Source organism: Pygocentrus nattereri, chromosome 11 (assembly GCF_015220715.1).
Source record: "Pygocentrus nattereri isolate fPygNat1 chromosome 11, fPygNat1.pri, whole genome shotgun sequence".
Classification (NCBI taxonomy): domain Eukaryota; kingdom Metazoa; phylum Chordata; class Actinopteri; order Characiformes; family Serrasalmidae; genus Pygocentrus; species Pygocentrus nattereri.
The window spans coordinates 12457201-12518148 of NC_051221.1; the positions used below are offsets into that span (position 1 = coordinate 12457201).

General features: G+C 38.8%; 2 protein-coding genes, 2 long non-coding RNA genes and 1 gene segment (V, D, J or C); 2 read left to right on the forward strand and 3 right to left on the reverse strand.

Moving 5' to 3' along the window:
• The first annotated feature begins 1991 nt into the window (after positions 1-1991).
• On the forward strand, positions 1992-3507 carry LOC119264241. Its single transcript, XR_005130901.1, has 3 exons — positions 1992-2126; positions 2343-2388; positions 3232-3507. It is a non-coding gene; the product is annotated as an uncharacterized LOC119264241 (long non-coding RNA).
• Positions 3508-31993: 28486 nt separating this feature from the next.
• LOC108411765 lies at positions 31994-34681 on the reverse strand. The gene is made up of 3 exons (XR_001856592.2): positions 34645-34681; positions 34305-34413; positions 31994-34165 (listed from the first exon to the last, which is right to left on the reverse strand). It is a non-coding gene; the product is annotated as an uncharacterized LOC108411765 (long non-coding RNA).
• A 43-nt stretch (positions 34682-34724) lies between these two features.
• LOC119264420 lies at positions 34725-35253 on the reverse strand. The segment is given in 2 exon segments: positions 34725-35032; positions 35205-35253. Coding segments are annotated over 2 exon segments (357 nt in total).
• A 4610-nt stretch (positions 35254-39863) lies between these two features.
• Positions 39864-47799, forward strand: LOC119264245 (putative uncharacterized protein DDB_G0290521). Its single transcript, XM_037542386.1, has 8 exons — positions 39864-41751; positions 41842-42013; positions 42196-42426; positions 43205-43459; positions 44472-44537; positions 45800-45870; positions 47384-47427; positions 47612-47799. The coding sequence occupies exons 1-8, from the start codon at positions 41551-41553 to the stop codon at positions 47661-47663; spliced, it is 1092 nt and encodes a 363-aa protein (XP_037398283.1). The 5' UTR covers positions 39864-41550; the 3' UTR covers positions 47664-47799.
• Positions 47800-50877: 3078 nt separating this feature from the next.
• On the reverse strand, positions 50878-59918 carry LOC119264234. 3 transcript variants are annotated; one of them, XM_037542320.1, is made up of 18 exons: positions 58750-59918; positions 57665-57990; positions 57416-57530; positions 57246-57308; positions 56771-57154; positions 56573-56671; positions 56265-56497; positions 55577-55755; positions 55369-55468; positions 54884-55231; positions 54699-54761; positions 54535-54589; positions 54342-54433; positions 54132-54246; positions 53944-54054; positions 53496-53663; positions 52402-52554; positions 50878-52261 (listed from the first exon to the last, which is right to left on the reverse strand). In XM_037542320.1, the coding sequence occupies exons 2-18, from the start codon at positions 57749-57751 to the stop codon at positions 52056-52058; spliced, it is 2571 nt and encodes an 856-aa protein (XP_037398217.1). In that variant the 5' UTR covers positions 57752-57990; positions 58750-59918; the 3' UTR covers positions 50878-52055. The 3 variants fall into 3 exon arrangements, with proteins under 3 accessions (XP_037398217.1, XP_037398218.1, XP_037398216.1); XM_037542321.1 differs by lacking the exon at positions 58750-59918 and having other exon boundaries at positions 55375-55468; positions 57665-58124; XM_037542319.1 differs by lacking the exon at positions 58750-59918 and having other exon boundaries at positions 57665-58124.
• Positions 59919-60948: the final 1030 nt, after the last annotated feature.

Here is a 60948-nt window from a genome sequence, read left to right on the forward strand (position 1 = left end):
AACAGAACCAAGTAAAGGCATAAATTCTAGATTGTACAAGGGTTTTATAATGGAAAAATCTCATTCTACACAATACATTAAAAACAAATGGGAAAAAGAAGGTAATCTTGCTATCTCAGACGAGGAGTGGTCCAAAGTTTGTGATCTTCAGTGGAAATATATAAATTCATATGCATGGCAGGAGTTTGGATGGAAGTGCCTGATTCGTTTCTTTATTACTCCACAACAAAAGGTAAACTTTACAGGGAATGTAGCAGAATGTTGGAGGCTATGCAGTAATCAAACAGCCAATCATTGGCATATATTCTAGGAGTGTCCAGTGATACAAAGTTAGTGGTTGAAGGTTTATAAAGCATTGACGGAAATATTCTGTGCAGAAATACCTTTTCAATTTAAAGTTTTGTACCTGGGAAATTGGAAGTGGGAAGGGTCAGATAAATATTTATTTGGGGTTTTGATATCTGCTTGTAAAAAAAAAAACAAGGTGCTGGGCTAGTCCGGAGCCTCCTATAATAGACAGTTGGTTAGATCTACACTGTAAAAAATAGGCGCAATTTAACAGTAATAATTCCTGTGCTTTTTTACGTAAGAATTAAATTATCTTATAATTACGGAGCTTTTTCAGTAAATTCAAACTGTGCGCGTGCGTAGTGTGTGAACCCGACCAATGGTCGCTCTCTCCTCAACATAAAATTTCATCTTCTCACCCTCTTTATTGCAGTGGCACCTCTGTGGTAAATATCATCCATTTTTGTTTGCGTAGGTAAACTTGTAACTAAAAGACTACCAGCTAGTATCACAAAGATAAATAATCCCATTTAGCGAATTTAATATAGACAACGAATTAACGTTAACCTACGATGGCTGTGGGTTAGCCGTAGTCTAAAGCTTGCCACAGATTTTCTGGACAGGCTAACGTTAGTGTTAGCGTTAGTGCTACTGTCGCTTCTTTGGTAGCTAAATATCGACGTAGTTTTGACACCGATAATCTTTGCTGCAATGAAAGACTGAAAACATGTGCATTTTTACATTCGAGGAGAAAAAACGTTCCCCAGAATGGGCAGACTAAAGCTAACAAGCTAGCTAACCCTAGATACAGCTCATCCAGCAGTATCAGCTAGCGTTAGCTAAGTTACCTCAGGTCAGAGAACACCAACGGGACAAATAGGAACAAAGACTGGCAGTCTGATGTTTTCATTTGTCCTTAAATATTCAAAAAAGACCTGACAAGCAAAATAAACTGTGGTGAACGGGGAGAGAACACTCTAGAATCTTTAAACTACCAAGCATGGACATGGCACACAAACTGAACGTTTGTGTTTGTTCGTGTTTGTCCTGTCTGTGTACTCTGCACTGTATTCAAATGGCCTGCTTGTTGTGTTGCGTTATAATGTGGGAGAGTTAAGGTTAGGGCATATACTCTCCATTGTCATTACAGAGGACAAGACAGTGTTTTTTATGCTGAGAGAAAAAGTAGCTGAACTTATTCCTAGCCTTGGAATCTATGAAATTAAGGACAGTATGAATAATATTACAGGTCCAAAGCTAGATGGTCTTGCAGAGTATGTCCCTCACAAATGTTTCCATAGAGGTGCCAAAATCTTTTTTCCACTTAAGCATCGTTATGTCGCTATGGATGCCATCCAAGGTTTAATCAGTGGAGCTCTGCCATTGCTTGTGGGGAACCTCCTTGATAAAGTGATTGAAAGACTACAAGAAATTGGTGTTTCCCAAATCGATGACCTAAATTTGGTACAATCGAAGATCTTGAAGGTGTCCTGAAGCCAATACAGTGTCGCAGGCTGATTAAAGCATTATCTGCCGGTAAGTGTTTCTTTCTTTTTTCATCCTTCTAATATTTTGAAGTTGAAATTGTTTAACATAGCTGATGGCTTTACACTTACAGCTTAGAATTATAAGGTTCTGTCTGTGTTCAGTGCAGTTTTGAGATTGTGAAACCAAGTAAACCTTGCAGAAGAGCTCTCTAAAAAGGCCAAGTGGTGAAAGACTTCATTCGAACAAGAGAAGCAAGTGCTGGTGAAAAGATGAACCAAGGACCTTTGGAAATGCTAAGATGCCTCACAAGTTACTTCAAGGAAGCAACTGTCCTGTTGGTTGCAGACAAGGTAAATCTACATTTGAATGCTTACACACCATGTGAATCAGGATTTCAGCAATCTTTTGGGATGTTCATATACTGTGCACCAAATTTAATTTGGTACTTTGATTTGGTACAAATTCACTTTGGTTTCTTTACAACAGTATAACATAATTTATTCATTTGAATATCGGATAAAACTAAAACAATGACACAAAACTCAAGACATCTGTTGTCTTTATAGGATGGCCAGAAAGAACTACCCAGCACTCCTTGCATCATTGTCATTGGTAAGTACAGACTAAGTATTGTATCTTGTTTCAGAGAACTATTATGTCAAATGTGTAAAAGTGAAAATATCATTAAATATCATTAATCATTTTACCATTTACCATTTTCAGTCATGTTAATCATTTCCTCAGTGACAGAGTTCATTTGTGTTTTACTTTGAATATTGAATATACATTTGACTTCTGACTTCTGATGACTTTAAAAGTTTTAGTGGCCCTGATAAGGGCAACATTGAAACTGGAGACTGCTTCAAATCAGTTTATTGTGGTGGAGAAGAACTGGTGCTGCTGGCACCTGTCTGGGTGGTACTCCACTCACAGGTAGCAACTACCATTCTTATTCAGTGGTCATATTGTCTTGCAGCCATTGCAGGTCATTCTGAACCAGTTAAGAGGGCCTGCTGCTGAGCCTCTTCTTAATCAGCCAGTAGTTCCAAAAGCTCATCAATCATTGGCTTCACTTTGTGTAGTTTGACTATGAGCTCAACTTTGCCTGCATGTCACCCTCACTGCTTCTTACTGTGATACATGCAGAGGCATGGCTTATCAAAGCTGTATTTGAATTAAAGGGCTATAATTTCAGATTCTGTCATAGCAATACATGTGCACGTGTAGCTGGGCTTCAAGCCGATGTTTAATACATTATTGCCACCTATTAGAGATGTATGGAGTTGTAGCATTTTTAAAATGTAAAATAATTTTGTTCTTCAGGGCGATTTTGAGAATCAAAACAAACAATTTTGCTTGTGCCCTTTTTGTGTTTGTTTCTGTCATGAACATTTTTTTTTTCTCATGATGTGTTTAAAAATAATTAAAATAAATCAGTTTTCCTTGTCACTGTAGGGTCTCCTGGGGATCAACACTGAACGTGGCTCAAAAGCTGAATCGAAGTGCAAGAAGCACTTCAAAATCAATCCTAAGCTTCTGAAATTCCTGAAGGACCTCAGTGACTTTCAGAATCCATTCAAAATTTAAATGGACAAGGTAAGCACCATGCAGATTTTTCTGTTATAATGCTATGTTTAAGCTGATGCTTAACTGCTTATAGGATGGCAGAACTAAGCTGAAACAGTATTAATGTAATACAAATAAAACGTTAAGCAACAATATTTAACTTTAAGTTGTTTTTTTGTTAATAAATACCCGCAACAGATTTGTTGGAGGATGTACTGTTTTATGTTGATAATAAATGTGCAATATTTTAGATTTGAAATATAATCTCGCAAAATTTAGGCTATAAGTAGTTTTGTTATATTCATTTTTGCACGCAATATTTTAAGACAGCAAATCTTATTTGGACCTAATAAATCATCTCAGCCCTAAAGTACCAAATGAAATACAGAACATCTTAAAAACAATGTAAAATTATTCAAAACAATTGTTATATAAAAATATTGAAATAAGATCTAAACACTGCATTGTGTCAGTAAAAGCCTTCCAACACTGATTTCAGTTCAATACAGATAAAGTTAACATCATCTTCCTTGCCAATTTATTCAACAACAGTCATTGAGCATCTAATTGGAAATACTTCCCATTTAGGTGCACTTTGCATGCTTACAGTTACTGACTGCAGTTCATTTGACAGTCCAGTTACCTGTCATAAATTGTCAATGTAACAATATGCTCTTCAGCATGTGGTGGATATCATCAGTACACAAAAGAACACCATATCACCCAACCCATACACCACTGGAAAGAAACTGCAGGAATGACATAACTTGGAGAGTGTATTTTTCTCCCTGTGGTAGGTAACTGTAAATCTACAAAGTGTAACTATATACAGCACATTTGCCTGATAGATGGGTCAATGGGCACAGGGACATAGTAGGCATGTCTAATGATCTGGTAACGTAGTTAAATTTTAAAAATGTGTAGGAGCAAGAATAGTATTAACACTTTTTTTATATACTGCTAATATAGCTTACTGGGTGCTTATATCTCATGCAATAAATTTACTGAAACAAATTTGGCATGAGAACAATGCTGGTCAACAACTGTTATTCAAAACAGCAACCCATGTATTATAAGCTCTACATATAAAAACTCTACCTCCTGCATATTTAAAGTGTTGTGTCCAAAACAAACATGTATTTTTTTCCATTAACAATTCAACATTACAAAAATGTTGTAAACACCACAGAACTTAGGACTTCTCATCCTAACACTTCATTTCAAATTGTTAAATGAGTCCATTGTGCAGCATCTGAGGGCTCCAAATGCCTTAAAAATAAGATGGGGGAAAAAGGTAAATCAGCTTTCATCTTACACTAATTTATGGAATAACATGTAGGCATGTGTTTTTACATTTTTATGTATTTCCATTTTTAAATATACACAATTAATTAATGCAAAACAGCAGAAAATATTACAGCTGTGCTCCAACTTTTTAGCTACAAATGTTTAGTTTGCCTCATCAGGAACACTTACACAACAGCAGATCTAAGCAGAAATATTAATGGGTACAAATATAACACTAAGAATAATTATCACTTTAAATCAACTGTTAACGTTAATACATTGCCACTTTACTGAAAATACTTCAACCAATATTTATAATGACTAAATTACTCACTTGCAGGCCTTTTTCACTCTAATCATATTTAAATGATATTTACTACAGTTCCACACATACTTAGTGTGTCTAACCAGATTAACCCTCTGGGCTAACGCAGATTTTAAGCACTGTACCAACACAGTACTGATGCTGATTTGCTGGCTGAGAGATAAAAAGGTGACGTGAGACATTTGAACTATATATAAAGTTTATATAGTTTAGACATATTATAAAGTCTATAAAGAAGTGTGCAAAAATTGAGAATGCAATCACCATTGCAATTATAAAAAAATTAAGCATGTAATAGCGAGTTTTCATGCAGTTCCGAGCTAGGGATCGCTTAACTCAAACTAAAACAATATTGAGATTTGGCCTATGGGAGCAAATCAGGAAAATAAGATTTGCTGTCTTAAAATGCAAAAATGAATACAACAAAACTACTTATAGCCTAAATTTTGCGAGATTATATTTCAAATCTAAAATATTGCACATTTATTATCAACATAAAACAGTACATCCTCCAACAAATCTGTTGTGGGTATTTATTAACAAAAAAACAGCTTAAAGTTAAATATTGTTGCTTAATGTTTTATTTGTATTACATTAGTACTGTTATCAGCTTAGTTCTGCCATCCTATAAGCAGTTAAGCATCAACTTAAACATAGCATTATAACAGAAAAATCTGCACGGTGCTTACCTTGTCCATTTAAATTTTGAATGGATTCTGAAAGTCATTGAGGTCCTTCAGGAATTTCAGAAGCTTAGGATTGATTTTGTAGTGCTTCTTGCACTTCGATTCAGCTTTTGAGTCACGTTCAAGTGTTGATCCCCAGGAGACCCCTACAGTGACAAGGAAAACTGATTAATTTTAATTATTTTTGGACACATCATGAGAAAAAAAAAGTTCATGACAGAAACAAACACAAAAAGTGCACAAGCAAAAAATAAATAAATAAATACATTTTCAGGAAAACACTAAAATGTATATTCTGGTCTAACACACCTGCTTAGCTAATTGCCATCCTCTTCATGAGTTATGTCAAGAATGAAAGCACAGAAAATACAGTAAACTGTACAAGACTAAAGTCTTTAAGTCTAACTTCACTTACCTTTGACTCCAAAGTAAGGGCTGCTTCCTTGGGACATTTGATGTTCATCAAGTAAAATATGGTAAACATGTGGGCTAGAGCCACCAAAGGACAGTGTAGTTCTGCAATGGTCATAACCCGGTCTACAGCAACTTTAAAACGGTGTTCATCTGAAAGAACAATGAGAAGTAAACTGGAGAAAGATGTAAGAATCATGTTTTAAATCAATCGCCCTGAAGAACAAAATTATTTTACATTTTAAAAATGCTACAACTCCATATATCTCTAATAGGTGACAATGTATTAAACATCGGCTTGAAGCCCAGCTACGCGTGCACATGTATTGCTATGACAGAATCTGAAGTTATAGCCCTTTAATTCAAATACAGTTTTGATAAGCCATGTCTCTGCACGTATCACAGTAAGAAGCAGTGAGGGTGACATGCAGGCAAAGTTGAGCTCATAGCCAAACTACACAAAGTGAAGCACGTGACTGATGAGCTTTTGGAACTACTGGCTGATTAAGAAGAGGCTCAGCAGCAGGCCCTCTTAACTGGTTCAGAATGACCCCCTGGACACATTACTGAGATCAGAAGACACAGGCTGCAAGACAATATGACCACTGAATAAGAATAGTAGTTGCTACCTATGAGTGGAGTACCACCCAGACAGGTGCCAGCAGCACCAGTGTTCTTCTCCACCACAATAAACTGATTTGAAGCGGTCTCCAGTTTCAATGTTGCCCTTATCAGGGCCACTAAAACTTTTAAAGTCATCAGAAGTCAGAAGTCAAATGTATATTCAATATTCAAAGTAAAACACAAATGAACTCTGTCACTGAGGAAATGATTAACATGACTGAAAATGGTAAATGGTAAAATGATTAATGATATTTAATGATATTTTCACTTTTACACATTTGACTTAATAGTTCTCTGAAACAAGATACAATACTTAGTCTGTACTTACCAATGACAATGATGCAAGGAGTGCTGTGTAGTTCTTTCTGGCCATCCTATAAAGACAACAGATGTCTTGAGTTTTGTGTCATTGTTTTAGTTTTATCCGATATTCAAATGAATAAATTATGTTATACTGTTGTAAAGAAACCAAAGTGAATTTGTACCAAATCAAAGTACCAAATTAAATTTGGTGCACAGTATATGAACATCCCAAAAGATTGCTGAAATCCTGATTCACATGGTGTGTAAGCATTCAAATGTAGACTTACCTTGTCTGCAACCAACAGGACCTCTGTTTTTTCCTTGAAGTAACATGTGAGGCATCTTAGCATTTCCAAAGGTCCTTGGTTCATCTTTTCACCAGCACTTGCTTCTCTTGTGTGAATGAAGTCTTTCACCACTTGGCCTTTTTTCTGCAAGGTTTACTTGGTTTCACAATCTCAAAACTGCACTGAACACAGACAGAACCTTATAATTCTAAGCTGTAAGTGTAAAGCCATCAACTATGTTAAACAATTTCAACTTCAAAACATTTGAAGGATGAAAAAAGAAAGAAACACTTACTGGCAGAGAATGCTTTAATCAGCCTGCGACACTGTATTGGCTTCAGGTCACCTTCAAGATCTTCGATTGTCACCAAATTTAGGTCATCGATTTGGGAAGCACCAATTTCTTGTAGTCTTTCAATTGTCAAGGAGGTTCCCCACAAGCAATGGCAGAGCTCCACTGATTAAACCTCAGATGGCATCCATAGCGACACATGCTAAAGTGGAAAAAATATTTTGGCACCTCTATGGAAACATTTGTGAGGGACATACTCTGCAATACCATCTAGCTTTGAACCTGTAATATTATTCATACTGTCCTTAATTTCATAGATTCCAAGGCTAGGAATAAGTTCAGCTACTTTTTCTCTCAGCATAAAAAACATTGTCTTGTCCTCTGTAATGACAATGGAGAGTATATGCCCTAACCTTAACTCTCCCATGTTATAACACAACACAACAAGCAGGCCATTTGAGTACAGTGCAGAGTACACAGACAGGACAAACACGTGCAAACACAAACCACAGTTTATTTTGCTCATCAGGTCTTTTCTGAATATTTAAGGACAAATGAAAACATCAGAGTGCCAGTCTTTGTTCCTATTTGTCCCGTTGGTGTTCTCTGGCCTGAGGTAACTTAGCTAACGCTAGCTGATACTGCTGGATGAGCTGTATCTAGGGTTAGCTAGCTTGTTAGCTTTTAGTCTGCCCATTCTGGGGAATGTTTTTCCCTTTCGAATGTAAAAATGCACATGTTTTCAGTCTTTCATTGCAGCAAAGATTATCGGTGTCAAAACTACGTCGATATTTAGCTACCAAAGAAGCGACAGTAGCACTAACGCTAACACTAACGTTAGCCTGTCCAGAAAATCTGTGTCAAGCTTTAGACTACGGCTAACGCTAACCCACAGCCAACGTAGGTTAACGTTAATTCGTTGTCTATATTAAATTCGCTATGAGATTATTTATCTTTGTGATGCTAGCTGGTAGTTTACCTACACGAACAAAAATGGATGATATTTACCACAGAAGTGCCACTGCAATAAAGAAGGCGAGAAGATGAAATTTTGTGTTGAGGAGAGAGCGACCGTTGGTCACGTTCACACACTGCGCACACGCACAGTTTGAGTTTACTGAAAAAGCTCCGTAATGATAATTTAATTGTTCCGTAAAAAAGCACAGGAATTATTACTGTTAAATTACGCCTATTTTTTACAGTGTATCCAATGAGTAAGAATTACTGTTTATGATATTATGTTGGCCTTCCGCCCGAAGACTGCTGGGATAGGCTCCGGCATCCCCCCGCGACCCTGACGGAGAAGCGGCTTAGATAATGGATGGATGGATGGATGGATGGATGGATGGATGGATGGATGGATGGATGGATGGATGGATATTATGTAGTTGTACCAAATTGATAAATATATTTTGAAAGTCACCACATAATTTCATGTTTAAGTATCTTCTTCTGACATTTGTTTTTGTATCTACACTGTAAAAAAAAATTACACTGTAATTTATGTAAAAAAATAGTAATTTTCTGGCAGCAGGGGTGCCAGAAAATGACTGTTAAAAAACAGAGAATTTCTGTAAACTTAAAAACATACATAAACTGTAAAAAAACGGTAATTGTATTTACAACAATTAACATCTATTACTGAAATTTTACAGGAAATATTCCTACAATTTCATGAAATTTCTTATTTTCAACATATTTTTATTGTTGGAATAGTGTCACAGCCCTGAAAAAAATTTAATTATTATGTTTATAAATGATAAAGAAAAGTTTAAGTACAGATCCCACTTCTGATAAGCTTTTGGGGGCAGTCGTGGGCTGGAGGTTAGGGAGCTGGCCCTGTGACCGGAAGGTCACCGGTTCGATCCCCACGTCCATGACTGAGGTGTCCTTGAGCAAGACACCTTGAGCAAGACACCACCTGCTCCCCAGGCGCCGTGGATAGGGCTGCCCACTGCTCCAGGCAAGTGTGCTCACTGCCCCCTAGTGTGTGTGTATTCACTAGTGTGTATGTGGTGTTTCACTTCACGGATGGGTTAAATGCGGAGGTGGAATTTCCCCATTTGTGGGATTAAAAAAGTATCACTTAACATAACTTATTAATAGTTATCACAAAAACAATAGCATAAAATATTATTTTATAGCAAAAATAGCAAAAAATGTTATTTTAATTATTATTATAATTCAAATACATTATATACTGTACAAATAAAAGTATTTTCTTTCTGTAAATGTAGGATAACTGTACGTTTAAATCATTCTTCATTAAAACAGTAATTATATTTACGACAATTAAAATCCATCCATCCATCCATCCATCCATCCATCCATCCATCCATCATCTTCCGCTTCTCCATCCATAAAAATTATGAATAGAATCGGTGACAAAGGGCAGCCCTGACGGAGTCCAACTCTCACTGGGAACGAGTCTGACTTACTGCTGGCCATGCGAACCAAACTCCTGCTTTGTTTGTACAGGGCCTGGATGGCTCGTAGCAAAGAGCCATGTACCCCGTACTCCCGAAGCACCTCCCACAGAATACCCCGGGGAACACAGTCGAATGCCTTCTCCAAATCCACAAAGCACATGTGGACTGGTTGGGCAAACTCCTATGAACCCTCCAGAATCCTGGAGAGGGTAAACAGTTGGTCCAGTGTTGCATGACCTGGGCAGAACCCGCACTGCTCCACCTGAATCCGAGGTTCGACTATAAGCAGGACTCTCTTCTCCAGTACCCCTGCATAGACCTTACCAGGGAGGCTGAGGAGTGTGATTCCCCTGTAGTTGGAACACACCCTCCGGTCCCCCTTTTTAAAAAGAGGCACCACCACCCTAATCTGCCAATCCAGTGGCACCGCCCCCGATGTCCACGCAATGTTGAAAAGGCGTGTCAGCCAAGACAGCAAGGAGCTTTTTAACTACCTTAGCGACTTCGGCCTCAGTAATGTAATAGACAAGCCTATTCCTGTGTCCCCAGACTCTGCCTCCTCACTGGAGAACGTGTTGGTGGGATTGAGAAGGTCCTATTCCTTCCACCGCCCAGTGACGTCTTCAGTCGAAGTCAGCAGCACACCATCTCCACTATATATAGTGCTAGTGGCACACTGCTTTCCCCTTCTGAGTCGCCTGACGGTTTGCCAGAATCTTTTCGGAGCCGACTTAGTCACTTTCCAAGGCCTCACTGAACTCTTCCCACACCCGGGTTTGGCAACGACTGAAGCCGCAGATCGCTTGGCCTGTCGATACCTGCCAGCTGCCTCTGGTGTCCTACAGGCCAACCATGTCCGGTAGGACTCCTTCTTCAGCTTGATGGCATCTCTCACCTGGGGTGTCCACCACCAGGTTCAAGGTTTACCGCCCCGACAGGCACCAACTACCTTGTGACCACAGCTACAGTCAATGGAGGAGCGGAACATGGCCCATTCTGAGTCAATGTCCCCCCCCCCCGATATCTGGTCAAAGTTCTGACGGAGGTGTGAGTTGAAGATCAATCTGACAGGTTCTTCTGCCAGACGATCCCAGCAAACCCTCACTATACGTTTGGGTTTGCCTGGTCTGACCAGCATCTTCCCCCACCACCTGATCCAACTCACCAAAAGGTGGTGATCAGTTGACAGCTCAGCTCCTCTCTTTACCCGAGTGTCCAAAACACATGGCCGCAAGTCTGTTGACACGACTACAAAGTCAATCATTGAACATTGCAGCCTAGGGTGTCCTGGTGCCATGTGCACTTATGGACATCCTTGTGTTCAAACATGGTGTTCGTTATAGACAAACTGTGGTTTGCACAGAAGTCCAAAAACTGAACACCACTTGGGTTCAGATCAGAGAGGCCATTCCTCCCAATCACACCCCTCCAGGTCTTACTGTCGTTGCCCACGTGAGCATTGAAGTCCCCCAGTAGGACAATAGAGTCTCCAGGAGGAGCACTTTCAAGCACCCCTCCCAAGGACTCTAGGAAGGTTGGGTACTCTGAACTGCTGTTCGGTGCATAAGCACAGAAAACAGTCAGGACCCATTCCCCAACCCGAAGGCGTAGGGAAGCTACCCTCTCGTCCACCGGGGAAAACCCCAACATACAGGCGACGAGTTGAGGGGCTATGAGAGAGCCCACACCTGCCCGCCGCCTCTCACCATGGGCAAATCCAGAAAAGAATAAAGTCCAGCCCCTCTCAAGGAGATTGGACCCAGAGCCCAAGCTGTGTGTTGAGGAGAGCCCGACTATATCTAGGCGGTGATCCATGGAGAGGAATTAAAACCCATCACTGTAATTTTACAGGAAATAGTCCTATAATTTCAATAAATCTCTTACTTTCAACAGATATTACTTGTTAGAATAGTGTCATACACCTCTAAAAACCAGAATAACTATCTTTATAAATGATAAAGAAAAGTTTAAATGCAGATTATTAGTACATATAATTTAAGCGGAAGATAATGGATGGTTGGATGGATGGATGGATGGATGGATGGATGGATAATTTATGTCACGCATTCAGCTCGACGAGTGGACTCCAACTCCCAGAACACCCTGGGAGATCATGTGACTCTGGACTCTGGCACGCGCACCTATCAGCGCTCACTCTCCCCAGACTTTTAAGTAATGTCACCTGTACCTCATTAGAGCTGAGCATTTAAGCTCGGCTCTGACAAACAGTCAGTGCGAGGTATTGTTTTCCCTAGAAGCTTACTGAGTGGATTCCTTCTGGTTATTTGATTGTCTTACTGTGATTTTGACCATTTAGTATCGTGTTTTTCGACTACGTCTGTTGCCTATCCCTTTTGGTACCTCTGCTGGTTTTTTGGATTTGTTATTGGAACTCTTAGACTGCTCTTTGACTACCCCCTTGTGTTTTGCCCCTTTTGTATCTTTGGCTGTTAGTCCACCAAATAAATAGTGGAACCTTACATCCGCAAGCGCCTGGACTTCTGTCACTTCGTAACAATTTAAGCCCAAATGTAAATAAACTGTCAAAGTATTGCAAAAAAACTTATTCTAAATCTGGCAACATTGTCTGCAGAGGAAGAGGCAGGGTCTCATAGGCAGCAATTAGAACAAATGTCACTGAATACAACACAGCCTATCCCAGTTCTCTAGCAGCAGTAACAGAATATTGATTAATACAGTACCTTTATTAATTACTTATTATTCAAAGTATGGAATAATGGAAACATTTCGCAATATGAATTAAGAATTACACCAACTCTGATGGATTCCTTTTTAAATCTTTATTGAAATCAAAATATGCTAATTATTTTGTTGTGCACAATACAAAATGTCTCAGTTTTAAAACGCCTCAGCATACTTTTCACATAGAACATAAACATCATCTTTTAAAGTTGACAAACCAGTCTCTAAAATGTTTTTGAACACATTTTTTTCTGTCCCTGAGAAAAAAAAAAACTATGGCCTTTTTTCCCCCATAATATAAATCAATGAAAATATATGATCAAAGGACACAATATACAAATAATACTATAACATGATATACTCGCCAAAAATAAATAGGAAAAAAAATTAAATGAATTAAATATATTGCCAATAATCCTTCCGCCCGAAGACTGCTGGGATAGGCTCCAGCATCCCCCCGCGACCCTGACGGAGAAGCGGCTTAGAAAATGGATGGATGGATGGATATTGCCAATAATAAACTTGGTTATGCTTGTGTTCTATGTAGGACTGATTGTGGTGTGTGTGTGTGTGTGTGTGTGTGTGTGTGTGTGAGAGAGAGAGAGCGAGAGAAAGGTACGTGTTGCTTTCTACTCTCTCCATTCAAAATCTGCAATGTTTGTGATCAGTGAAAGAACCTTGGGACTGATGGACTGCTACTTTTTAGATTCTTTCTTCTCCACTTTGGTCCCCTTGTCTGGATTTATTCTGAAAAGACACCTGTCTAGATAGAAGCACATTTGACTGTAGCTACAAGCAATTATTTTGATCATCACAAATTCTGTGTAAGATCTAGCCACAACCAGCTGACAATGCTACATCTTAAAATTGAAGGGTGATACTGATCACAAAATTGACTATAAACTGTTATGATCATGCATATAAGGATTAAAATGCATCACACTGCGTACTAACCTTTTAATAGTAACCTTATGGGCACACTACATAGTCACTAAGATGTTCCACAATTAATAATTTGAATGTTGGTTGTCTACACATTTATCTAGTATGCATAATTTCTTTTGTGTGCGCATGCGTGCATCATGTATTGGCAGATAGATGCTAACAGACGGATGGATGTTGAGCGACATACATGGATGGATGGACGGGAGGATGATGAGTGACATGGATGGATGCATGTTGAGAGAGAAGGATGGATGGACAGACAGATCGTTCATGTTGGGGGATACATAGGGATATATAGAGAAATGCTGACAGATGTTTAGAGATATATGTAGACCTGTTGATAGACGGATGAATGAATGGATGTTGGCAGATATATAGAAATTTGTTGATAAACTGACAGATGTAGGGACAAGCACTCTAATTACACTTCAATTTTTACCTCTGCAGTAATTCCAGTGTTGCTGCCAGTTCTGCTGGATAACTGATGTTGAGGCAGTAGTATGTTGCAAACATCAGTACAAGGGCTTTGTTACGCTGCCATTCACGATAGTCTGGTCCACTGCAATCATAAAATCATATCAGATCCCTGATAGCTAAACTGCCCAATTCTCAGATTTAGCTGACTATAGGTGAAGAATTTCTTCACCTTTATAAAGTACTTGATGTAAATGGCCAAGTCATAAGCCACAACATCTTCAAACACATCATGACCAATACAAGGTGGGAGGCCAGGCTGACAGACATGAAAATAGTTGAGATAATTGAAAAGTGAATCAAATTTCAAACCTCTGCTTTGTAACAGGGCACCACTTTGTAGCTCTTCTATTGCCTCATTGTAGTTTTGCACTGTTCTGGGTGGAGCACGTCAAAATCATGAAGCTCAATTCTGGTCACAAGGCAATATTTACAGAAGTAAGTGGAGACACTGAAATTCTCTGTGAATTCTCTTGTGTGACCCCAAATTACCTCCAGCAATGCAAAAAATGGTTGCCCTAACAACATGCCCAGATATCACAACCCCATTTGTCTCCAGATCCTTGATATCTGTCAGCACTGTGGAAAACACTTTCTCTTGGCCAAAAAATTTCAAATCTACCTCTCTGCACAAATGCAAGAGTTGTAAATTTTCAACACTGGAACGATAAAATGGGTCAGTTAGCCAGTGTAAAGTAAACCCCAAGCATCTTTTTTTTTTTTTTTTTTTTGCTGACCCAAGAGGATTAACAATCTCAAAGGCATCTTGATACAGTATAAGCTTTAGACTTATACCTGGCTCCATAAAGAATGCATTGCACTTGTACACAGAGCCATCTCTCACATCATTTAGAACATGTGTAGAAACGCTATCCACAGACTTGGTACATTCTTGCCACACAGTAGGGTCTTTAAGTAGAGCTTTCAAAGTCTCTTTTATGGCGATATACTGAGCAAATTGTTCCTTCCGGTTTTCATCAGTCCCTAAAGTAATGGCTTGAGGATGCACATAAGAAAAGTTTGCCTGAAAATATTGCCTTCTCAAATACTCAGTAGAGATTGCAGGGCTACAGGATGCATGCAAACTAGTGTCTTTTAAACTTGTCAAGACATCTTTGATTTCTGACTCTGTCAAGTTCGTATTAGCTTGCAGGGCACCTTTAATTTGATTTATTGTGTACTGGTGACATACATCATTGAGACTGTTTACCTCTTCCACAATCATCTGTATAGTGGAGGAAGGTACAAGGTACTTGGCCTGCAACTTCATATAAAACGTACACAAATTTCTCATATATAACCCTTTCAAATCAGCTGGGTCCGGGGTATCCTCAGGCTCATGTACAATACCTTCATCTGACTGACACTGAGAACCATGAGATGACTGGCTATCCACAGAATGAACAAAACGCACAGCTGACACTAGCATTTTTATGTTTTCTAGAAATGTTTGCACTAAAAGAGGACCTTGATGAAAATGCTTTGCCACAACCTTTGAATGGGCACTGCACCACTTCTTTCTTTGAAACAATGAGACTTCAAATAGCCTAAAAGATCTTTCAGATCAACGCACTGTTTCTGGCAATTACTTTTTTCACATTTTAGTGGGCCCTGTAATGGTTCATACTGTGACTGTTTATGGTGGCAATAAATGTGACTTTTAAAGGAGTTATATTTGGTAAACCTTAAATTGCAACCAACTATACAGCAGGCATATGTACTATGTGCTTCATTTTTGTGTAATTCTTGATGATTTACATACCTTTTCACTGTTTTCATAGCAATGCCACATGTAGGACAAGCTTTAACAACACTTGTCATATTGCACTCTATGCTTACTTGGGTGTAATGCTGGATCTTGTAGACTTCTGGCAGTTGTTAATTCCAGTAGATGCAGGTTGCTATCAAATGTCCCAATTTCAGGTACTGCAGACACACGGGTTTACACGAGTTTGAAAATGCTTGAGTCTCTAGTAAAAAAAAATCATTATAACGGTTAACAGTGACTAACACGACATCGTTTCATCTATGATTGGTTAAGCTTACCTGGCCAAGGACAACAGATGCAGCCACAAACAAATACACTACCACAAAGATAACCTTAGCAATGCGGCTTCCCAAAAGGTATATCTAACGTTTCAAATAGGTAAAACCTAGCTAGCTAGCTAGATGCTAAGTCCTCTATCTAGATGCTAGGTCCTCTAGCTTCTCTACTTAGCTAATGTAGCAAAAACAATATTACTTGCTTTGTTTTTGTCAATCAAAATATACACTTCTAGGTAGGATTCTGACGTTTTCAATGTTTTAATCGAGTGCTGAAGGTTTTTACTTTAACTCTCAAACACGTTGCTTCTTATCTCCTGGAACGCGTCTGAACAGTGCAGCTGCTCTACCCCTTCTGGTTTGCTTCCCGCGCGATACAACATGCTTTTGACTCTGATTGGCTGAAAATCAGTTGCTCAGAAAATAATTATTTAAAAGCAGAAGTGTTCAACATTTTGTTGGCAGAATCCGTTCGTTATTTATTTCCAGTCAAATTATAGTTAGTTTAAGACTCGTTAACACCAAACCATAAACATTCATAAAAAAGTAAAAATAGTAGACAGAGGAGTGTAAAACTTTTTTTAAATGTAACTGATAGGCCTGCTAAAAACACAAATAAAATATAATATAAGAAATGTTTTATTTATATAAAAATATTTAATATATTAAGTTTAATAGAAAGTTCTGATTAAAAAAAAAAACTTGGTGTACATTAACATGAATTTGAAATTTTGATCAGGAATATCCCATCTGTCATTTTGTGCCCTATCCAATTGTACAGGAAAGTAGGTAAGCTCCTACTTGGGTTATGATATGCCTGGTGGTAATGCACATAAGCCAAGAGACTGAAGCATGCAAAACCATGGGTTTTGGAACCATGTGGGTGTCATATAGACCAAATGTTGCGATTAAAAAAGACAATTTAGCCTCTGAAAGCATTGTATCAGGGAGATGTCAATACTGCATGCAAGCAGGTATTCACAAACAAAAGGTTTGTTTTAAGCTGGAAGATCTGGCTAAATAAATGACATCATGGCCATGGCCAGGTTCCAGGCCTGTTGCTGTGCAGGTTTTCACAGCGAACAATGTTTTGTTTTAATTAGTTATATTTTATATGTTTATTGTCTAAAGTAACATCAGCTAGCTTTCATAAAATTCAGCTTCAAAATGGATCAAAACCTATCACAGTTCAGTTTTTGACCCAGTTTATTTTCACATTGGGTGGAAAAAGTGATGGATTTGGAATTCCTTATTTTGGCATACAATTTATTATATTTTAGAGGTTGATGACTGATTAGCAGTCAAATTGTGCACCCAACATGTTGCACAGAAATAACTTTTTCTGTGTATTGGGGGTTAGGTTATTTATGCTTAATTAAAATTTTATAAATGTAAAAACAAACCACAGTCATTAACATTTAAAATTTTACTCAATGTTTTTACAGTTTTTATAACATGAAATTCATATATTTAACATTCGAGTATTTAAATTAAAACATGCATTAATATTGTCTTGTAGGGTAGGCAATATTTTTATTTTTGTTGCATTCAAATTTTCTTGCAATTATTCATTTTTCAGTGCATTATTAACAGTACTTTTATGTATTTGACAGTGATCTATCACTGTAACCAAAGTTTTTTTTAGTAAAATTGCAGAAGAATAATTATTACTTTATTTTTACAGTTCGTTTATTTAAAATTGTCATCAAAAAGCTGTTAAAAAACAGATTATTAATGTATTTAATTTATACAGTTTTTTTTTGTTAAATCAAATGACACTTTTCAATAAACAGTTTATTTTGGTAATTGTAATAAACTTTCCTTGTCATTTTAAAATACAGGAAAAAAATTGTAAAATTTATTGGGAAAAACCTATAAAAAGAGTGTTTTTTTTACACTGTATGCACTTCCCCACTTCCGACACCGATTGTATATTGCTCTCAGATTGAATGTATATAGTTGAAAGTTTTTTTTCCCCTTCCTTGTAGTTGACCATGTTAAAAATGTAAAAAAACAAAACAAAAGCTATTAAGAGACAAAATTGAACTGGAATGTGGCTGAAAGTGGAGAAGTGATTGTCTCTCAAAATAAAGAATTAAAAAAAAAAAAAAAACACGTTAGCCTCAAGACTGGGGAAGGTGATGGAGCAGGTGGTGCATTTTGACCAGACGTACTGTGTAGCTGGTAGGTCTGTCTTTGATAATTTTACTTAATTCGGGATGTTTTGGACATCTCCAGGCTATTGCGTTTGAGGACTGGTCTTATTTTCTTAGACCAGGAAATGGCATTTGATCGGGTTGAACATGGCTATCTGTGGAAAATTCTGGAGGACTTTGGGTTCAACCCAGGTTTTATAGCCATGATCAAGGATTTGTACAGTGACATTGAGAGTGTACTCAAAGTTAACGGTGGTTTGTGTGCTCCTTTTAAAGTCCACAGAGGCATCACACAGGGCTGTGCTCTCTCTGGCATGTTGTACACATTATCAATTGAGCCTCTCCTGTGCAGCTAAGAGAGAAGATCTCTGGCCTTGGTGTACCAAACTGTAGCACACCTGTCTGTGTTTCAGCCTATGCGGACGACCGAGTGGTTTTAACCTACACTGCATGTGTAGGATGGTCATGGAGAACGGGTAGGTTTAAATATCTGGGAGTGTATTTGGGGGACAGTGAGTATGTAAAGCAAAACTGGCAGGGTGCAGTTGAGAAAGTGAAGGGACGACTTAGCAGATGGAATTGGCTAGTGCCTCAGCTGTCTTATCGGGGACGGGTTCTCATTATTAATAACCTTGTTGCTTCCATTTTATGTCACAAATTGGCTTGTGTAGATCCCCCACCAAATCTTCTTGCTGACCTGCAGGCTCTGCTAGTGGACTTTTTTTGGGACCAAAGAGAGAAAGAAAGAGAGAGAGAGAGAGAGAGAGAGAGAGAGGCAGAGAGAGAGAGAGAGAGAGAGAGAGAGAGAGACAGAAGGAGAGAGAGAGAAGGAGAGAGATAGAGAGACAAACAGAGAGAGATAGAGGCAAAGAGAGAGAGAGAGATAGAGAGACAGACAGAGAGGGAGACAGACAGAGACTGTGAGAGAGAGATTCTCTGTCTCTCTATCTCTCTCTCTCTCTGTCTGTCTCTTTATCTCTCTCTCTGTCTCTCTATCTCTCTCTCTGTCTCTCTCTCTTGCTCTCTTTCTCTATCCATCTCTGTCTCTGTCTCTCACTCTCTCTCGCTGTCTGTCTCTCTATCTCTCTCTTTCTCTCTCGCTCTCTCTCACTCTCTCACTATCTCTCTCCTTCTTTCTCTCTCTGTCTGTCTCTCTCTGCCTCTCTCTCTCTCCCTCTCACTCTCTGTCTCTATCTCTCTCTTGCTCTCTCTCTTTTACATTACATTACATTTAGCAGACGCTTTTATCCAAAGCGACTTACAAATAATGTGGTACATAGAACAAACATAGTCAGGCCTTAAAGGAGGCCAAAGGGTAATAGCGGGGTAGAGAAGGGAAGGAGGGCCCTCTCTCTCTGTGTCTATCTCTCTGTCTTCTTCTCACCCTCTCTCTCCATCTCTCTCTCTCTCTGTCTCTCTATCTCTCTCTGCCTCTCTCTCTGTCTCTCTCTCTCGCTCTCTCTGCCTCTCTCTTTCGCTCTCTCTCTCTCTCTCTCTCACTCTGTCTGTCTCTATCTCTGTCTCTTTCTCTCTCTTGCTCTCTCTGTCTTTCTATTTCTCTCTCTCCTTCTCACTCTCTCTGTCCATCTCTCTATCCATCTCTCTCTCTTTCTGTCTCTCTATCTCTCTCTCCTTCTGACTCGCTCCCTGTCTGTCTCTCTATCTCTCTCTCTGCCTTCTCTCTTTCACACACTATCTCTCTCTCTCTCTCTCTCTCTCTCTCTCTCTCTCTCTCTCTCTCTCTCTCTCTGGAGGGTATGGAGGGTGAGGGTAAGTGGAGTGGGGGTATGGAGGTTGAAGGTAAGTGGAATGAGGGTATGGAGGCTGAGGGTAAGTGGAGTGGGGGTATGGGTGGTGAGGGTAAGTAAAGCAGGGGTATGGAGGGTGAGGTTATGGAGGGTGAGCGTAAGTGGAGTGGGGGCATGGGGGGTGAGGGTAAGTAGAGTAGGGGTATGTGGGGTCAGGAGGGTTGGGGCTATGGGGGGTTTACCCACTGTCTCTCAGGCGGTGGCATATTGTTACGTATCTGGCAGCGAGGGGGGCCGAGTGTGACTCTCTTGTAATTTCTCCAATTCTGTACATTTCTTAAAATTTTTAATAACTTTGTTGAATTTGTTTGTGTAAATTTCCCTCGTTTGTTTATATTTTTCACAATGAAGAAGGAAGTGCATCTCTGTCTCAACCTCACCTGTCAGACAGTGACGACACCGCCTCTCCCCTCTGGGCCGCCAGAACTGTTTTTACCTGTCCCATTCTATGGTCTGTACTTGGTCAGGATCTGTCTCTGCTTTGTATCTCTGACAGTCAGGAGATACTCTTTCAGTTCATATTCAGTTTTTAGGGCCTGATAGCAGTTTAATTTACTGTGAGTTTTAGTTTCTTTCCTCCAATGTTCCAATTTCTGCATGGAGGGCTTCTGTTGGATGCTTGTCCCATCTAGTGTAGCTGTGCTCACTGAGTGGACCCTACACCTCACTCCCATACAGCGCAATGGGCTGGATCACACTGTGAAAGACTTTACACCAGATTGAGATGGGAATGTTGATACTGTAGAATCTCCTCCTGATTGCGTACTTTTTCCTTTAGTGTATTTACTGCCGCACTAAAACTCCCGGCTGCAGTGCCAGTGAGGCCAAGGTAAGTGTACTGCATCATGTGCTCCAGGGCGGTGCTGCCCAGAGTGAACTGGTACCTATGTTCCTGACACCTGGGCCTTTTCTGGAAGATCATAACTTTTGTCTTCTTCAGGTTTACTGCCAGGGCCCAGTGCTGGCAGTACTGCTCCAGCAGGTCCAGGTGCTGCTGTAGCCCCGCTGCACTTGGAGACAGCAGCACCAGGTTGTCTGCGTAGAGCAGGAACTTCACCTCCTCATCCTGTAGAGCAAGTCCAGGAGCTGCAGACTGTTCCAGCTGCGCTGCTAACTCATCAATGTAGATGTTGAACAGTGTTGGACTAAGGCTGCAGCCCTGCCTCACTCCTCTTTTCTGAGTGAAGAATTCTGTACAATTGTCTCCAATTCTTATCACACATTTGTTTCCCGAATACATTGATTTAATGATATCATAAGCTTTACCCCCTACACCGCTTTGTATGAATGAAGCCTTTATTGTCACATAGTCACCAAAGGGTGGGGGGGGATAAGGGCCTGAAGAAGGCGCCCTGCTCGGCATCCCAGTCCAGGTATCTCAGTTCGCAGGGTGATATGGCGATAACACAGCAAAATTGCCATGGAGACAACCTTGATCGGGCCCAGGCAGAGTCAACAATCAGCAGTCCAGGAAAGTGGAGGAGGATAAGAGAGCATCTCGCAGCAGTGTTCCTCTGGGGGAGATGTGATGTACCAGACAAGGCCAAGGCCCGCACTGATACGGGGAGCCGAAAACAGATAAGATTTGCAGGCTTCGAGCGAGTAGCCGTATTTTTTCGGTAGCTCACCAAGTCCATTGTGGTCACTCCAACGATCCATTTTCCTTTGCAAAGCCGTCAACTTCTCCACGATGTTATCCAGTCAAAGTCTGAGTGTTGACAGCTCTGCCCACCACTTCAATCATGTCGGGCAGCTTCAAGGGGCCGTGGACAGCTGCCCCTATTCCGCGAATATTTCGATACACCAGGGCAATGACTAATCCAATCAGCAAAACACCTGTGATCATGGTTCCGAATAGGTAGACATCCTCAATATCCTCCACGGAGAGAGCAGCCAGGCACACGACACGCCACCTCTCCCACGCGTCCATCGTGTAGCCAGCTGCAAACGTTCCGGCAGGACAGGCTGGTTCCCCCGAACCAGAACTCCTCGTCGAAAAGATGGTGTCAATTGCGTTGAGAGACCATTTGATCAAATCCATTTTTAGGTTTGGAGAACAGCGCAGAGAGAGTCTCTCAGTAAAGAGCTCAGACTAGACAAGACAAAGAAGCAAAGCAGAAGAGATAAGGGAGAGGAGAGGGAGAAAGTGCGACCGCCTTAGTTGAGAGCCAAAGAGAGAAGAAGAAGTAGAAGTTTAGTTTAGAAGTTGTAGAAGTTTACAATAAAGCCCTTCATGCCAAATCGAATCAAATGCCTTCTTGAAATCTACAAAACAGGCAAAAATCTTTCCATTTTCTGTTTGGTGAACGTATTAAATAAATTAGGGTGTGTAGGGTGTAAATATAGTCGGTAGTTCTGTGATTTGGAAGGAAACCAATCTGATTCTTGCTCAGGACACTGTGTTCATTAAGGAAAGTCAGAATTCTGTTGTTTAAAATGCTGTTAAACAATGCTGTTTTCTCTCTCTCTTCTTCTCTCTCTCTGTCTGTCTCCCTATCTCTCTCTGTCTCTCTCTCTGTCTGTCTCTATGTCTCTACCTCTGCCCCCTCTCTCGCTCTATCTGTCTCTCACTCTCTCTCTGTCTATCTCTTTGTCTCTCTCTCTCTCTGCCTCTCTCTCACTCTCTCTCTCTGTCTGTCTCTCTCTCTCTCTCTCTCTCTCTCTCTCTCTCTCTCTCTCTCTCTCTCTCTCTCTCTCACTCTCTGTCTGTCTCTATATCTCTATCTCTGCCTGTCTGTACAGCAGGGTTATTAAATGTCTGCAACAGAACAGACCATGATAGATCTAAGCTGAACTGATTGAAGAGTAACTGTCTCCAGTTCTGAGAGTGAAGTGTTTGTTTGAGTAAAGCAGCAGGACTTTAACCAGGATGGAGTAGATGGCCACTGGCTGGAATAGACAGACATCAGTATATGATCATACATGTTTCCCACCAGACTGATAGAAAACTCCAGCATGTTTAGAGGGGATGTTAATATAAAGTGTTGATGGAAATCAGAGATGTGAGAAAATCTAAAGCCCTGTTGTTGCTGCAGTAGTGAGTGTTTCCCCACATCCCACACACACGTCATGTGTTCAGTTCTAGATTAAACCTCACTCAGGTTCCACCACCAGGGATGTAGTGGGGATAAAGGAGTATACTCCAACTCTCTGCAAAACAAAAGTGTTTTAATATTTAAATGAGAATAATTTAGTGAAAGAAAAGCCATTGATAGACACAAGAATGTTTACATGAATCACTACATTAAACTTTTCTACCTCTATACATGGACCATTCTACTGAGTGAGTTCAAGCTGCAGCTTCACAATTAAACTACTTAAAAAACAGTGAAATGTTCAGATTTTATATATTTACAAACATTGTATCCAGATTTATATCCAAGACACAAACAGAAATTGTAATAAGCTAAATATCTCATTTATAGGGTACTTTCTATTCTGAGGCTTCTGTCCCAAACCCAAACCCCTAAATTTACACCTGTGAAAATAATGATTTTTTTTAACATTGTTATTTTTTTAATTTAATTTTATTTCTTTGCATGAATTATTTTTTTAAATAAAACAGGGTTTTAGTCAGTGGAAGTTTCGCTTTGTTTCCTTGTTTCACCCCACCCCTACATTTTAGATCAGGTAGTGAGGCTGCATCCCTGTCCCTCATGGCCACATGGTGAGCAGTTAGATCCCATTGTTATGCAGTAAATGTGTCCCATCCATCCATTTTCTAAGCCGCTTCTCCGTCAGGGTCGTGGGGGGTTGCTGGAGCCTATCCCAGCAGTCTTCGGGCGGAAGGCAGGATACACCCTGGACAGGTCGCCAGTCCATCGCAGGGCAGACAGACAGACACACATTCGCACCTAGGGGTAATTTAGCATGTCCAATTGGCCTGACTGCATGTCTTCAGACTGTGGGAGGAAACCGGAGAACCCAGAGAGACAGGGAGAACATGCAAACTCCACACAGAGAGGACCCTGGTCACCCGGCCGGGGAATCAAACCCAGGCCCTCCTTGCTGTGAGGCGACAGCGCTACCCGCCACACTACCGTGCCACCAATGTGTCCCAAACTCTGAAAATCAGTATCATTAAAATTGTCCCTACCAAAACACATCTTTACTGCACTTCAGTATTCTTTTGTGTTTTAATGAAATATCATGATTTTATGTGTGTAACTGTTCAAAGCTGTGTTTGTTGGTCATGTACTGGCTGGTGGTTTTGAGTTCTGCTCAGAATTATTTTAAATTGTCACCACAGAAACATTTGTTACAGTTTCTTTAGTGTGATGATTGTTTTGCCAGAGTAAAATGGAAAACTCAGTCATTTATTGTAATAAAATTAACATATTTAAGCTACAGGGTCACTCAAAGTTAGACAATTTTAGGTGAAAGTCCAAGTCAGTTAAAAGACCAGAATGTGTTTTCAGCTCTGACTGTAAACTAGTTCGGTTGACGGCGCAGTGATCAGTGCAGTGATGTCACTTAGAGATGATAGAGTGATGGAGGGCTTCGACTTCAGCCTCCTCAGAAACTTGAATGTCCTCTGCAATGCCCCTCTATTAAATAAAGCTGGGAGTTGACAGTTTGTTAGATGGTCAGTCCTGGATGTTGTTGGGTATCGTGTGCAGGTTCTTTTTAAGGACTGTGGGAAAGTTTTCTGTTCTAGGAGAACAGAGCTATATCATCATTATATTATATCATATTATCTGTATATGTAAAGTTTCAAATTGCATAGTTTTTTACAGATATTGGAAGAGAACGTAGACACAATGCAAAACAAAAAAGAAAATAGACACATGCAGTCGGTATAAAAGGTTACATTCATTAATGAGTTTGATGTGTGTCACTGAAGAGGGTAAACATGAACCCACAGCATAATCAGGGTGTCTCTATAACACTTTTCATATTTTGTGAATGGAACTGGGAGGTGGGGAGGAGACGAGGAGAGGGCAGAATGGGAGGACATTTAAACAGTACAGAGCTCCACCTCCACTAAACTCCTCCTCTCATAGAAGTGGAGCTGAAACACTGTGTGCATTACTGCTCTGTGCTTCTTTCTAGATGTGTGTGTTGAGTTGTGTGTTAGTGTGTGTGTTTCCTCTTCTCCGCAGAGTGTGTGATTGTGCTGTATCACATCCTCCCCCTCAGCACCTGCAGTAGGTCTCAGCTGCCGCAGTGCAGTCTCTGTGTCTCTGACTCTCACAGCTTTTTGTATGGCTCTGTATCACTGTGTGTTCGACCAGATACTACTGATATGATGTAAGCTCTGACAGTAATAATCTCCTGCATCTTCAGTCTGGACTCCACTGATGGTCAGAGTGAAGTCAGATCCAGATCCACTGCCATTGAAACGAGCTGGAGTTCCTGACTCTCTGCTATTAATAAGTTTAATCAGGAGTTTAGGAGCTTCTCCAGGTTTCTGCCAGGCTAGACGCTGCCAGGCTAGACGCTGACCCCAACTGTTGCTGTTTACTGCAGGGCTGGTTCTACAGCTGATGGTGACTGTTTCTCCTGGAAGAGCAGATTTCACTGCAGGAGTCTGAGTCGCAGTCGCCTGGCCTTTAAAATGTTTTCAGAAATCATCCTCATAAGTTTTAATGTATAACAGTGTGTTACCTTGAGTCCAGAAGATCAGAGTCCAGATGAAGATGGTGGTCAATGTCATGTCTGCTGTGGGTGAAGTTTGTGGGGCAGCAGCTCTCAGTCATGAAGTGTTAAATTCACAGGACTATAAACTCTCCCAGAGCACTGAAGCAGTGCTGATAATGCAAAGTCAGCTCTCTCTATGGAAATGACTCTATTGGTTGCAGTGATCATGTGACATTGAGTATAGCAGCATGGAAACAGAAGGAGTTCTTCATGGTTCAGTTTATAGCTGCTGAGTATCAGACAGAAGCATGAAAATGTTCCAGTGTGTTCTTTATCAGCTTCTGTTATTGCTGAAATGTGTTAAACAGAACACACTGTAAACTGTTTAAGACACAGTTGATCTTCTCACAGCTCAGCATTCTGCCTTTCCAGATCAGTGTGATGTTCTCAAGTGTGTCAGTCTTTCTCTTGAGGGATTTTGAAGCTTCTGCTCTCAGTCTGTCTCTCACTGCAAGAGTTTTTGGTGGAGGAGCTAAACTGCTTGCAGGAAATAAAAAAATGTATACATTTTATTGAAAGTCTTTTCTCTCTTTTTGCAGAAAATCAATTTATATTAATTTATTCAAGTTTTTCTTCATTGTTCAAAAGAACCAGTAGGGATAACATACATTTATGTACACAGCAGCTCTTTAACTATTTTCGTTCTTATAATAATTTACTTTTATTAAAATTTTTAAGGTTAAAGTAAAAAAAAAAAATATATATATATATATATATATATATATATATATATATATATATATATATATATTATAACGATATCACAGAATGAAATAATGTATAAATTAGTAATTTGAGAATAAATATAACAACATGTCACAACAGTTCAGACAAACAAGATCAAAAAAGTATAAAAGTTCAGTTTCAGAGTTTCAGAATTTCTACATTTATCTGCTGATTATTAAACTCATCAGTATCTAATGACTGAAATGAAGAAGCTGTTAGTAAAGCACCGAGAGAGCAGAGTCTTTAGAGCAAGAGGTTTTTGTACAGACACTGAATGAGTTTGTATCACTGTGGTACAATTTTGGTGGAGGAATGAAACTGTCAGTTGGCCGTAAGTAGCTTTTTATGTCTTGTTCATAATTAATCTGGTAATAAATTGAGGAAATAACTATTAATGCATATGATGTTTTTAAATGATATAAATCATGTAGTTTTATTTATTCAGAACTTAATAAAGCTTAGAATAAAGTTTGTCGACTGTTTGATTCTGAAAAGTTGTTAGTAAAATCTTTTAAAAATCAGCAAATTTCTCTTTAATATGTGTAAAATTACTGAGTTCATTTTTAAAAGTAATACATTTGTCTTATTGCAGATCTCATTCTCTTGTTGTGCAATCATGATGTTAGTTATTGTAAATTCTTATGGATGTTTTAAAATCTACATATAGATGGTGTTTCTCTGATTCATATATTTGATATTTCTATTAAGTTTTTTTTTCATTATCACTCTTCGTGAGCTAAATATATATTGAATTTAATAGTATATATTATTGAATGCATTACATTTCCTAATTTTATCAATGTGTACATTTTTTCTGAAAATTAAATGCTTCATAAGTTCACTCTTTTTGAGAGAAGTAACTGCAGATAACTCTGAGAGTTTAAACTGTAAAGCAGGTTATAATTAGAGGGTGAAACGTTTTAATGCTCCACTGAATTCAGTTCAGCTCTGTACCAAAAAAGAGAAGTGAAACCCACTCTGGTGTGTTTGTGCTGGTTGATTGTGCTCTACAGCTGGAGCAGCACCCTGACCCTCCAGGAGGACCAGTGGCTAAAGAACACAGTGACCTGTGAGGCCACTAAGGACTCCCAGCCTCCTGTCAGCCAGACACTGAGGAGAGATCAGTGCTGAGTAGTGAGGACCACGCGGGGTTTCAGCTGATAGAGCTTCTCTCACTCTCAGATGAGCTCAAACACATCTGAGATTAAAGCTGAAATGATGATCTGATTATTTTACTAAAGAAAATAAAGAGTTTCAATCAACAACACTGTATGTTTTCTTGTCTGATTGTAATTTATTCATCATTAGACTCAGAAATGCTTTAGAGAGTCGTAAAGGCTGTGAAGTTAAGAAAAAGTTCTTGCTGTTAATGTAGGAGAACATTCCCAGGCACATCTAATGATCTATATATATATATATATATATATATATATATATATATATATATATATATATATATATATATATATATATATATATATACATAGATGATCATGATGGAGATCATTGAGGGGGTTCTGTGAATGAATGTTTTTAACACAGGTTTATTTAGCTTAATTATGAAGTAAATACATTATATTTATACTTTAATGCTGTTATGTTGTTTTCCTTGTTAATGTATAGAATCACAGTATTGAGGCCTCAGTCTCCTCATCTGCAGTCAGCCAAAGCTAGAATGAAGCAGGTTGGATCTTCATGCTGGTGCTGAAACTAAAGTGATGTTGCTTTGAACTGGCGATGATGAACATCTGGACACAGAGCTGCTTCTTTCTGGGAAGGGAAGACCATCCTGCTCATGCAGATCTGAGTTTCACAATCAATGAACCGATCAAGACTGAGGCAGATATGAAAGTGTGTGTGTGTGTGTGTGTGCGTGTGCAGCACATTAGAGAACTTCACTTTTACACTCATTTACATTTCAGCTTATTTAGGCTGTGTGATGATGCCACTGTCCTACATCTGATTGGACAGAAAGGCTGTTATTTTAAATTTGTGGACTGTGTTATTCATAAGAAAGAAACTGAAGAAAGTGATTTTATGTTTTACAGTGTCTTCACACTCATTTCTAAGAACAGCTGATGGTGGCAGTTTGGCCTGAGCAGGTCGTGTGAGACAGATCTCAGTGAGATTCAGGCTGTTTCTTTAAGGTGCAGTTGACTCCACTTCTTCACCAGATAGTTCTTTACAGATGGTACAGCTGGTGAGTTACTGTCTTGCTGAATATTGACAGGCTGTGTATCGAGCCTTAATCGTGATGTAATGACATCTCAAGTGAGGCTGTGATGATTGTGATGTCATCAGTCACTCAGAGAAACAGGGTGGAACAGAAACAACAGCAGGAAAGATTAAACCTATGGCTGAGAAACTCATCATGAGAGCGAGAGAGCTTGTAGACTCTTGTGGAAGCTGCCAGGTATAAATACACAAGTCCTAATACGTCTCTGATGGGAAACAGTACAGCAGCAGCTCCAGGACAGAGACAGTGTTCAGCAGCCTGACAGACCCAACACACTTTATGAACAGTGTCTGTTCTTTTAAAGCAGTTAAGCTCATTATGTGCTGTGCTGGAGGGAGATTTGCTGAGAAACACTGAACATCTGGTGAAAGTTCTGCTCTATTCTGAGAGAAACAGAAATATACAGCCCTGTTAATGCAAAACTCTCTCTCTCTCTCTCTCTCTCTCTCTGTGTATCTCTCTCTTTATCTCTTTTTATCTCTCTCTCCCTCATCTCGCTCTCTATCTCTCTCTCTCTCTCTCTCTTTCTCTCTCTCTCTGTATCTCTCTCTCTTTATCTCTTTTTATCTCTCTCTCCCTCATCTCTCTCTCTCTCTCTATCTCACTCTCTCATCTAAGAAACAACTGAATGGCTGAATTATTCAATGTAGTTGCATCTTTATAATCTAGGCATAGTTTATGTCATTCTTTCCATTCTTTTTTCTATTGGCCAATTATAAAGTATTAATATGAGACAGTCACATACTGTATGCTGTTTTTTGAAGATACCTTAGACTAGTCAGACATGTCATCATTTAAGATGTAAATCCTAACAGACTAAAATTATATGATGAAATTATATGAATTATATGGCCAAAAAAAATTTTTCACCCCAAAATATTTAGTATTTTGTACACAGAGCATCTAAAAAAAGAGCAGAACTAAGTAAATGTGTAATATAAGAGCCACTTGTCCTCTGCTGTAATACTGAGTGTTTCCCCATATCACACACGTCATGTGTTCAGCTCTAGATTAAACCTCACTCAGGTTCCACCTGAACAGTGGGACTAGAATGAGCTCCAGCTCCACTAATCTCCTCCTCTCATAGACGTGGAGCTGAAACGCTGTGTGCATAATTGCTCTGTGCTTATTTATATGTAACCCTGGGAAAAAGGGGACACAGGAGTGATTGTTCTGGGTGATTGTTCAAAGAAGTGTTTGAATGTTTAAGTGTGAGAGCGTAATCCTAAGAGGCAAAGTTCAGCATTTTAAAAAGAAAGGGAGAATAACAGGGTGAAAAGAAATATGTAGTTTTGAAAGAGAAAAAAAAGAATGCTGAAAGTTTGGTTCAGATGTAGAAAGCAAACATCAGCTCAGTGCAACCTATACTTAAGTAGGTCTATGAACTTTCTTTTCATTTCTTCTTGATTGGATAGATTTACAAGTTCGTTAGTGAGGGTCTTTTATGATTGATCCCCAAGTAAAGGGGGCAGGAGAGTATGCGCGTGCATGAAAAAAAAGAGAAAAAGAGAGATCACGAGCGGGATGAGTGCGGCAGAAAATAAACAGTTTACTTCAAGGTTTTTTTAGCAAAACAGGCTCACTACCCACACTGAGAGTCGGCCTGACAGCTGTTTATGCTGTAGTGGCGTTCCTGCAATGTCCTGTTTAGTTAGTATCCCAGCTTTCGGGGGGAAAGTTAGCTAAGCTAATGTACTTTGGGAACCGAGCTCAGAGCACTAATTCCGCCAGACACTACTGGAGAGGGACTGTTTCGACCCACAGGAGAGAAGTTTGAGTCAGCAAGACTAAAACTGAGACTGGAACGAGGGGAGACGTGATGCCGCCCGTGCAGAGTCAGCCAAAGCTTTAGTGAGCGAGTGAGAAAGCTAGGCCACACGCTGTCGAGGAGGACCCATTGCCAAGTGAGGGAGAGACATCTAACGGGCGTTTGTGGAACCGCAGTGCTGCGCTTCGATTTCTTTTATTTGGCTCCTTTTTCATCAATAGACTCAGAAATGCTTTAGAGAGTCTTTAAGGCTGTGAAGTTCAGAGAAAGTTCTTGTTGGTAATGTAGGAGAACATTTCCAGGCACATCTACAGAGGTTCATTAATGATCATGATGGAGGTCATTAAGGGGTTATAAGTAAATTTCCTTTTCAACACAGGTTTTAATCAGGTAATTAGAATGTAAATAAAGAAAAATAAAGAAAAATTAGGAAATTTAACTTTTAATCTTTTGCAATGATTATTAAATATTTGTACATTAATGGTGTTTTAATGCGTTCCTTGTTGATGTATATAATCACAGTATTCAGGCCACAGTCTCCTTGGTATCTGTAGTCAGTCAATACTAGAATGAGGCAGGTTGGACCTTCAGGTTGGTAATGAAACTCAAGTGACAGAGCTGCTCATTTCTGGGAGCACAGGGGCCTCACTCTATATACAAATCTGAGTTATGTGTACACAATCACACCTATTATATTTCCATATGCATACATATGTGTGCATATTTATTTTCATTATATTGGTAATTTGTGTTTCATTTCTGGAAGAAATATGGATAAAATGTGTTTCAAATTATTTTGTAGATCTTTCAGTACCACTTTAAAATAAGACTACCTTTATAAAGGGTTTCCTCATGATTGTCACAGGTATTGATATAATGCTGCCATATGCTAATTTATACCAGCTATTGTGATCACTGGGGTTGAGTGGCATCTTCTTTAGGACAGCACTCCAGGTGTAACATTCTGTGACATGTTTAAAACATCCTGATGTATTACTTACTCTGCTTCAAGACCATCATGCAGTTTCTAATGTAGTAGTTGTTGATTTCAGGCTTTCATGTTGGGTTTGATGTTTCTTTGCATCTCAAATGGTCTATAACCATTTGTTAATGAGTTACTAACACTTATAACCGCCAGAAGGGAGCCTTATTTTAAAGTGTATAACACCTCACCATTTATTAATGAGTTACTAACACTTATAACTGCCAGAAGGGAGCCTTATTTTAAAGTGTAAAACACCTCACCATTTATTAATGAGTTACTAACACTTATAACCTCCAAAAGGCAGCCTTATTTTAAAGTGTAAAACATTTCACCATTTGTTAACGAGTTACTAACACTTATAACCACCAGAAGCGAGCCTTATTTTTAAGTGTAAAACATTTCACCATTTATTAATGAGTTACTAACACTTATAACCACCAGAAGTGAGCCTTATTTTTAAGTGTAAAACATTTCACCATTTATTAATGATTTACTAACACTTATAACCGCCAGAAGGGAGTACTTACTTACTGTAAAGTGCACTGTTTATTCATGTTCTACAAATATTTACATTTAGCTAATCTAATTTTGTCACATGAAGAAAGATACAACAGAAACAAACAAACATTTTCATTCATACATACTGAAACTCTTTTCATAATAATGAAACAGTTAAGCACGGTTGATCTCCAAATTCAGACATTAAAGCAGTCTTTACTGAATGATAATTAGAGAACTGGAAAATAAGTCTTGAAATTCAGACTGGAAAGGCTTTGTGTACATCCTTGAACAAGTGTCCAAGTGGCCCATCAGGGTGACGAGAGCCAAGCCAGGATGACCATTGAAGAACCATGAGGTGCTCCTTCAACAAAGTCTCTGTGCGATTCCCTCTCAGTCTACGGATATGTCCTTTGATGGTCCCCCATGCTCTTTCAATATGTTGTGTGTGGCTTCCAGACCAGCAATCCACAAACCACCTGCTGTGGTTTACAGTATAGTGTTTGTACCCTCAGAACAACCCTGTATGCCCTCCACTTATCACTGCTTATGCTACTTCCTGCCTTAACATGGTCTCTGATCAGAGAGATAAGGTGGCGTCTTGCTCGTTTCTCCACTAGTTTCAACACTAGTCTCTATTTTTAGTCTCTTTTGTCTTTAACTCCCATCATTCCAAAGACCCATTTCTTCCTTCTCCAGGCATTTCCAAATCGTCCTTGTGCATTCTATATATAAAAATAACCACTACATTTTTAAACAATCGTTTTAACATAAACTACAGAAAGTATTGTTGGACATCTTGTTTTAAACTGTCACATTTAGTATTAGTAATTATGTATATACATACATTTTCTAAGCCACTTATCCATCTGGGTCACGTAACTTAATTTATGGATAATTATACAGAAAAGGCCATTAATGATGTCTCCAGACATTTTTGTAAAGCTACATTTTTCTCTTATATGAGAAATAAATCTAAAAATAGACATTTTAAAAAGTATATGAAATCATTAAAAATGACCATAAAATATATTTTCTCTTATACATTGAACAGGAATACCCAAGAGGATCATACCATGCCTTCTCTGAACCTATACTAAATGAAATTAAAACATGTTTGTTTTTGTTATTAGTATATTTTCACTACATATACCCACTGCAAATGTACATGATTAATGTCTTTTTTGTATATACAAAAATATATGCATTCATAAGCATGAACAGAGAGATATTTATATAGGGAAAAATATGTGAATATTTGTTTCCCCTCTTGTAGTTTACATGAACAACACTGAAGATGGCAACAACCTTATTTCTGGCTTGTTTTGTTTGTGTGTGTCCATGAGTGTGTGTGCATGTGTGTGTGTGTCATACAGAGAGAATCTGTCTGTGCATGTGCATCACAATTATTACATAATCATGTGATCATAATTATTTGAGCTGATGGCATTTTTAGCTGACCACAACTGGGAGCATTTTTACCAGTTGAGAACCAAAGAAATATATATATATATATATATATATATATATATATATATATTTATTTATTTATTTATTGAGACATTATTGACCATACAAAAGCAATAAATGCTCTAACTTGTTGCTATAACACTTTTAGAAAGCAGAGGCAAGTAACGTTTGTTTATTTGATGTTTGTTAATAACGCCTTTAGAGGGCAGTGAGTAGTGTTCATTTATTTGATGTTAGTTAAATAACAACCTTAGTGGAAGGTGGTGAGTAGTGTTTGTTTAAGCTGAAAATGTCTGTCATTAATTGGGATCTACTAAGTATAAAAATATAGGAAGCCAGACAGCTTAACAGGCCTTAGGCTTTGATTTGTCATGTACAATGATAAAAAAAATATATATATTTTTTTTAACTACATAGCAAAATTTCATGTTGTGACAGACCTATTATGTGCATGTGTAAGCTAGCAAACAGCAGTGTCTTTAAGAAGCTCTTTTTAAACAAACTTAAAAGGTGTACAAACCTTTCACTGATGACGGAAGCAACTCGCGTCTATCACAACAATTCTTTTCCACCACCACGACACTGCCTGCTCTTCCTCCTGTGGCTGTCCATTGCACGAATACAAACCTCTCGAATACACCTTGTCATTTTTGTCAGTGTTGTGGAGCTGCCAGCAATATCATCACTGATCATATCAATCTGTCTGAGCCTGAGTCCTTGTGAGAATCTGTAGTAGAAAGAAATAATGTAATACACACTGACAAGACCTCTGTAGCATGTGCGTGCCTTAACAGTAGTGTTTATAATGTATTTATAAAAGACAGTGTTATATTGCTATTTTTCATTATACAAATACAGTATAGCACCTGTAAATATACTTCATCCAACTGAAGAGAGATGATTTAGACTTTTCAAACAGGGGAGCCAGCTCTGATAGTTTTTGAGACTCTTCTGTGACCTGCTCTTTTACAGCACCTGCAAACATGCCAAACATGTATCATTGTTTTTTACATTACACCTTGATGTGATATATTGCACACCCTTCACACTACATTACTATTAATGATTTATCAGCAATTTAATATGCCTTTAGATTTATTCATTAGTAATAATAATAATGAGAAGAAAAAAAGGATATTGTTTATGATAAGCTTAGTATAAGTGTGATGTTCTGTTCAGCGGAAATTAGCAAGCCATATCACATACCAGATGTACTGATCCTTCTTTGAGCAAGTTAGAGAAACCTCCCAGTTTACAGCTGAGGGAGGTTTTTGTATGGCACTCTATCACTGTGTGAACGGAGTAGCGTCATCCTGCTGACAGTAATAATCTCCTGCATCTTCAGGCTGAACTCCAGTGATCTTCAGAGTGAAATCTCTGTTGTAGCCACTGCCACTGAAACGATCTGGAATTCCAGACTGACGAGTGGTGGCTGTATAAATCAGGAGTTTAGGAGATTCTCCGGGTTTCTGCAGGTACCAGTACAGATCATCATCAATATCCACATCAGCTCTGCAGCTGAGAGTAACAGTCTCTCCTGGAGAAACAGACTGAGACGCCGGAGACTGAGTGAGAATTATGTCCCCCAAAGAGTCTGAAACAAAAACAAAAAAAAATTACATGAAAAATGAGACTTTTTAATCTCCTTCCTCCAGAGTATTCAACAGCCAAATTTGGACAGAATATAAATATACAGATGATAAACTGTGAACACAGTTTTGATATTTAACAAGCATTTATTTTAATTAGTGAAAAGTTCCTCTCACCCTGAGTGATCAGCCCCAGTGCTCCCAGCAGAAGAACCAGTATTATCATCATTGCTCTGTGTGTCTCTGAAAGGACTGAAGACTGATCAGCACTACAGCTCTTAAAGTGTGTGGAGCAGTGAAGCAGCTCACATATGCAAACAGCACAGGCCTCTGATCCACACCAGCAGAACAGAGTCTACATTAGCACTGATAATATTCATAAGACTAAACTATATTCAATCATCAACCTCAATGCAGAAAATAACATTTCATATCTATTGATATGCACAAATATACATTTACACAGTTTTTTTCCTGTTTACACTACACCTCAGAAATTTCATTACATTTCAATCCTCACTCTCAAATCTTTCAGATTTCATGGAAATAGTTTTGATCTTTTTTCAGTATTATAGAATTAATTCAATAGATATTAAATAATAAGTTTTAAGATTAATAACAAATGATAAACAGGATTGAAGGAAACAAGGAGTTTTTGTATGACAGCTTCAATAGAATGTATCACTGTGATGGAGGAACTAAAGTCATTGTGAAAATGGATGGCTCAGAGGTGAAGGAGGGGGTTCTGACCAGCACACAACAAGAATGGCCGCTACAGCCGCAGCAGCACCCTGACCCTCAGCAAAGCACTTTGGGAAAAGGGGGAGGGGTTTGGCTGTGCAGTCTCCCATGGCGGCGTTCGTCAGCCAATCATGTTCTGAAAGAGCGGCTGTAAAGACCAGCAGCTCCAAGACAAAGCTTAACATAGAGCTACTTCTACATCATCTACATGTGACGTTCATTACAAAAGGGATAATGCACACTAAAATAGGGTTATATAAAATTACCCTTTAATCATCGACTACGCCACCCAAGGAATTTCACCTCGGGAAATAATTAGTAATTCTAGCCACAAGAAAAACTCAGGTTCCTTTGTCTAAGACAGAGACATGTTTTCCACAAGTCAGTTTTTTTTATTTTCAGAAAATACTTTTATTTCATGTCAACATTCATTTCAAAAACTCCAATAGCTATCTAAAACTATAAAAATACTTAGCTGCAGCTGTTAAATTAAATCAACACTTGTCAAAAAAAGCATGGAAAAATGATCCCATATTAGGGACTGGAAACTAGAAAGTTAGCTACCACCGCAATTTATTGAAAAAGAAAAAGCATAGAGAGATTCCTAAACAAAAAAAACAAAACCAATTAGAGTCACAAGAAAACAGAATAACTAAATAAACAAACCCAAAACTGAAAACATACCCAAATAAACCACTCACATAAGAAAAATAAACTTAAACAGTAGGAAAAACGATACAAATAAGAGCTACAAGCCAAACCAAAATAAGGCCTGCGCTTCAAAGAAAATAAAGAATAATTAAACTAAAAAAATACACAGATAAATAAAGAAATAATTAACTAAACTAAGCCCAAAATATTAACAAAAATATAATCTAACGAATTTCGAAAAATAGGATCAAAAAACCCAACACAAGAGTCAGAAAAAATAAATAAATAACCTTAACACAAAAAAACCGGAAATCTCCAAAGGAGATAACCCGCGTCTGGGCAAAAAAAACAAAAAAAAGTAAACAAACAACTACCCAAAAACAAATAAATAACCAAGGGAATAGCAAATTAACAACTAGTCTTCAAGTAGCACCTTAAAAAGATATACCGCTTCCCCAAAATATGGAGCAGAGGAGAAAAAAACGAAACCAAAAACATAAGAAAAACAGCAGCACCACAGAAGAAGGAGCAGCAGAGGGACATTAACCTCCCTTACCCGAGATTTACTCGGCCCACATCTGAAAGATACAAATATTAATTACACACTACTCTCGACCAGGATAAGCTAGCAATGAAGAGGCAGAGTAAAAACTAAATGGAGGCCTTGGACCACAGCACCACACCAACACTGCAATCACTGACTTGAATAAAACATGCCAATTGTTGCAGTTGTGCCTCACTGCACCACGTCAAACCACGCAGCAACCCACGGGCCAAACCGACCGGAAGGTCAAATTCACCGGCAAAAAGAGGGGGGGAGGGGCATGCAGGGCAGAGGACTCCCTAAGCCCTCCTTTTTATAGGGTCACAGTGACGTCCCAATATTAACCCATACCAGTAGTATTGAATGAGAATAAGTGAACAAGAACACCATCTGCCACATACAGTAGAGTTTAAACTCTACACAGCGCTCATGTTCCTGTCTTTACTCTGTTCTCTGTCCTGTTGCTGTTCCTGTGGTTCTGCTGAGCTGAAATGAAGCTGAATCTAGAACATCGTCTTTTCTTTTACTCTGTTTAATGGTCAAGCTGCTTGAGTGAGTTTGGCTGAACGAAGCTGAACACCTGCTGAAAGTGTTGCTCTACTCTGGGAGAAAGTGGACGACTCAGGCCTGTTAATGCAAATCTGAGATTCACCCCGCTGCTCTCTCTCTCTCTCTCTCTCTCTCTCTCTCTCTCTGTTTACTACTTTATACTGCTTGTCTGTGTTCAGCTGGGTGGGGGTCTGGTTTCACTTCCTCCTTTAGTGCTGCTGCCCTCCAGGATGAGAGATTAATGTCCTGAGCTGACTGAGAGTGTGTCAGAGTCACAGTACTGTGAGTTTAATAGACTGAGCTGATGTTGAAGAGACTCAGTTTATAGACTAATGATGCTGATTAAAGACTTATGGAGTCTAAAATGGATCCTGATGGGATGGTATTGTATAAGAACAGGTTCTGTTTTGATTCTGAGGGATACGATGTGAGTATAAAACAGTGTAATGAGTTTTACTGATCAGTGTGAGAGAGCGTAACTCCAGGAGGGGCTGGGAGGGGCTGAGGTGGGCTGTGGCTCCCCCTGCTGGACAGTCTGCCTGATGGACTCTATGGTGCATCACTCTGCCTGCAGCTGCTGTAACCAGATGGAAAAACAGAGCTGCACACACAGAAATGAGTTACTTTCTCTTTAAAAAGTGAGAGTTGCTGGAATTTCTGGTTCAGTACCTGTCTGATTTTTTGTGATTTGGGAAATCACACTAAACAGTACTCTAGAATTATATTTATTATTCTCAATCAGCAAGGCCAGATATGCTGAGCGAGCTTTAGTGAGAGCATTTCTACACTCTATAAGGCTGTCCTTCCATTTACATTTCTGGCATTTGGCTGACACTCTTATCCAGAGTGACTTACAATTTGATCATTTTACATAGGTAGGCCAAGGCAGTGTTAGCCCAAGAGTCTTGCCCAAGGACTCTTATTGGTATAGTGTAGGGTGTTTGCCTAGGGGATTGAACCGAAGTCTACAGTGTAGAAGGCAGAGGTGTTAACCTCTACACTATCCAACCACTACCAGTGGTTGCCTTCCAGGCAGACTGGAACACTTCCAGCTTGGTTTGTTGCCATTTCCGCTCTAGTTTCCGAACTGTTTGTTTTAAGGTACGGGTTTTATCGTTGTACCATGGGGTGAGCTTTTTCTGCCTTATTCTTTTTATTTTAAGTGGCGTCACATTTTCTAAAGTGGATCGGAAGGTATTTTCTAAATAATCGGTTAGTAAATCTAGCTCCATTGGGTCTGATGGAGTGAAAACTGGTGTTGATAGTTCTCAGATTTTCTATAAATTGTAGGGTGGTAAAATGTTTTATTGAGCGCTTTGTAGAATAATGAGGGGACATACATATATTATGGCTAAGTCGTAGCTCATACGAAATTAGGTAATGGTTGGAGATTGCTGAGGTTTGCGGTAGGATATTAAGCGTGTCTATGTTAAGACCAGTTGTGAAAACTAAATGTTAAATAATGAAAATGTGTTCTCTTTTGTGTCCAGATTTGTAACATGAATGGAAATGACCTCAAAGGAAGTGAAAGTGTCACATTGTTTCTGATTAATATCTAGAGTATTTTGGTAGATTACACAGACTCCACCTCCCTTGCCTGAAAATCTTGGCCTATGTCTATAATTATAGCCTACAGGGGTGGCTTCATTTAAAGCTGAATATTCATCTGGTCTAACCCATGTTTCAGTGAGGAAGCAAATGTTGAATTTATGATCACTTAATTTAATTTACAATGACTGCTTTGGGGGCGGCACAGTGGCGTGGTGGGTGGCGCTGCTGCCTCACTGCAAGGAGGGCCTGGGGGGGCGACCAGGGTCCTCTCTGTGTGGAGTTTCAACCCGGTCTCACTCCCTATGCGTATGAAATCGTACGCAAAACTAAACACTGGGATGCGTACTCATGCGTACGCAGAGAGCTGCGTACAAATGTTACGCCGCTATCAAATACATGTAAATACTCGCCGATTCCCGACAAATCGATCCCTAGGCTATATTTAGGTGTCCAAACTGATCGTAGTGTCTACTCTGTACAGTATATTAACGCAAACGCTAAAAAAAGATGAGACATTTGACGTTTTACGAGTTGAGAGAGAGAGACATAGAGAGAGATGCACTTACTGAGCGAATGCCCAGAATACAGTGGGATTCGGTCAGAATTCTTCACTAAAAAGACCAACATAATCGCTTTATTAAAACCCTTCCTGAGCAATGATGTCTGAGGTAAATATAAGCGTGCTATACACTGGAGCACAGTATGTTCAGGCCTGCCACAGAGTAAGGGACGGAGATACACACCAATGAGCACACACGTTATTATTAATTAATAATAATAATAGTATTAATATTAGTAATTAATATATTATTCATAATTCTGTTATTAATTAATAAACTATGAGAGTTTAATAGTTTCATAGTTTAGGGTTTGTTCGGTTTGTTTTTGGCTACTTTTTTCTGATGTGTGGAGACAAACGTAATTTTCACCTAAACGTATTCCTTCTTTTATTCTCTGTTTCTGGTTCTTCTCAGGTTCTGATATGCCTAAATGAACTGATTAGTATCCAAGCTCAAATAATGATGGATTTTACATCTTCAGAAGTGATGTGCGAGGTTGCCAATTTAACAAAGGAATTTACTTTTAGTCATTCTTGTTCGTTTTAGTTAACCTCACTTGTAACAGGAATTCATTCATAATAGACCACGTATGGAAACATCCCAATATATGTATGTATTTAGTTAACAAGAATGTGCTCAGACAAAGACTCTTACTGTGAAGTTCTGGTTGCATTGGTAAGGTTGCTATCCAATTTGAGCGCGATTGCGACCATCGATATCAAGGTTTTGAAGCAAAGATCGTTTAAGGGAGGGTCTAAGTTAGGGCACTACATTTCATACAGCCTCATTTATGAAAGCTAATGCATTGAAGTGAAAGTGAGCGCCCCCCATCTTTCGGACTGTGTGCACTTCCGCCCGATCCTCTGGACACGGAACCACAGCTCGCTTTTCCCTCCACACGGTGAGTGTGTAAGCAGTCCGGTGCTTAACTTGACTTCGTTTTAATAACAGACACATGCAATTCTGAATACATTAACAGTTTTTTTTCATTAATATAAACTTAAATAAAATGCAATATTAAGTAGGAGCTCGGTTTAACATCCCAAGAGTATAAGACAAATGTGCACAGTCTGGTCATGCTGCTAGCTAAACTAGTAAACTAGCTTAGATTAGCTAGCATGCCTTTAATAAACTTGAGATTTTAATCACTCTTCCTTTTGTAAGTATCGCAATTTCTATAAAGTTATGTTGCCCTGTGCACCATGTAGTAGTTTACTTTTGACATGCTAAGAATGCGTGTCGGTGTTTAACAGGTGAAAATGTTCTTTGCTAGCTAGCATTAGAGCTGGCCTAATTAGAGCATGTGCCTAATATGTATACCTAAATAATCCACAGGTCTACACTAACATTACTCAAACTGTATGTCCATTAATGAATGATATAGAAATGACATTACAGCTAGAGCTGGTTGATATGTGAATTGTGAAAACATGAGTAAGAAGTTTTCATGATACGTGGTAGTATTTAATAAATGAGTTAAAATATTTTCAGAGTATAAACGCACAATGATATTTTTTTAAACATTTCACACACTGTGCTCTACCAAATCTAGTTGGAGAGGCCTAATTACTTTTATTACTGACAGTATCTGCAATATGCTCCGAAAAATTATATGGTAACATTAAATGTTTTGACATCTATTTTTTTCTTTTCACAGACCTTTCAGATCCCTCCTCACATCCATCTATCTCTCTATCCTTTATAGCGACCCAACGACACTTTTAAGAGCCACTCGTCTGTCTGTCTATCCATACATCCGTTTATAATCTGATTATAGATAATCAATTTGTCTATCTACCTATCTGTTTGTCTATCTATATATCTATCTGTCTATCTCTCTATCTACTTACCTACCTACCTCTCTGTCGTTCTACCTTTTTGGCTTTCTTTCTGGCTGTTCATCTGTCTGTCTGGCTGACTGGATACCATGCCAGGTTCAACCCAAAAGACCTGCCAGTCATGCAAGGCACAAATAAATGTTGGCTGTAAACACTGCAAGCTGTGTGGGGCTTCTCAGCCCCAGAAAGTGAAATTGCAGCAGGCCAAAGACAAAGCATCAAAGGAATGGGCCCAAAAAATGTTGAATGGAAGAAACACCTCAAAGCTGATAAATTCCACCAATCTTCTAGTAAGTTAACTAATAATAACTAATCACATGGACTGTTTACATACATGGGTTTTGTAATACTACTAATATGTACTTATTGTTAACTTACAGCTCCACAAGTTTCACATGTTGGGTTATTACCCCCTTCTTCTTCTTGGGAGGAGGAAGACGAGGCAGGCCACAAATTTTAGGGCAGATGTTTTTTATCCTCAGCAGTTTTCTTCAGAAATGGAGAGGACATCAATTTCTACAATTCGTTTGCTGTATGAAGGTCTTCTAAAAGGCATGTTGAAATTAAGTGCATTGAGTATTTCACTCATTCATTTTCTGTGTCTCTCATATCTGCTTATCAAATCAGGAGGAATGAATGTTAATATGTCCTTCAAAGGACTGTAATTACTATAACATTACATTATAATAGTGTGGTATTATAATAACATTATAGTAATGTTTTTCTTCACGTAGTGGCTCTTAATCCAGAAGCCAACCCCAACTCTTCAAATGCTCCTGAGACCAACACCAGCTCTGCCCATACTCCTGAGACCAACACCAGCTTTTCACATGCTCCTGAGACCAACTTCAGCTGTTCAGATGGTCCTACAGAGAACCCCAGCTCTTCAGTTGCTCCCCTTCATACTGAACCTACATACACCTTAATTCTTACTCCTGTTACATCTGAAAAGGAAAATTCCACAGGTGAGACCCTTGCAAGCAAAGAACACAAAAGTTCCTGTCAGATGGTAATATTCACTATTATTACTCTTTCAGTTTATTACATTGAACTGTTAATGGTGTATCACTACGCTCATAAATGTGTTTTATATTTGTGTATTTACACAGTCATTTATACATTGTTTATAGATACATACAGATTAGTCACAAATTTAAGCAATAAACAATAAAAATGTTCATTTGTAAGGTGATCCCAAGCTGCTAGAAAAGTTTATTGCCCCTTGGCATAGATGCAACCACCTTTATAATCCAGTGATTATTCTGGTCAAAATGCATCATTCATGTATGTCTCTTAACTAAAATCAGTCCTTCTGAGAGTGAAAGCAAGTACCAAAAAATAATGCTTAACATTCACTGAATGTGTTTGCGGGTCCAGAATTCTATTTCTCACTCATATAACATAATTTATTAAGGTTTCTATAAAGTAACTGAGTTAGAACATAGATGTTCGTGAAGGCTACATTAACTGGACTTTTTATCTTACGCACTTACTATATGGGCAATAGGCCGACACAATTAATTTTTTATCTTTGTTGGTCCAGTATTGTTCCCTTTCTGTTAATGGAAATAGAAGAGGTTTGCTGATAAATTGTGCAGCACAATCTACACAACGGTCAATTACTGTAAACTTGTAAAATATATTGGCGATGTACTTGGCACCATGAATGAAACACGAGAGGTTTGTATTATCGGTCATGCATTCTGTGGAACTGTAGTTAATAAAATATTTTCCTCAACTTAGTGGTTCTTAATCTGGAAGTCAACCCCAGCTCTTCAGATGATCCTGAGACCAGCCCCATCTGTTCAGATGCTCCTGAGACCAGCCCCTTCTCTTCAGATGGTCCTGAGGCTAGCCCCAGCTTTTCAGCTCCTCCTGAGCCCCGCAGCAGCTCTTTAGATGAACTCAATCCAATTCTCTCCCCTGTTACATCTGGAAATGGGAATTCCACAGACAAGTACCCCTGCAAGAAAAGAACACAAGAAGTAACACCAAATGGTAAATTATTAGCTTCACTATACTTTTTAAGGTTATTGCATTGAACTGTAATCAGTCATTATGCAATAATACGACAGACAAAACAATCTAAGATTACATTTTCACTTTCAGCAGAGAGTTAGCAAAAACAGCTAGCCTCTTGTTTACCATGAAAACTTGATAGTCTGTTTAGTTGTTGAACAATGGCACCCATGCCCATCATTTGCCTATTAAGCAACTGACACCCGCAATGCAGACCTAGCCGTGTTTAAATATCCCATAAACTAGTAAAGTAGATGAATGAAACGTTTGTCAAATCGTCAAACAATTAGCACCCACATCGGTACAGTTAATAAAACTATTGTATCATTGGAAACAAATCTAACCTTTATTAGATTCGTATTTGTGTAATCATAATTTTATGTATGTATCTGTAATGTATATGTATATTCAAATAATAATTCTGATGAAGAAATAATGTTGTTATATTTGTCATTGTTTCAGATCACTCTTATTGAACTGCGAATGAAAATAAGTATTAGATTCCTTAACATTCACTGAAGGAACCAGCAGGTTCAGACTTGTAGTCTTCCCTCCTTAAACTTTATAATACCTTGGTTGTTTTGCATTGTTTTCTATGTAGCAACTGAACAACAATGACAGTGCAAGTGAGACAGTAGTTTCTCCAGGTTGGAACCACATGGGTGACCATGTGGTTTATTTGAGACATGAATAGAACACTGAGATGAAATGTGTTTATATGGCCTACTTGTTTTGAACTCATATGAAGCAGAAATAAAATGCAGGGTAACAATACATGTAAAAAAAATATTTAACACTACTATTTAGACTAATTTTATGTGTAGTTATATAGATGCATAGTTATATAGTTTGCCTGTTTACTTCTAAATAAGAGTTGTGTTGATGTCTTCACTCAGCCAGAATGCATTGATGTCACAACTCAGCCAGCTTGTGCTGCAGCGAAAATTTCGATGTCACAGCTCTAACTACTAATATGTTTTCTTTCATCTAGTGTCCAGCTCGACATTTAATCGTACTTTTCCCTGCAAGAAAAGAAGAATAAAGATCAACCCAAGTGGTAAAATCATATTCTCACAATCTGGGGTTCTATTGGGTTCATCTATTTAATTGAATTGATGTATAACTGAAATTGTAATTATTTTTACCTAGACTAGTTTATTTGATTATATTAAGAAGAATGTAATATTTCAGAAATATTTTCTCAGGTGCCTGAAACATTTGCATAGTACCAAATACTGGTGCATGCAGCTCAAAAATTATAATTTCATCAAAAAGTTCATTTATTTCAGTAATTCAGTTCAAAAAGTGAAACTTATATATTGTATAGATACATGACAAACATAGTGATCTATTTCAAGTGTTTTTCTTTTAATGTTGGTAATTCTGGCTTACAGTCAATGAAAACCCAAAAGTCATTACCTTAAAAAATTAGAATATTATATAAGACCAATTTTTAAAAAAATTTTTAATACAGAAATGACTACTGAAAAGTATGTACAGTATATGCACTCAACACTTGGTCAGGGCTCTTTTTGCATGAATTACTGCATCAGTGCGGCGTGTCATGGAGGCGATCAGTCTGTGGCACTGCTGAAGTGTTATGGAAGACCAGGTTGCTTTGATGGCTGCCCAAACCATCACTGATTGTGGAAACTTAACACTAGACCTCAAGCAGCTTGGATTGTATGCCTCTACACTCTTCCTCCAGACTCTGGGACCTTGATTTCCAAATGAAATGCAACATTTACTTTTAGCTGAAAACAAGACCTTGGACCACTGAGCAGCAGTCCAGTCCTTTTTGTCTGTGAACAGCCAGCTTCTTTAGCAATGACCTTTTGTGGCTTACCCATCCTTGTGGAGGGTGTCAACGACTGCCTTCTGGACATCTGTCAAGTCAGCAGTCTTTCCCATGCTAGTGTAGCCTATTGAACCAGACTAAGGGACCGCTTTAAAGGCTTAGAAAACCTTAATTTTCTGAGATAATAACGTTTGGGTTTTCATTGACTGTAAGCCATGAACATCAACATTAAAAGAAATAAACGCCTGAAATAGATCACTACGTTTGTCTATCTATACAATATATGGCTTACACTTTTTGAATTGAATTACTGAAATAAATCAACTTTATGATGAAATTCTAATTTATTGAGATGCACCTGTACATTACAAACACTGGATATCTGGTAGGTTTACAGCAAAAGGTTGGCCCTGAGTACTAGAACCACTGCATTATAGGACATTGCTTTAATTAATCTAAATATATGACTACATACATTAACAAAGCTGGTCATAATGAAATTTGTACTGTTTGTACTTTAGAATGCCCTGTCCACACTATGGCTGACACCTACCCAGTCCAAAAAATTTTATCACAGAGGGTATCAAAAGAGGTGAGTGATCATTGTTTCAGTGTATAAGATAAGATAAGATAACACTTTATTAATCCTGAAGGAAATTGCAGATCCTGAAGGAAATTCATCTTTTGAATGCAAACTGAGATAAAGGGTCCTATTTTTATGATGTGTTAGGATAAACACATGCACAGTGGGAAAAAATATAGGCTATATTCCAAAATGAATGTCTCATCGTCACAAATCATCTACGTATCCAATCCAAGAACACATTAAAAGTAATTCAGCTCTGACTTAAGACTCAGTTCTACCCTGGTATAAACATGTTTAAAGCTACAGGTGTTCTCTGAATGTCTGGTACACCAAACACCCTGATGAGGTAAAATATTATGACCACATGCCTTATATGCTGTTGACCATATGCCGCATGCCACCACAGTAGCTCCAACATGCTGAGGCAAGGCCTCTGAAGGTGCTCCGTGGTATACGGTACCCAGACATTAACTGCAAATCCTTTGCATCCTGTAAGTTGCAAAGTAGAGCTGCTGGATAGGACCTGCTGTTGCAGTACATCACAAATGCTTAATGTGATGTCACAAATGATTAAGCACAGATGCTTAATCTGCTTAAGATCTGGAGGTCAGGGAACTCTTTTGCATGTTCCTCAAACCGTTCCCAAACGGTGTGCAGTGTGGCAGGATGCATTATTAGGAGTCATCCTGAAAGATATCACTGCCATCAGGGAACCTGTACCTGACCCATAACAATGTTTAGGGAGGTGGAATGTGTCAAATTGAGCAACCCTCAGACAACCTTCTTTCATTGTTCCAAGGTATGATTCTCATGACGCATTGTGGGCGCATGGGACAAGCCTGGACACTCTGACAGGACTTTAGCTACAGCTAAACAGCCACATATAAGATAAGATAGCCTTTTATTATCCCACAGGGGTAAATTTGCAGCAAGGTGCAATACATTGTGTAGCTAGTATTAAATGTTTTTTTTTTTTTATTATTATTTGTGACCCAGTAGCCCAGACAATATAGCCTTCATTGTCTCATCAATGAGCTTTGAGCACCCAACACCTTCTTGCAGGTTTGTGATTTGCCATTTCTGAGATGCTCCAGATGCCCAGGCTTCTGATGATTTGGTCACTCAGGTCTTCAATCTTGCCGATTTCTCCCTAGAACCAACATGCTGACTATGAGAAGCAACTGTTCAGTTGTAATGTATCACAAACCTTGACATGCGTCACTGTCATAATATCGGTGTTTGCTTCATCTGTGAGTGGTCATAATGTTTTTTACTTTGAGGTGTATAAATCTTGTGATTTTATGATGAGTATTATCTTGAAACTGATGCTGTTTATTGTTCTGTCTTTGAGATGACAATATTTGTAGCCAAGTCCTAGACTGAATGAAACCACTGTGGTATTGTGTGTCGATTCAGCATAATGTCTTAGAAGATGTTGTGGTGTATTTGTAGCGAGACCAGGTCAGTAACACTGTAATTGGACTGTGGAGTGTAATGAATAATTTATATTTCATCATAGGGCACAAAAGAGGTCAAAGTCCGTTGGCAGCAGTGTTCTGGGTGGTATGTGAACTTTGTCATTTGTGATTTAATTCTGAAATTAAAATGTGAAAGTTTATGTACTTACATAAGCAAGTCACTGCGGAGGATAGAGAGGATTACAAGGCTCATTTCTATTCACACTCCGATTTATAAGAATGTATTTTACGTAATGTGATGCCTTATATTTTGTTTTCTTTTTTTGCAGTGGCATCAAGTGGAAAGACACATGGGAGCCTTTCAACGAGATATTCCCGTAGTAATGATTTGAAATAATACTCTAAATTATTCATTTTGGAATTTTGATGTTTAGCATAACTATTTCTAGGTGATGTGTTATTTATTCATCATTACCCTTGTCATTCATAAGGTTATTATTGTTCAATAAAGATATTGTGCAACATCTTAAAACAATACTTGTATGTGGAATTAAAGTGTTTACCCCACACACCTTTTCTTTACCTACATATCACTTAAAATTGATATAATATTGTAAAACTTCATGTTGTATTTCTAATTGTTCTTAACTTGTAGCACCACATTCTCAGAATCAGTCATGTTCGCAATTTCAGTGATACACTATATTGTCTGTTTTGCCAAAAGTAACAATCAAAACTTTTGGTCATACAATTACCTGCAGAAAGCTCTGGGGCATTGTTGGGTCATTATCACTTATTTTATTGATTAGTCAGTCACATGCTTACACCAACATTAGATTTGTAATGATTTTCACTTATTCTAAAACATCATTATACTTTAAAATTAATGGTTGGGTTATTTTTGTACCATGAAGTGTATTGCGCAGGTTTATAGACATGGCCCTGTTCTACACTGGCTGTGTACTTCAACATAAACGATAAAGTTGTGTAATGATAAAAACAGATCAGTAACACGATTGGATATAAAAGAGCATCCCAGAGTTTCAGAAGTAAATAAGGAAATCATGGACATGGATCATCATCCGGGCTAGAGGAGGAGAGGGACCATCTGGTTTGTCATCGGAACACAAAAGGCCAGCATGCATGGTGGTATGTGGTAGAGGGCTAAGTGGATAAGTGCATATGGCATTTGGCATTGTGCACAGTTTGGCAACGACAAATGACATTTGATGCATTGTGAAAGGAAAAATAGGACAAAGGACACCCCAAACCATTCATGTATATACCTGTGCCCTTGTAATTCAGGGTGTGAGTTTGAAGAGGATTGGAGAAAGTCAAAAATTTGGTCCAAAGGGTTTTTTTGGACCAAAATTTTGACTTTCTCCAATCCTCTTCAAACTCACACTCTGACTTAGGGAGACCCAAACTTGGACTGTGCTGGTCTTATTTTCAATGTAGGTCACTCCAAAGCAGAGATCTCATAATCCCAATTCCAATCTACTCAAGTCACCAAAATAGGTGGGTTTTGTACAGTAGAATTTTACAACTCTGAAGACATATATGGCTTCAGTGAAACATGTACTATGTTAATTAATGCTTAGTTTGTGAGTTTTAAGCTCATTTCTTAAAATAAACTAGCATCCCATTTCTTGATCCTACTTCACATCTATATGACATAGTTCAAATAGGTGTGAATTTGCATCCCAATTGACATTATTTGACACAGTTCATATAGATGTGAATTTGCATCCCACTCACAAAGAATGTTCATGTGGGCAGGCCCTTGTTGCTAGGTGCTTGTAACAATGGACTAACCATGTATATATAGTGAAGAGTAACACTCTATGAGGGGGTGCAGCTACCTCCATCCATTGGCCCGCACCACCCAAATCCATATTACATTATGATATATGATGTAATATATGTATGTATGTATCTAATATGATGTATCTAAATTTTGGTTCAGCTGCGCTCAGCGGTTGGCCCTGTCTGGCCCTGTCTCCGCCCTTTGACCTAGGGGTCCGTGCTTGCAGTATGTTCATCTAGGGGGACTTTACAATGCGTCCATGCAGCAGCATGTGACTGCATTCATGTGTTGGGCCACAGAAGCATGTTATATGCCTGATTTTGCCCCTATAGTGCTCTATATAGTATAGCCCATAAGGGCACCTTGAAAGGTTTGCCACGTGTCTGCCCTTTGATCTAGGTGTCCGTGCTTGCAATATGTTCATGTGGGGGTCCTATGCAATGCGTCCCCGAGGCAGAAACTGTTGAGCATTCTGTTTTTATTTACATTTTTAGGGTCATAAATCATGTCACATAATTCAATATGTGACATAATTCATCAGCATGATAAAACATTTTTTTATAAACTTGATATTTTCATATAAGCTTGAAAGGTGCCTCCTACTTTATTTCTTATATAAATAATCAATGTATGAAATTTCACATTTATATGTGAATTAGTTGCTGAATTAGAGTTTTTTAAAGTGTGCAAATTTTTGTTATTCCTGGGGGTGTTGCTGGACCTCCAGGGGTCAAATGGCATTAAGAACTGTATATATGACTCTTCTATCATGCAGAACAACCTAGGCAGAGATACTGGGAGTCTGATACCAAAAAATGTTCCCTTCTTCCCAGTTCTTATGTTATTGCTTCTAGTGGCAGTTTGGAGTTGCACAGGCACAAGGTCACCAGGCACAGCGCTGCATTCATATGCAGGCTTTGCAATGCGCAGCGCTGGACTGGTGAAACCTGTGGAAATAAGGGAGACAAGACACCAAACCCAACGAGGACTAGGTGTTTTGGATTAATACTCAGGTGATTGGGAATTGGGTAGGGATGGTGTAAAGTGTGCTCCCCTAGAGGTGGAGGCAGGAATGGAGGGAGTAGTCGTGTCCCCAGAGCTGGGACGCCGACCCCCCGTGACACCGTGCAAACACACAGTGGGGCTGCCGAGTGCTGAAGCATGTAAAAAATACCTATGTCCTCTGTTGCATGATATTCCAGGCAGTTGCTAGGGAGTTACTATGTCATTGCTAGGGTGTTGCTAAGTAGTTGCTAGGGTGTTACCTGGCAGTTGCTATGACATTCCAGGTGGTTACTAGAGTTTTACTATGTTGTTGCTAGGGTATTACTAGGTAGTTGCTAGGGTATCCCAGGTGGCTGCTAGGGTGTTACCAAGTGGTTGCTATAGAGTCCTAACTATGTGGGTATGTGTGTGCATGCATGTTAGTGTATATGTGTATTTAGCAGAAGTGTCATGAGTGTGAGGGAGAGGGACCCTGCGTGTCTGTGAGACTGAGTGGCCTACTGCTGCATCATCGGTTTAAAAAACTGCCCCATTCATTCCTATGGGGATTTTAAAATATTTAAACTTAAATTTATTAAAAACTATAAATCCTATCGGATCCAAAAATACACAGCACAGGTCTCGTCATGATTATCTATGTAACGGTGTTTGCACAATTTTCCATCTGTGTTGGTGACCTACTTTTCCTGCACAGCATGTTTGCCCATTAATATAACTTGAAGATTAATGTAATGTATAGTGCATTTTCATGGTGAATAAAAAAAGACAAAGTTCTCTACCATAAAGATTCAGATACAGTACCATTTATTCACAATGTAAAGCATTTTTTTTCTTGACAATTGTCCATATTAACATTAGACTAAGGATAAATGCACAGAATAATACCAATTCAGCAGTATCCATTATGTGCACTGGAAAGTGTACAGCGCGTTTCATGATAGTATGCAAATTTAACTGTATATGCACAATGAAGACTATATACAAGCTTCAGGGGTCTTGTCTCCTGTGCAAAAACTGCCTCCTCAATTATATAATTACACACATACACACAGATATAACAATGAAATTAATTCAGGCTATTCTCAGGCCTGTGATACATATATAGTAATTCAGCACAGCTCGAATAAGACGTGAATGAGTAGGTGTCCTTTGTAATTTTTGTGATCAAAAGAACAGATTATAAAATTTAATAATAAAAAGTGTTTTTCACTCCCAGAGATGTCTTCTCCACCCAACACAGAATTGGCCAAAGCAATTACAGGTAGTTCTCGACTTACGACGACGACTGGTTCCAACAAACCCGTTGTAAAGCTGATTGGACGTAACTCGAGTAGGCTATATGTACAGTACTGTGTAATGATGTTATGAAAATCTTTAAATCATATTTTATCATCATTTTCCTTATTATTGTTATATGTCATACTTTTCTTTGTTCATTTTATGTCATTTGAAGCGTCTATTAATACACTTTCTTTTTTTTTTACAGTTAATTTAAAGTAAAACACTAATTGCAATTCAGAACATAACATATCTTCCGGGATGATGGTCAACCCCTTGTTATTCCGAGTGCCGATCGTGATTGTTTTTTTCCAGTGTCAATCAAAATACTCTTCTCTTCCATTGTGCGCTCTTTAGCTGAATCTCAAACCGCGTACTACAACACTAGAAAGCAAGCCTAAGTAGTGCACTACGCCAACGGCCGCTACTATTTAGGCAAGTCTCGGTTGTAATTCGGCTGTTGATTCGCTTTTCATTTGAGAAAAAGAACTAAGCACGAATTATAAGTTAAATTCTTAATTCTTAAATTCGTAGCTCACCTTTCATAAAACGGTCGTAAAGTCGAATGGACGTAAGTCGAGAACTACCTGTAAATGATGTGGTGATAATGCACCACATCATGCACCATAAGCTGTTTTGAAGCCCAAAGAACTAGACATGGGTATTTAATAATCTCAATGTACTTATGAAGAATCAATGTCATTGTCATCATCAGATGTGTCCTCCACATCTGACACTTGTTCCTCCCTGTCCTCAGACAGCATATCTTGGGATGTCATTTCTCCATGAAGAGCCAAGCTGAATGATGCTTTTGTGTGATGTACTTGGGCATTCACAACACTCAATCTCCTCCTCAACATGCTGTGATATCCACAGTGTGCGCCATTGCCTAAGAATTGGATGAAAAAGCAGATTAACAATGCCCCCCACACCAGGTTTTGCTGAAGCACAAATAGTCCTTCAATCAAGTTGCATACTCTTGACTACATACTACAAAAATGCTATTAACTGCAATGATGAAAAACTTACTTTGGTCCAGCAGTAAGGTTTTTAGACTCCCAGCAACACCTATGAGGGAGTTCAAGTGCCTCCTCATCTCCTGAACTACAATTTGCTCCTCCTCTTGCATTCTCCTGATCACCATCACCTGGTCAAAGATGGCCTTCTTTGTTCTGAGATCAGCTGTTCATAGAAAGAAATAGAAATATGTAAGCTTACAGCAAGTCAGACCTGCCAACCTGGGAATTCTTTTTGAGTAGCAACTTCTTGCGGTGGGGTGGCACAGCACATCACAGCAAGGCACGGCACAAGGTCAGGTACATTTGCACTCGGGCAACAGGTATCAGTGAATGCATGCATAAAAAACAAAAACATCTCAATCCAATACTCGAACATTTCACAAACATTTCACTCGAGCACAGAAAGCAGTCGAAGGTGACACATGGCGTGCGAAGACAATCGAGAATGAAAAAGGCGGTTTGAGCGCAACATGATGATAAACACGCACGCAGGACTTCTTGCTGTGCTCACGAGTTTCACATTCACGCTCGCAGGGGGATATTTACACAAGCGAAATGCTAAAACTTAAAAAAAAAAAAAGTTTATATTTTGCATCTTGTTTTTGAGTTGCCTAGTTTTGACATTGACAATTCACAATTCCCATATCCTGCCAGTTACCTCTGAAACTGTTTAGTACAGTCCTCCCTTTAAAACCAGTCACAGTATGAAGATGGACTGAGAGGGATGAAAACTAAATTCGTTACTTTCGTTTTGACGGCTCTCCGCTTGTAGCCTGTTTGAAGAGTTTAAAACTACCACTATGATTGGTCAAAGTCTTCCCAACTGGTTGCTGCCCAATGCAGTTACACCCATAGACAACCTGCCCAGTGCGCAAATGCACAGACAGTTGAACTCAAAGCCATCGATGGCTTTTCTCGTATTTTGAAGTGACAAATCGTAGCAGCGTAGTTTGATGTCTAAATGCGTATCTGCTACGCAAAATGCGTAAAGGTTGGCAGGTCTGGCAAGTGCTGGCTCTACCTATTAAGCAACACAAGCAGTTATTTAGGATGTATTTAGTATGCAAAAGCTACATTTGAGCTCTGTATTGTACATGTTCTTACTGGGTCCAAGATAAGTCCAGGACCACACAAAATTTTCAGTCAAGAGAAGCTCATCAACAGCAGGCAGAATGATGTCCGTCTGTTCACGTAGCTCTTCAATAGCAGAAGATAAAGCTGCCTTTTCCTCTGCAATTTTCTGGCGCATCTTATGTCGTCTCTTGTTGCTGTCTGCGGAAGAAAATATCAGTCTACTTATTCAAAGTTTACTTAATCAATATCACTATTCACTTTCACTTCACTGGAGAAATAGGCTGACAGTATTTTGTTGTACTGTACAATCCTATATAGGCATAATGACAATAAAGTTGACCTGAACTGAATATAAAGACCTGAATAACATGCACAACAATATTTACATAATTTACATGATGTTATGTTTAGTACATTACAAAAGAAAGAAACAATCAGTTGGCTGAAAGAAAAATTGCTAAATAATGAGGAATCATACCTGTCTGACGGTAAAGGCGATGTTTCCTCTGCATGACACTAAGGTACAGTCCTTCAATTTTCTTCTTCAGAATGACCTCCCTTGAGGCTTCACCCTCCAAACTAGAATTTGCTATTAGGAAAAAGTGACTTTAGAATAAAATATTACTGAATAAGGACACAAGATCAATATTTACTTCAGTATATTACCTTCAGGCCAGTGTTGCACCTCAGTGACCCACTGTTGGATAACAGCATCATCAATCCTTAACTCAGCTTTGAGCTCCTCCAGCTTAAGCTTATCATCTGCCACTCTCTGGACGGCCTTTAATATTACCAAATCATATCACCAAACATTTTTCAGTATTCAGTAACATTTTAAAAGCGTTAAGAACAGTTCCAGTCAGTTAAATGGGGTACCTTAGCATATCTTTGGGCCAATATTTTGTCCATGTTACTCATTTTCTTTTTGTTCCACCCCATTGCCAGAACTGTGAGCATGTCTGTTCTTCCTGTAAACAAAAAGTTTGAAACATTTAACTTCATTGTAATTTCAATGGCTGTGTATCACAAATACATGTGATGGGTTTATTGTATACCAAAAAATACTTACCACCTTTAGACATGTATTTTGTGGAGATAGCAGCCCTGGACAGGAAGCTATTTACCTAACATAGATATAAATGTCAGTAATTTTTCATTATCATGCTCGAACTATCAAGTCTCATTACAACCTCTACACTTCAACAGCTACATAGTGCTTTAAATTATCTTTACCTGCTCCACTTCCTCACCAATGGTATTGCCAGCGCCTTCTTGATTGCGTCCACCCCATTTCAACTGTAACACAGTTTTTGAGAAATCTTGGGAATAGTTTTCAAATTGATTTAAAATTCATATTTTGGTTTGTTTAGCCAACAGTTTTCACATAGCTGTTGAGATTTTATACAACCTTTGCTTACCTCACATGTCCAGGAGTGTGCTTTGGCATGCATCACTGAAAGAAGTGGATGCATCTCCAATAGTCCCTGCAGTTCAGAGCACTTATTGGAGACCTTTTCCAAATACGGATAATACTTGCATGCCACATCTGAACAGAAAAAGGAAACATTTGAGGGGGACAGTTCCTTCTGCAGATACAGAGGGTAAGCATAAATCTCCCCTCTGAACATATTCAGTGCTCTCAAAAGCACCCCATGCCGGCACACAGCGATTTCCAGCCCCTCCTCATCAATTTTTGAGGCAGATTTCCCAGAATGCTCTTTTGCAGCTGTCCATTGTGATGATCCGCACATTCCTTTCCCAGGAGTCTATAATTAAATAAAACAGCACAAAAATGCAAGGATTAGAAAAGAAAAACGAATGTGTTACACAAATAAGTAATTAATTTAAACAGATCAATGAACACAAAATATAAATTCTTAAAAAAAAAAAAACATTAGTGTACATTTACATGTTTGGTTGCCTGCTGGATTTGAGCAACAAAACTTGACACCTCCTCATCTCTGGCCAGGAAGGTGCCATCAAAAAGTCCCTTTGTGGCACTTCTGCACAATAGAAAAAGCTAGATTTCTGTAATGCTACAAACATGAACAGCTTTTGAAACAACATGTGTTCTGTTTGAAAAAAGAAGTATTCTGAACACAACTTCATACCCTGATGCATTCTTAAATCGGTATAATTTTCTATTTCCATCCACTGATACAGCATGCATTTGTGGTGAACATGCTGTACACCGGAAGGGCTCAACTTCCAACAGTTTGTCCACCTCATGCTGCGCGTAGCACCACTCCAGAAATGACCGCTGGAATGTGTCACCACATATTTTTCCGGTCTTGCAAAATAACAGAAAAAACACAAAGGTGATGAACTAATTGTACACATACATTTCTTCATTACATGTAATTAAAAAATACTTCAACACATTGTGTACCACACATTATACACCACACTGACGGCCAGAGTACAGCACAGTAAAGTAATTAGCTGATGAGTTAAACCAGGGGTGCTTGAGCAGGAATAAAATTACCAAACTGTGCAAAACTATCAGGGCATCCAGGTCCAGAGTTCCTTACCTCAAAATATAACAAGAACCACCAACACATTTTAACCTGTAAATGGGCATGTAAAAACCTCATGTGGGCATTTTTCACCCCAACCAAGGTCGCATACCTTCTATGTACAAATTAGAGAATAATGTAAAATAGATAAATGTATTCTACAGCACCTTTAAACAAATAGAAATAGGTTCTGCTTGATTGGAAAGACCATCTGCAGCCACAGTGACCCTTTGTGGATAAGACTGGCCCTGATCTACAACAAAGAAATATGATGCACGCTTACTCTGCCAAAATACTTTGTTCTTTCATCAAGCATTCCAATAAATGCTTGACGAGAAAGCCCAGGAGCCAGCTGCTTCAGATCCTGGAAAGACTGGAACAGGTCTACATGGAAGATGGTCTGGTGGTTGATGGTAGCAGGCCAATATCCACATTGTACTAGTTCATCAAGTCCAGTGGTCCAGCTTTTCATGCACTGAGAACAGCTCAATGTTGGCAAATTTAGTTGGTACCGTCCTGAAATCAAAAAGAGCTGTGTAAGCAGCATGAATTCAGTCGTTTGCATTTAATTGAACTGAACCAAGTACTTACCATTAATTCCAACAAGGATGACCTCTTTGCCACAGGTCAGCTTTAGCTGACTGGGAGAACAGGTACACTGTTGAGGTAGACGAACCGGCAACAGTCGAACTAAAACACAGAAGAAAAAAATTAATGGCAACAAAATTAATCAGAGCTGAAAAAACAGATGGCAAACACATTGCACAACTATTTAAAAGAATTTAAAACCTTCATGCTTTATCTGGTGTGACCCATCATTTTGAAGTTGAATGATCATGTTTGGGGCTAAGGGTTGATAGAATCCCTCAAACATGGCTTCTCGGTTATGGAGGATGTGCTGATGTATCTGTGTATCGCAGGAACTGCACAGGAACTGTCTTGGCAAACAATCTCTGCACCTCACAACAGATGTGTTTTGCAGGCAGATGTCACAGATATAGGTGTCTGTGTGCTCTGCGAGAAATATGTTTTTAACCATGGCTGATCTAGAAGCATTCCACTTCTCTGAGCTTTGAGCTTGCCGTTCAGCCCAGCTTAGTGGCACAGTGCCCTTCTCTTGTGGAGGAATGTCCCTGAGAATGTCTTGCAGTGCATTAAGTTCTTGAGCACTATCTGTAAATGTAAGACAAAAAATATTACTAAATTATTAAATGTGTGACTAACAGTTAGGTATGTATAATCTGTGTAACAGATTTCTACTGACCATAAGGTGTTGGCTCAGGCTGCTGAAATACTGGTTCAGCCACTTCAGAACTGCTCCTTTTACCTGAGTTTGGAACAAAAAGCAATGTGAGACCAAGGTACATTTTCATTATTAAACTATCAGAAGACCTGTACAATTCAAATTTAGAGACCAAAAAGAACATTTATTACGTGTAGTCGAGTTATAAGTCTTTGGGGGAAATTTTGGAATAATTTGTCCTGAATTATCCCTCTGTCTCCAACTAACAACACCAGATACGGGTTTTGCCGACCTTCTTTTCTTTGCCTATGATTGTAAAATAAAAATTAGTACACATACCCAGGCTCATTAAACTGCTTCAGTAAATATCCATAATAAAGATCATGCCATGCTCATACTGTTACCACAACATGTAAAAAGAAAAAAAAACACAGTATTACCAATTTTGGATTGAGCTCTGCTGCAAGTCTCTGTGCTTCCTGAAGAAGCTTGTGGAATTTATTACCAGAGTCTCCTTCAGAGTCCATGGTGTAAATGAAGGCAAAAATATGACACCTACAGATACACAGACAGACAACAGATGCACACACACAGACAATGCAGACAGATAAACAGGTAGACAGATAAACACCAAGACAGACAGACAGATATATGGATGGATGAATGGATGTATGGATAGACAGACAGACGAGTGGCTCTTAAAAGTGCCGTTGGGTCGCTATAAAGGATAGAGAGATAGATGGATGTGAGGAGGGATCTGAAAGGTCTGTGAAAAGAAAAAAAAAAGATGTCAAAACATTTAATGTTACCATATAATTTTTCGGAGCATATTGCAGATACTGTCAGTAATAAAAGTAATTAGGCCTCTCCAACTAGATTTGGTAGAGCACAGTGTGTGAAATGTTTGTGTGAAAATATCATTGTGCGTTTATACTCTGAAAATATTTTAACTCATTTATTAAATACTACCACGTATCATGAAAACTTCTTACTCATGTTTTCACAATTCACATATCAACCAGCTCTAGCTGTAATGTCATTTCTATATCATTCATTAATGGACATACAGTTTGAGTAATGTTAGTGTAGACCTGTGGATTATTTAGGTATACATATTAGGCACATGCTCTAATTAGGCCAGCTCTAATGCTAGCTAGCAAAGAACATTTTCACCTGTTAAACACCGACACGCATTCTTAGCATGTCAAAAGTAAACTACTACATGGTGCACAGGGCAACATAACTTTATAGAAATTGCGATACTTACAAAAGGAAGAGTGATTAAAATCTCAAGTTTATTAAAGGCATGCTAGCTAATCTAAGCTAGTTTACTAGTTTAGCTAGCAGCATGACCAGACTGTGCACATTTGTCTTATACTCTTGGGATGTTAAACCGAGCTCCTACTTAATATTGCATTTTATTTAAGTTTATATTAATGAAAAAAAACTGTTAATGTATTCAGAATTGCATGTGTCTGTTATTAAAACGAAGTCAAGTTAAGCACCGGACTGCTTACACACTCACCGTGTGGAGGGAAAAGCGAGCTGTGGTTCCGTGTCCAGAGGATCGGGCGGAAGTGCACACAGTCCGAAAGATGGGGGGCGCTCACTTTCACTTCAATGCATTAGCTTTCATAAATGAGGCTGTATGAAATGTAGTGCCCTAACTTAGACCCTCCCTTAAACGATCTTTGCTTCAAAACCTTGATATCGATGGTCGCAATCGCGCTCAAATTGGATAGCAACCTTACCAATGCAACCAGAACTTCACAGTAAGAGTCTTTGTCTGAGCACATTCTTGTTAACTAAATACATACATATATTGGGATGTTTCCATACGTGGTCTATTATGAATGAATTCCTGTTACAAGTGAGGTTAACTAAAACGAACAAGAATGACTAAAAGTAAATTCCTTTGTTAAATTGGCAACCTCGCACATCACTTCTGAAGATGTAAAATCCATCATTATTTGAGCTTGGATACTAATCAGTTCATTTAGGCATATCAGAACCTGAGAAGAACCAGAAACAGAGAATAAAAGAAGGAATACGTTTAGGTGAAAATTACGTTTGTCTCCACACATCAGAAAAAAGTAGCCAAAAACAAACCGAACAAACCCTAAACTATGAAACTATTAAACTCTCATAGTTTATTAATTAATAACAGAATTATGAATAATATATTAATTACTAATATTAATACTATTATTATTATTAATTAATAATAACGTGTGTGCTCATTGGTGTGTATCTCCGTCCCTTACTCTGTGGCAGGCCTGAACATACTGTGCTCCAGTGTATAGCACGCTTATATTTACCTCAGACATCATTGCTCAGGAAGGGTTTTAATAAAGCGATTATGTTGGTCTTTTTAGTGAAGAATTCTGACCGAATCCCACTGTATTCTGGGCATTCGCTCAGTAAGTGCATCTCTCTCTATGTCTCTCTCTCTCAACTCGTAAAACGTCAAATGTCTCATCTTTTTTTAGCGTTTGCGTTAATATACTGTACAGAGTAGATACTACGATCAGTTTGGACACCTAAATATAGCCTAGGGATCGATTTGTCGGGAATCGGCGAGTATTTACATGTATTTGATAGCGGCGTAACATTTGTACGCAGCTCTCTGCGTACGCATGAGTACGCATCCCAGTGTTTAGTTTTGCGTACGATTTCATACGCATAGGGAGTGAGACCGGGTTGGGAGTTTGCATGTTCTCTCCGTGTCTGTGTGGGTTTCCTCCGGGTTCTCCGGTTTCCTCCCACAGTCCAAAGACATGCAGTCAGGCCAATTGAACATGCTAAATTGCCCCTAGGTGTGAGTGTGTAGGTGACTGTCTGTGTCTGTCTGTCTGCCCTGCGATGGACTGGCGACCTGTCCAGGTTCTATCCTGCCTTGTGCCCGAAGACTGCTGGGATAGGCGCCAGCACCCCTCCGCGACCCTGATAGAGAAGTGGCTTAGAAAATGGATGGATGGATGACTGATTTTGAGTTTAGTGATCTTATATTGAGTAGTCCAAATTTTTGATCTAAGGTGTTAGTGCTATCATCTGAATGTGGATATATATTGATTAGGTTGTTTAAACGGGCTGATTGAGTTTTTCTATTAAATTTTTATTTACACCACAGACTCACACCACCATTATTAATAACCTGATCAATATAGTTGGGATTGGAACTGCAGGCCATGATTTCTATAGGACTAACTTTATTAGCAGGTAAATATTAGTTAGTTAGTTTGATAAATATAGACACTGAATGAACAGAAATGATTCAGGATTCAGTTCTAAATGAATAAAATAATGCAGTAATGAATAAATGGAGATTATACAGCTGTTCACTGCTGGACATTTCAGTTTGAGATTGTATGATGTTCCATTATTTCACTGCATTTCAACAGCAGCCTTCATCTCCCTCTTCAGCTCCTAGCCAAACACACCACACTGTCTACTCTTCCTGATCATTCTGAATGGAGTTTAAACAGTACTCAGGAATGAGTTTGGGGGTCTCAGTGGGATGAGGGCTGCTGTGAGTTTCACTGAATAAGATTCAGAAACAATAACACTGAAAAATGTAATAAAACAACTGAATTTGCACTGTCATAAAAGTATATATAAATCACAATTGATTACTGGTACAATTTAGTCAAACGCGTCTGATGGCAAAGTTGTTCAAACTGAAGACTTGAGTATTTTAGTTTTTTCTCAGAATATGATTCTATAT

Excerpts from the sequence above, each read along its gene's own strand:
- LOC119264245 (XM_037542386.1), top strand. The coding sequence starts at position 41,551 with ATGCCAGGTTCAACCCAAAAGACCTGCCAGTCATGCAAGGCACAAATA. Across the intron at positions 42,014-42,195 it reads GTATGAAGGTCTTCTAAAAG|TGGCTCTTAATCCAGAAGCC; the intron begins GCATGTTGAAAT and ends TTCTTCACGTAG. Across the intron at positions 42,427-43,204 it reads TGAAAAGGAAAATTCCACAG|TGGTTCTTAATCTGGAAGTC; the intron begins GTGAGACCCTTG and ends TCCTCAACTTAG.
- LOC119264234 (XM_037542320.1), bottom strand. The coding sequence starts at position 57,751 with ATGGACTCTGAAGGAGACTCTGGTAATAAATTCCACAAGCTTCTTCAG. Across the intron at positions 52,555-53,495 it reads CTGGACTTATCTTGGACCCA|CTGATCTCAGAACAAAGAAG; the intron begins GTAAGAACATGT and ends TTCTATGAACAG. Across the intron at positions 52,262-52,401 it reads AACCTTACTGCTGGACCAAA|GCAATGGCGCACACTGTGGA; the intron begins GTAAGTTTTTCA and ends TCCAATTCTTAG.